A 69,762-nucleotide genomic window follows, 5' to 3' on the forward strand; every position below is an offset into this window, starting at 1 on the left:
TAGACTGTGGTTACACTGGGCAGCTTCCAAGTTATATGTGTAAAACAGAGGGAATTTCAGGAGTCGTTACAAACAGAACACGTATAGAGCTTTAACCTGGGGCTGCTGAGTAACTTGTTAAATCATGTATTAATTTAAAAAATGTGTTGTCAGTCTCCGTGGAGTCATCCTGCAGACCAGTCAGAGAATCCCAGCGTTTATTATTATAGTTTAAATCACAAACATCTGGTGTTATTACATCAGAGCACGATGGAGTAGCATCTTTTGTGCAGGAAACAGGAGCTGGTTTGGCCTCAACTCTGCGTAACTTTGTGTAACTTTCCTCACTCTCGGCTCCGTGGGGAGAGTCCTGTGCTCGCCTCCTCTCACCTCAACCACGTCCAAGCAGACTTTGAGAATAAAAATGAGAACATTGCCTGACTGTGAGCGCGAGCGAAAGCGTTGCAGGGTTAGAATTTAAACTGTGGGTTAATGACGTGTAAATACTTTAGCACTGGCTGACATCAGGCCGTATGAATGGGTTGCGTTGTAGATCTGTGTTTAACGTCTCGACAAAGGAACGAGACCCGACGTTCCCCAGTCAGACGCAACCCTTCTGTCGTCGCCGGCTATAAAATTCACATTCTCCGCAAAGCGTCTCGATGCCACGTCGCAAAATAAATCACAGCGGCAACAGTGACTGTTACCCCTGGTCATCTTCCAGGCTTCCACACAGCTGAGACGGAAGCCAAGAGTGCTTTCGAGGGGATTTAAATTATTAAGTAGCAACATGAAATCTAATTCAGAGTGATAAATGAAATTACATTAAATTAGAGCCCGAGCCTATGCGAGCAATCGTTGCTTGGAGGGCACAGGAGTAATGGTGTGTATGAGTAAGGGAATCTATGTGTGAGTGTGTTTTGATGAATGTATGCCTCTCCGTAGCCGTGGCTTCAGGCCCAAGTGTGCTCCAGAAAATTGCCAACTCCTCGTCATCAGCTCTCCCCTGACTGGGCAAAGGCCAGCGCCGTCACCGTGGCGCTGGTGATGGAACAGCTCTGTCCAGAAGCCTATAATTTAAGCCTCCTTAAAGGACCGGCAGAAACGTAGAGATTCTATAAGGTCCCGTTTGGTTGAGAGTAAACTGGTGTGAGCTGTAAGTTCTAAGACACTGAAAAAACGCCCCATTAAGCGCGAGTCAGACTCTATGTGTGCGTTTTGCTGCCTCTCACATGCGCTGCTGTACCTGTACCTTGCTTCCTCCTGTCACAGGGAATGAAGACGGTCGGGGGTGGACTTGCCATCTGGAGTCGCTGGAGTCCTCCCTGTGGGACCGCCGCCTTGTACGCTGACAGTGAAATTAGCAACAGTGACGAGATAAAAAAGCCCCAGTGTTTGATTCTGCTCGACGCGGACGCGCGCTCACAGGTGTGTGCGGCGGCGGCTTCACACGCGCACATACGAAGCAGTTGGCAGCGTCTGGACCCTCGCGGAGCTGCAGACGTGGAAGTGCTGTGTTCAGAACTTTAATTACATACTTTGCTCCAGCTGCACAGTGGTTTTGGGATGTTTCAGGCACAGCCAGAAACGCCAGCGATGGCGGGAATGTGGTTGGTGACTGTTTTGCCTTTCCACATCCCGGTACTGAGGCTCATAGCATGTTAATGACAAACGGATGAGCTGGGAGCTGAGCGCATGCAGATCAGCTTCCCCCACTTTGTTTACTGCCTCACTTAGTGTCATTTAGTTCCACCGGAATTAAATTGGCCGAGCAGCTGTTTCAGAGGGTATTTGTACAGTGAAGCTCTGCAGAGGATGAGCGTTCACCTACTACTGTATGTGATGGTTCAACCCTCATCAATGAAGTCAGCTTCGTTACCAGACAAATGGAAATGCAGACAACGTGGCAGAAATATCAACATGCTGACATTATGCTGTCACAAATGACTCCACTCACACACACACGAGACCGACTGAAGAAGTCTTTATGTTATTGTCATATTTGTAAAAATGTTGTAACAGTGTAATTTGTCCAAATATAAAGACACTAATTTTAAACTCTTTTTTATACACTCAATCAATCTTGTGTGCATCACCTTGGAAGCGCTCCTGCAAGAAGAGGAGCAAACTTTACCTGAGGGCATAAGACACAGGAAGCAGGTAGCACAGTGATCTATAGGGTTTGTGAAGGGCTGCAGGTTGTCCGCCTGTGACAGGCAGCGCTCGACAATACACCCCTGCAATATTAGGTTTGATTCCAGCAGTGCCTCAGATCATCCCTCGTTTCTCCATCTACTGTAAGCATCAGAGGGCTTGGTTTGCATCGAGACTACAACTGAGCCAAAGGGGTGGATAATAATAATAAGACAGGTTAGGAGTTGTTGTAAAATGTGTACAAGTAAAATGCAACAATGGGACAAATTAAAGTGGACTGCTTCCGTTCCTAATAATAACCAGGTGGTTATTATTACAGTAAAAAGGCTGCACTGCTGAGGTATTACCTGTGTTATTTGTCTTCAGGGCACCATCCCGTATTAATGGTTCACTGGGATTGTCATTTAGCCATTAGCATTATGATGTTGAGCCAGTCTCTCACACTCTGATTTTATGAATTCTATCAGCTTGTTCACTCGATCACTGAAAGACGAGAAGAGTGTGAGAAAGTCTTCTGTCTGCAACAAGAACCTGAGCCCCTCATTTGCATACAGTAATAGCCGAGCCTTGGATGTAGCAGTGCAGCGACAAGCTAACTGCAGTTTGCTTTGTTTTTGACAGAAAATTAATTCTAAATAATGGAAGATTAATGACTTGTGGCGGTATTATTAACAGTCAGGGATTTCCTGTTCGTAATCACGTACTTCATCAAGGCTAAATGATGAGTCGGGTTTGATTAATCATGCCTGACGGGTTAACACTTGATAAAACCTGCATCAGCACTGTTTGTGTCCTTTTATTTACAATTGGTTTGCGTTTTCTATAATTAAAACAAATGGCTGATGGCCTGTGAACAGCCTCCATTCAAAACAGGAGAGCGGGGTTGTATATGTATATAGGTATAAATCCAAATGTAGTGCAGACAGAAGTTAGTCAGGGTAGAAATCAAGGCTCATTGTTGCCTGTGAAGCGCGGGCTGTCAGTGCATCACGCTATTTAGCGCTGTGTCAAAGGGGAAGCTCTGCCACCTCCAGTGTGCTGTGTTGCATCGCTGCCTTTACGCAGAGCAAACACAGGAAAACGGTCTTGAAGCACAGAAACACACCTCGGGCTGTAGTTACGCACACAAGCATTGGGGGAAAGTCGCACTAATGCGGAGGCGAACGCTCACAGCCCGACGGAGGAGCCTTCATGGTAGACGCCGCTCGGCAGCAGCCGGGACCTGACGTGCACGGACTGGGATTTGAGGACTTGTGTCTGGAGCTGCAGCGCCGACATGACGACCTTTGACCTTTTAGCAGTGAATGCTGGGCCTGACTTAGCTTTTCTGCACTGATCTTTTCTTTATTCTGTGCGATTTTCAGTCCCTGTCCTTTCTTTTTTCCTTTGATGGACTCTACTGTACGCGTGTCGAGGGGGTTGTGTCGTTGCCGTTCCACAACCACAATCACCCTCCGCTGTGACTCACAAGCCGCTCCACCTGCCGCGTCCGCAGCGGACAAACACACCACATTAATTGCGCGGCTCCAGCAGCACGATGACAGCACATCACACTTGATTTCCTTTGCAGCGTAGCGCCAGGCTAACACACACAAACATGTACATCCATGCTGCCGACTCTTTTGATCTCCACTACTCTTCCTGGAGGGCAGATGACTCATTCGCCTTCCAGTAGGAATGTGTATTTTCGTGTCTGGCTGCTGTGTAGTTTTTTATGCCCTTTCTTTTCAGCCCTCATATGCCCACCGGAGGGAAGGGGCCTTACCACAGGGCGGGGATCAATGAACTGCTGTGTTGTGCTCAGCCAGCGTAGGATCTTATTTAGAAGGCCTTCAGGTGGGTAGGATCAGCGTTGCACACAAGGAGCCAGGCAGAGCCAGCATCCATTATTTATTTCCTCATTTAACACTGGCAGCAGGTTCCTCACCCATTTTTATTTGTTCAAAGAGTTGTGGTGTGTGGGGTTAATTCTCCAAAGGGGTTAATATTGGGAACATAATTGGATTCCCGCACAGGACAGATGGGAGTTTGAAAGATAAGGGATGTGTTGTAAACACACTGAGCCCCGTTGCTGATAAAAGATCTATTTCTGCTGCCTGCTCTGCTGCTGGAATGTCAGCGCATGGCGGCGCAGGCCCGTCTGCTGGAGCTTATTGATCCACCATTACTTCTTCAATTAGAGGAATGACGAATTAGTCCTTTCCATTAAAACATAACTCATTGTCTGTAGCGGACGATCCCGGCCCATTCGTCCATTTCTCCACCCATCGCTCTTCTTTAGCGTTTATCTGGACAGTGAGAGCTTAAGTACATGTTGCACATGAGATGAAATTAGCCAGAAGCCAAAAAACAAACTATCGAAGGTAAAACGTGGGTCTTCAGCTTCATTTATAGCTAGGATGTAGAAAAATATCACGACATTTAAAAACAAAGGCAGCTAGGTTTATTCTTGAGTCTTTGATTATAACTCTGAGAAGGACTGAACATTTCTAAATGATGCCGTTTTAATTTCTGCTCATTTCCCTGCACTTGTTTTCTTGCTGACTTCTGAAGCACCGGCTAAAGTAGCCATCAGGTGCCTCGCGTCCATTTTATCGAGGCTGTGCCAAAAGCTAACTGTGGAGTTGGGAAACCAAATGTCCCATCGTGCATTTTGTGTTACTTAGCAACAGCGGCGGATGACGAATAAACACTCCGCAGGTCAGCGCTGAACGCCGCTTCTCCCAATCCTGCATCGAAATTTGGTCCATGACAGTCACAGCGTTGAGTTACTGTTAAACTTCTGAGCTCTAATTAAAAACCAGCAAAGGGTGGGACGCGCTCTGAGCCGCGCCCCCCAGGGATGAGGCCGTCTTCTATTCTGCAGCGACTGTAGCAGCCGCTGCAGAATAATCAGGAATTAGCAGACGAATGCAACAACTGTGAAGAGTAACAGGAGCTTTCGCTGCCTCTCACCTCCAGCTCGTGGCGACCCCTTCCTTTTCAATGCAGGATTTAAAAGTCACTGGTGAAGCACAGTGGGTAAGTAAGAGGTGTTTTTGTGTCAAGCCAAAAGCATCCACTCAAGATATTTTCCACCCTTTTAGATTTTGCCGAGGTTTTTTTTCCATTTCTGAATGTGAATGGAGAAAAAGCGCAGAGGGGGTGTGAAGCTCTGATTGCTGCGTAAGAGAGAAACACTTGCCTCATGACAAGTAATTAAGGGCAGCTCAGCCTCAGCAGACGCCGCATGTGGCCAAACATTGTACAATGCACAAACTCAGCTCAAGACCCTATTTATTGTCTTTGCCTTTTATTTCTAGGCATTTTTTTACTATTATAAACAGCATTTCACTATTTCATCCATTATCTCCTTTCCGCTGCATTGGACACCGGCACTATTTCAGCTGTTATCTTTATTCCATGAGCTGCATTAAGCCAGTGTGCGGAGGCGAGGGTCACGAGAAGCGGCCACGGCCGCCTCATCCCGCAGATGTCCTTCAGCAGATGGACTTTACCCCCGGCAGCCGACAGCCGCCGTCACAACAGCGCCGCGCGGCCTCGCTGGAGACGGAGCGTCAGGTATTTACTTCAGCGGATTAAGGACCGGGCCAACGATTGAGCAGGTTATTTCTTTAATCCTGGTAATTCTGCTACAATGCTGCTGTCCTTCACCGCCATGTAAACACGGCCACAAGCTGCTTGGCTCACACCCTCGGTTTAGGTTTTGTTCTTTCGGCAGCAGAAGCAGAAGCTTTCTATTATTTTAGTTGCAGAGGGTTTCATTATAAGACAAACCTGTTTGGCTGCAACTGTGTTTGTGAAATGAGGAGACAAGGGGGCATCCAGCATTTGGGGCTTTAATCCAGTATTGTATCTTCGATAGCACTAATATACAGTATGTCTTAATACTGGCAATATGTCTTTGGTTGGAAGGTCGTGAAACGTAAGCTGAAAAGTTAAATACTGACTTTAGGGAAGTTTGAAAACCAACTTTGACAGATTTCACAACATTTCCCAAAGCGAGTTCCACAACAATAGCGACATCTCACTTTTGGCTGACGAAACCAAACGCGCCTCTTCGCAGGCAGGTCTGTGGTCGCGCAGCCTTTCCCTCGGCTACAGTATGTGACTGTCCTGCTTCTGTCTCAGTCACGTTGTAAAAAGTGCGACGCGCGCTGCGACGGAGCACGTGAGCTAGTGTTCAGCGCCGGTACCGGGTCCTGACGCGTCACCAGGAGCGGAGCCGGGGGCGGAGCGGGTCCCGGGTCACGCTCATTTTTTGGGCGGCAGCTCGTAACACTGATGCAAAGTCAGACCAACGTGCTGACTATGAGTGTGTGAGTGTGAACCATCTTTAAAAGCATATTTTGCTCATGGAGCAGCGCGAGGGTTCAGCACAGCTGCTCCCTCGCCTGCGGCGCAGACGCAGGTAAAGCCTCATGCTCATTATCCACCTCCTCGTCTGCTCAGACGCGACCCGGGGTCCGCGCTGACACGTGAGCTGCTCAGGACGACGGTCCCACTGCGAGAAGCAGCTGTGGAGGAGAGAGAGAGGAGAACGCGTGAGGTGAGGAACATGCGTGTGCAGCGCGGTCGCAGCCGGAACCGGCGGCGGGTCGAACCGGGCCGCGGTCCCGGCGCTCAGCAGGGAACGCTGGAACGGCTCGTATTCGCCAGCTGCAGCTTCAGCAGCGGCCTTTGGGAGGAGTGAAACGTTAGGCAGCTCCTCCGCGAGTCGGGAAGCACGTTTCTCCTGCTGCTCCGGTGCTTCCTGTAACGGACACGCATGCGGCCCGCGGCGCACGCCCCGCAGACGTATACACACTTCCACTCCCACGCCGCGCATTAACAAGACAGATGATGCATTTGAAAAGAAATGTCTTTGAGGATCGCTGCAGTGGACACTCAGATATTAATTTCTCAGAGGGCAGGGCTCGCTGCAGGGCATCAGATAAAATGTAATTAGGCCCACATTTCATTTGAGAGCTTGGGCAGCGCAAACACAGAGCTGAGGTGAACTCAGGTCTCTGCTTTGATGATAAGTAATATTGGATGCCAAACGGCGTATCAATCATTCCTGTTGGCTGCTTAACTAGAATATATAACCCATATGTGTAACAGTGAGCTCCGTAATGAGCAGAGTGTGAGAAAGGTGCCCTGTCAACGGAGGCAGGAGGAAATTAGATTCACTTCTAGCACCGAGCAGCAACCGCCATCATAACATTTACACTACAAAACGTCCAGAGCCTTTAAAGGCAGAAGGGCCCGGGTTGGAATCCTGCTGTCTGCGCATGGGTGGTTCTGAGAGTGCTCCTCTGGGTCCATCAGCAGAAAGGTGGCGAGTCGCACTGCTGCACGTACTGTATCTGCCAGGTATTTACCTGCACCACCTGGTCTGAACGCGTGAAGGCCTGTGCTTCAGCACAAGCCAACGTCAATTACTTTTACCTTCAAGGCTCCTAAACGCCTCACAGCCATTATGTTCTCAGGTTCCAGCTCGTGTGCAACGATCCAGACTCAACTGCAAACTGTAGGTGCCGCGTTTCACCCAAGGTCTCACCTGCTGTAACACTCGCGGGCAACCAGCTAATTTACAAGTAAAAACAGGGAATAACAGAGCTGAGGACTGAGATCATGCAACATTGAATAGAAGAATTAAAAAGGACTCGTCGTTTCTTTTTTCGCTTTAAAGGTCCTTTGGATTTCAATCTCTTTCGTTAGACCAGAAATACCCTCATTGATGGAATAATATTGATTTGCTATTAATATTCAGCGTTGGTGTTGTGACATTTTCCTCACTCACGGGTTTTGCCCCTACATTGTTTTTATATGAAAGCATATTCTGCAACGTTTCCTCGTTAGTGATGTCACACTTATCTATGTGCTGAAGCTTTTTGTAAACTGCAGTTGTGTTTCGGGAGGCGCTTCCTTCCACCAGTGAGCAGGGTAATGACATTAATCATAAACAGCTGCCTGCGTGTGCGACATCTGAATGAGTGTCAAAGAACCTGCCCTGCAGCCTCCACTCCTCTACGCAGTCATATAAAATATGCAGCGGCTGCCTAATCCTGGTCTTAAATAAATGTATCTCGCATTTATGCTCCTGCTTACATTCAAAATGCAGATTCACAGGCACTTTGTAAAAGTGGGCAGATGCATTAATCTTTACGCCACGTTCAACCTCCCTCATTCGCTCTGAGCGAAAACAATCTGCTGCCTCTTGACTTGAACCCAAATCTCGCCTGGGTAATTTATGGCTTCCCAGCTTTCTTTCTGGGAGGAATAGAGGGAGCTGGCACCAGTTGTGAAGCTCCCACATCATTACGCTGGAAAGAGATAGTGTAACCTGGATGACAAGTCCTGTTAGTGCCACACAGAGCTTCATCCTTGCCATTATGAGCTAATTCAGCAGGAATCCGAACAGGTCCCTGACAGCGCGAACATAACTCTGGTCCGGACGCCGCTTCGCACTCACAGGACCCGAACGCCATCACCTGCTTTTCACCAAGATTCACAACCTGAGGGAAATGCAAAGAGGTCGAGGGCTTGACGGCGTTGCGTATACTGAGCAATAAAAGCAGCATAAATGTAAATGTGAGCATGATTTGCATAGTGTTGAATGCATAGGGCACCGTGTGCAGACTCCATTTATGCATGATGGGATATTGTTTGAGACATTTGCAGGAGTGCGGCTTTAATTTAGCAGAGGGTGAGTTCGGGTTCTGCGCTGACGCGCACACCTGCTTCGTAATGAGCGGTTCCCTGTGATTGACTCGCAGGACACTAATGGCCAAAGCAGAATTTTGCCTCGTTTCCAAATCAATTTCTTCGGGCTGCGTTGCCTTTTTTGATTGCGGGGAACAATTAGAGCTGTAGGACTGAGATTCAGACCTGTTAGTTTGGTTTTTATTAAATGTAAACACCTCGGTAGCGTCTCTGCTGCTTGCTTTGGCTTAGACTGATCCCTTTATGCCTTTTATCTCAGTCTGCGTGCTTGATCAGGATCCAGCGGCGCTCCTTTTATTCACCACTGCCTCCTGACAGACTGTGCTGACGCTGGGTGTGTACAGGTATTTAGGGAGACGTTTATGTGCATGCGTTTGAGCCCAGCGTTACCGTTTCAACACTGATTTTTTTTTTACCATATTGTCAGAAAGCGAACACTATGTTTTATCACTAAAATGTTTCCACTACATTTTATTATTAAGCAGAGGATCCTCATGATAATTCCCTTCCCTTAGCTCTGCCGGAGCTGACGTGCAGATCTTTAAGGAGCTGCAGAGCGCTATGAAGCTTTTAGAGCACGTTTACTCATTGTTTTGTTTTTTTCCATGATATATAGTCTTTGCCTTACTAAATGCTCCACTCATAAATGAACCCAGCCAGCCCAGATGGCTAAATTCACTTCTGAGAACTGCCCTACTTATGATACTTTGATAAAGTTTAAGGCCCACAGCAGGTTGTTTTCTACATCTTTCAAAAAGGAAACCAATAGCGGCGTTATTGCAGTAATGACTGTTGTCTCTTTGATTGATTACCAGCCCCGACTTCAATAGCTCACCAGAAATCTGGAGGTAGAATGCATTTAAGATGTGTGCTGCTTTTAAACTCCTTATCCATCATACTTGTTGACAAAGCTACAAAAGCATCTGCATCCTGGCGGCGCAGAGTGCAACAATCAGCTTCCAAAGCAACGCTGACATTTGCGGGCGATAAGATCGTCCTGCAGTCGCACCTCCAGTCGCTGCTGCGCGAAAGGAACGCGCTCCAATAGAACGCGCTGCTTCCAGCCGGTGTCGCGCCACAAAAGATCGAAAGGTCGTCGTCTCCCATCGCAGGTGCCGCGTTCGCCGCTGAGGCCACAGACGCAGGATCGTCTGCATCGGAGCCGTCCTTCGTGCTCTTATCATTAGCGATGATCGATTGGAAAGACGAAAAGGGGAAATAGTAAAATAAACATTTACAGCAAATGCGACAGTGTAGTTCAGCCTTAAACAGCTTTTACACAGTTACCTGAGTTACCTTCCTTCTTGCTCAATAAACAATTTGTGGCCAGTCGATAAAGGACACTAAATTGTTTACTTCCCTGCAGGTTCATCTTTTCCAAATTGGCTTGATATTAAGACGCGTCCCCAGGAGCGCGTGCACTTTGGATCTGGGTGATTACAAAGCCAACTTCAGCAGCCTTTCTGGACACAACATAATGACCGGGTGGAATGGCTTCCAAACCCCTGCCCCACGATGTGTTAGACCAACAAAACCACTTTGTTTGTAAAGATTCATAAATCAAGTGGGAATAAGGCTCGTTATTAAAGCTGTGCTGCCGGCGGCTCCCGGAGGCGGAGGAGCAGCGACCGTGAGTCGGCGTCGGCAGCGTCGGGGGCCGAAGCAGCGCTCTCCTCTCACAGTGAAGGCTAAACCGGTGCACTCACATACACATACGCACAGCTGGACACATTCTAGCTCATCGCTGATGCTGATGAGGAACATGAGGAAAGCTGCTGCTATTAGATCACAGATGAGGATTTCTGCAGGTTACAGCTGATTCCATTCACTCCACAACTGTTATGAGACCTCGGCACCGCGTGCTTAGTGTCATTGTGACCCACTCTCTTTCCTCCACAGCCTTGGACTCCGGTCCACTCACACAGCCCGGGGCCGGCTACACGCGATTACCAGCAGAACCACTGGGCTCCCGTGCGAGTGTGAGCCGCTGCTTTCCTACAGAGGCAGGAATAAAACCTGCTCGCTGCAGCACCGCGAGTATTGAACACTGCTGCGTTTTTTTTTTTTTTTTAACCAATGCTAAATTTAACTCTGTTCAGATTAGACTGCAGCTGTAAAGAAACCTAGGGCCCTCTAGAGATCCTCTATCTTTTTCTTAAATCAGTAAGAGCGGATGATGGTGAATCACTCACTCTACTAGTTTAACCCAGTTCAGCTCCGAGAACAAAGTGTTTGATTAAAAAGAGCAGCTCTGCCCTGTACGGATCTGCTCCATTGTCGGTGGAGAGTAGAATCATATCCAACTTTTTGCTTTGGTGTTGCATCATTGTGGTGAAGTCCCTACAGTCAATCCGGATGTTTTATTAATCTTTAAGTACTTTATGTACTTACATACAGCGCGTGACATCGTTTCTCTGTAACGTGTGGACCCGTTCCTGTCAGAACGCGTGGAGCTGGAGTTTATTCGCCGCCAATCAAAGCGAACGCAAGCCGCTGGTGGACTAGATTCTGTCCCAACGTGTGCTGTGATAAAAAGGCAACTTCATGTTGGATCTCCACTGTTGCATTGCACATTAATATATGACAGCCGCTTAGCGTCTGTTTTCAGCGTTGCCCATCTTCTGCTGCACCTTAGTTCCTCCCATGCAACGAGTAGGAAAGAACCCAACGAGCCCCGACAGGTTGAGTCCAAAATAATCAAATTACTGCGCATCACGCGGCTCACGCTGTTCTTCAGAGGGAGATTCAGCTTCGTTCTGCATTAAGCAACAAATAAGTGGTTAAAAGAATGACACGTTTTCTGACTGGAAGTTACTGCCTGTTTATTTTCCCAAAGGCGCATTCGTCTCCAACGTGTCCATATTTCTCGGTGGCGCCGTCTCCTTTGTGAAGCCTCTCAGAGATCATTCTGGCTGAAGGATTGCTGTTGCTAAAGGATGTGTCTCACAATGAGGCGCGGTGCATTACCATGGCCACCGCAATGAATGTTTGCTACTGTCAATAAAGCACCAGGTGAACGAGGAACGCCAGAGATTTAGAGAACGTCTGGATTATTATAGGCGGTTACTGAATCCCAGCATTCTGTGCGTTCGCCTGCTTAGCTCTTCTTTTGTCACGCGTCCGTCATTCCACAGCCTTCGTCACGAAGGTATTTCCCTGGATGACTCGTAATGTCCCGTTAAATCAACCTTGTGTGGACAAAACCAGTGCATGAATCACAGCAATGCATCAGCAGATGCATCATCCCATGGACGGGCGCAGTGAACAAACAGCACAGAAACATATGAATGTTGTGGATTATTAATTTTCAAGCACAAACACACAGACGTACACATATGAAACACAGGAATATGTAGCGCGGCTTCTCACTGCTCTGATGGATAAAGCACAGGCTCGGCCAGAATTATTGCTTCAGCGTGTTCAACACTGTGGGGACCTCTAAAAATAAATGAGCAGGCCGACTGCAGGAAGTGTCGTTGGGTGGTTATTTAATCATGGTGCTTCTATTACAGTACAGTAAGTTCCAGTTGGTGTCAGTGTCTCTGCTGCGGCTTCGGAAACGTGACCGGCGCCTCAATGCTGTTTACATATTCAGCAGCTGCTAAACATTTGTCTCAATTACATCTACTGTAATTGTGGATGAATGGGACGATGAATAGACCATGCTGAATATTACTGTAAATTACAGGTCAGCAGCCGAAAAGCACCATTGTGTTCATCTCAATATTTGAAGCAGTTTTAAATAGGGTTCTCAGGGATCCGAGGTCCAACCTGGTTAAGGTTAAACATAGACAGCACGACTCCCACGCAACCTTCTCAGCTTCTCTTCATAAATAGACAGTTATAATCATAAAATGATGCTTTTGCTGCTTTATTTATACTAGGAGATACTTTTAGGAGTAGGTTTGTTGCTACATCAGATTGAGGCCTGAGAACACGATCTGACAAAGCACCTTGACAAATGTGGATTCGTTTTCGAGGCTTAGATGCAACAGAATCATATTCACGCTAAACCTACAGTAACTTTGATAATTCTCGGCCTAAAGCTAACTCCATTGCCTTGATTTTATTTGTTTGTTAGGCTGCTGCCATTTTAGCGACGTTGACAACGTCCAGGCAGTTCAACGAACGCTCAAATAGAAAAGTGAATAGAAACAAAAGAAGAAGACAAAAGACAGGAGCTGCAGAAAGGTACAGAGACAAAGAATGAAGGAGAGAAAGGAGACTAAAAGAAGGCGAAAGACTGAGGAGAAGTGAGCAATAAAGGTTACAATTAAGAACTACTCCTTTGTGTTTATGGACATGGAGAAGAGCAAGAATTAGACCAAAATCTGTCCGACGACAGCTCCAGTCGCACGTTATTCTGGGTTTGTGTGCGTTTCCAAGCATATGGTGGCATTAATGGCCCCTTTAAATTCTCCAGGCCAGAATCCCTTCATCTCCAGTAATAGCTTTGTGTTTGGATGCGGGGATTATATCTACATGCAGTGGACGGAGCCTCCGTCCGTGAAGGCACATGATAACCTTTCACTCTGATCCTCAGCGAAGACACAACAACTGAGGACAATGTGCAGGCACGTCTGTAGGAAAACAATGTTTATCTTGGCCTGTCAGTACAACACAGACGGTGTCATTACATATGCTGCTGCCATCACTGCCAGCAGCTCACCTGCACAGCCGGCACCGCTGTTATCCATGGAAGTAATCCACGATGGCAGAGGCAGGCGAGATTACGAGGGGGAGGGGGTCTGGAGGATAAGGCTGGGGGTGAGGCTGGGGGCTGGGGGTGAGGCTGGGGGTAAGGCTGGGGGGTGAGCCTGGGGGGTTGGGCTGGTGCTGGGGGTGAGGCTGGGGGGTGAGGCTGGGGGCTGGTGCTGGGGGTGAGGCTGGGGGTGAGGCTGGGAGTGAGGCTGGGGGTGAGGCTGGGGGGTGAGGCTGGGGGGTGAGGCTGGGGGCTGGTGCTGGGGGTGAGGCTGGGAGTGAGGCTGGGGGGTGAGGCTGGGGGTGAGGCTGGGTGTGAGGCTGGGGGTGAGGCTGGGTGTGAGGCTGGGGGTGAGGCTGGGGGCTGGTGCTGGGGGTGAGGCTGGGGGTGAGGCTGGGGGTGAGGCTGGGGGGTGAGGCTGGGGGGGTGGAGGGCTGGGGGGCTGGTGCTGTGGGGTGAGGCTGGGAGTGAGGCTGGGGGGTGAAGGCTGGGGGGGAGGCCTGGGTGTTGAGGCTGGGGTGAGGCTGGGTTGTGAGGCCTGGGGGGGGTGAGGCTGGGGGCTGGTGCTGGGGGTGAGGCTGGGGGTGAGGCTGGGGGTGAGGCTGGGGGGTGAGGCTGGGGGTGAGGCTGGGGGGCTGGTTGCTGGGGGGTGAGGCTGGGGGTGAGGCTGGGGGGGAGGCTGGGGGGGTGAGGCTGGGGGTGAGGCGGGGGGTGAGGGCTGGGGGCTGGTGCTGGGGGTGAGGCTGGGGGTGAGGCTGGGGGGTGAGGCTGGGGGGTGAGGCTGGGGGCTGGTGCTGGGGGTGAGGCTGGGAGTGAGGCTGGGGGGTGAGGCTGGGGGTGAGGCTGGGGGTGAGGCTGGGGGTGAGGCTGGGGGCTGGTGCTGGGGGTGAGGCTGGGGGTGAGGCTGGGGGGTGAGGCTGGGGGTGAGGCTGGGGGCTGGTTCTGGCCACAGGCGCCCCCCAAGCCTTTGTCTGTCGTGCTGTTCCATCGAGGCGCAGCCGCCGCCTCCGGGGATGAAAGGATCCGTCTGTCTGTCGGCCGCTCTGTTCGTGAGCTGGCGCTGAGGATGAGCTGGATTTGCCTGAGATTGTGACAAGCGGAGCCGGTGGATCGTTTAAACATCTCTGCTTGAAAAGCAGACGCACTCGAGCGGCAGCGGCGTCCGAAGCGACCGTGGAGGCGACGTCAGAGCAGCAGCGCAGACGCTGCATCCACAGATTCCATAGTGTCAGTGTGATGAAGCCATTGAGCTCATACGGCTCCATAGGAAGACGCCCAGTTACCAGGAATGAATGTTTTATTTCATATTAGAACTCCTCATTTCTCTTTTGTTATTCTCTGCTGCACTTTGCAGCATTTGTTTAGGAATATTCCGTGCAAACGGCACGTCTTGTTCTCTTACTGTGATCATTTTTACATCCATCTGATACTTCCTCACCTGTGTGTCAAGGCTCCCTCTCCTCTGGCACATTTTCTGCAGACGTGCCTGAGCATGAAATTCCTCAATATTCACAGCAGTCTGTGCATTGTGTGAAGCATGATTTTCATTTCTTCTTCAAATGGTTTTCTGTCTTAAAGTGAACTGTAAGTTTCTCGAGTCAATCTCATTGAATTCATGCACCTTCAAACGGCGAAACTACCACTTACAAACACACGGGGAAAACAGTAAGAAAAGGCAATACTTTTGTTTCCACAAGGGCACGAATCCAAGAGCGCTGCTCGGGAAAATGAGAAATAAAAGAGAGAAGGCGAAAGGTACGAACGCTGCCGAGAGACGCGTTATTTACTTTGGAAATCCAAAAGTTTACGAAGTAATGACTGCGGCAGAAGACACGGCGTCCTGAGTTCATTTCATATGAAGAGAAATGAAATGCATTGTGTGACGGCACAGAACAATGAAATAAAAGAGGCACGAAGAGGAAAACATCCTCGTTCCGTTCACAACAATAGGACTGAATTGAATGTTCAGTGATGATGATTACTGTTTCATCAAGCTGCGTTTGAGGTGAAAAGTCGTCATCTGGAGCTGCGTTAGCGTGTGTTGCCTCACTGTCCTATAGGTTAACGCCATGAATACTGTAGCAAACTGCACTGCAGCACCTGATCCAGCAGCATTCCTACGAGCAGCTCTAATCCCCGTTTGAAGCCGCCACTCACTTGTCTGGAGGACCCTGAAAGCAGCGTCTCCGAGTCTGTTCAGGCTGCGGGGATTTGTGACATCACCAGTCTCGTTGATCTACCTGGTAATTAGCGGGTGCACCTGTTATTTTGTGGAGCGAGCGCTTCTTTGTACTTCCAGGACCTGCGGAGCCGCTCGGCTTTAAAGACTTCGCTTCCAACAAACATGTAGCAGTGAAATCGCTTGCAGATGCGTCGCTGCTGAAGTTAAATGAGACCTGGGTCTTTAAAGGAAAAGACTCAGCAAGCTAAACTAAAGTAATCTTTGCTTACTGGTGGTATTTCTGTCCTATGATGATGATAATTTGCCCGTACTTGTGTTCCACTACACCACCGGTATCAAGAAACAACAAAAAGACCAGAATAAATAATAAGTGAGGTCTATTTGGAAAGCAAACACGGCCTCTTTTTTCCTGAGGGCATTGTGCTGTAGTTATTTGATAATTTGCAGAAGTAGCGAGCCAAAGAAAGAAGCACTCGGCAACACAACAAATAATAAAGTTCCAGAAATGCATTATATAAGGCCTGGAAATTGAGAAAGACAAAGGACTCGTTCCCCTGAGCTCCTAATTCCCTCCTCTGGTTGTTTCTCTGATGTGCTATGTTGAAACTAATAGGAGAGTGTACCTGCACCAAACACATACCGAGGTGACAAGAACAGGAACCTATTTATTTATTGTCACAGGAAAGGACCCTCCTCTCCCCGCGCGTCTCTGAGGTGCCGCTCTTGTACGTGTGAGCGTAAGTGAGGCGGCGCGTCGGAGGTTCAAACCTGCCTCATGCAACTCGCCGCACTCGGGTCTCACGCGTGAGCAAAGCGCTGACTCGGGCTGTTTCTTACCGTGAATGGGATAAAACACACCTGTCTCTGTCGCCGCCCGTCTCCGCCTGTCTCCGTCTCCGTCTCCGTCTCCGTCCGTCTCCGCCGCCGCCTGTCTCCGTCTCCGTCTCCGTCCGTCTCCGTCTCCGTCCGTCTCCGTCTCCGCCCGTCTCCGTCTCCGCCCGTCTCCGTCGCCGCCTGTCTCCGTCTCCGTCTCCGTCCGTCTCCGCCCGGCTCCGCTCACCGTCGGCCCTCGGCTCCAGAGCCGCTGGTCCAGACCCTGCGCCGGCGCTGGCTCTCGGCCCGTCGGGCTCCGCTGGACGCTCATTTTCTCACCAATTGGACACGCGTGGCATTTTGTTATCTTGCAGGGATGCCCTGTTCAGCAGAGTATTATCAGTGAATGTCAAGGAGGGAAGTCGCCTCCACTCCTCCTGTAAAGAACCCACAAACCTCCGTGACAGTGATTCTGTGGCTCCCTCGTGGTTTTTAGCTAAATAACACCTAAAGGTGATGTCATTAGCGTCAGACTGAAGCGTCACTATGAAGACACAGCTGGATTAGAACTGAAGGTGACGGGATGGATTCAACACAAGCACTTTAATTGTAGGAACAATCCATGAAATTTTGTCATTTTATTCATGACTATGAGCAAAAGTAAAAATCACAGAGGTTTGATTGGCCCATCAGGTAAAAATCAATGCTTTTCTTTTAAATATGAAACAAACGAGAGATTATTGAGCAGTGAACACCAACAGGACCACACACCGTTCATACTGTACGGCTCCAGATGAAGCTCTTCCCTCTGCTGCAGCGGTGAAACTGGGGAAGAGACCAGGGAAGCAGAAACCTTCACAGTCGCTGCGCTGCTCGGGTCCAACAAATGCTCTTATACCGGCACCAGCCTGAGCTCACGCGTCTGCAGTGAAGGCACTGACATTTCACAGACCTTCTGAAAGCGAAGCTGCAGCGAACGTCCAGAATTAAACACAAAACAGCCTAATGGAAGGAGATTTTCCACTCACCAGTTAATATCCATACATCTGTGCTGAGCTTCATATTAGACTAGACAGATTGAAATAGTTTTTCATTGGCTAATATTAAAACTACCATCCCATAATGTGTGTGTCTGTTTCTGTCTGGTTCGGCTGGTTCTGTCCACCATCTTGGACCGTCTCGTTGGCTGCACGGCTGTGTGCGTGTGTGTGTGTGTGTGTGTGTGTGTGTGTGTGTGTGTGTGTGTGTGTGTGTGTGTGTGTGTGTGTGTGTGTGTGTGTGTGTGTGTGTGTGTGTGTGTGTGTGTGTGTGTGTGTGTGTGTGTGTGTGCGTGTGTGCGTGTGTGTGTGTGTGTGTGTGTGTGTGTGCGTGCCACCTAGCCGGCTAACTTTGCAGTCTGCTCACACCCGCCAGCTCACTCCTTTGGACAAACACAGCAGTCTCCACTGTGATGGATGTGGATTAAGTGCCACCACTGTTTTTGACTCCGGCTCGTCTGTTTGGCCTCTTTGTGTGCAAAACCTGCACCTGTTTCGTCTGGTTCTCGCACGTTGCTCTTCATTTTCCGGCATTTTGTTTATTTCCTCTGCCTCAGTGCGTCTCATTCGCTGGATACTCACATCTATGCTAATTTCCTCAACAATAGCGTGGGTGAGGAGCACATATTTCCCTTTGAAGAGGAAACAGCACCTTACCTGTACCCACACACACGTGAGCATCTATGAGGCAGATGCAGGTTCCCCTCTCCCGTCTACATGCGACATTAAGTTCAGCTGCATTTGATTTTATTGTGCTCAGTATCAGGCAGCGTCGCGCCCGCAGTGCCTGACGCCTTTTTCATGAGATTTGTTAGAAAGGAGAGAGGAATGCACTGCAGAGTCTGGCTGACTCTCACTGGGGGTGGGAAGCGAGGTAAAGAAATAAACCAAGGTTTCATGAGATTAAATTTGTCGGGGTTTTTAAATTATTTTTTTTTATTTGTTTACAACTGCAGAGAACATAAATATGAGGCTAAAGCTTCCGTGTCATTAATTCCAACAGATCTGCCATAAAATTCATCTTTAATTTAACTTTTGGCTGAACTTTTAAACAATGATGAAAGTCACTGTTTATGGAAAACACTTGCACTCATTAGTGTTTAATTGCGTGTACATCAGTCCAGGATTCACTGGAGGCCAGAACTGTGCCTTTTAAAAGCAAATGTACTAAATAAACCGCATTTGCTGGAAACGTTTGTGTGTGTTTTCAGTAGAATTTATTAATGGCAGCATGCGCGTTGTGTCCATTAAGGCGCCATCACATTGAGTTCCTGTGATTTTATTTGCTATCTTTCAGCATTTCTGGCTGCTGCATTGATTTCACCCCGGCTGTCTGTGCTCAGTCGATGGACCCGTCCACCAGCTTGGTGCAGGCAGGGTTTGGGGGGAGGAGGTTAAAATTAGCTCCTACCAGAGCAGCAGGAATGGAGCAAACACTGAGTCCATTCTTGTGCAATTAAACCAGGTTTGTTCTTCCTGTGCTCGCTAATGTTGGACACCAACATGTCTTAGAGGCAACTGATGCTGGGGAGTGAATGGCTTTTATGCATGTGATAATCAGTCCGCTTGTTTGGTGAAAGTAAAGCTATAATGTGAGTCCAGCCTTTGTTTTGACGCGACAACAACTCGAATGCTGGACAATTATTAAAGGAAACCTGTGACCTAAAAACATGAGCACAGCACGATTAATAAATCTGCTATTGTTATGGTTGGACAGAGACAAACTCCGGTGGGACCCAGTGTATGTTGACACTCAGAGCTCTTCCTTTAGGGGAGACCGTTCTGAGCAGAAGCCCAAGTCTGCGGCAGCCACAAACCGAGCATGAAGGGAAGACAGAGCTGTTTCCTGCATCTTCAGGGAGGGCAGTGATGCCGATGGCCTCAGAGTCAGAGATGCACTGAAGGGTGTCAATATTCTGCAAAATTGAATTAAAGCATAATTAGGGAAATCATTACCTGACACTTCTGCAGTGGGGGATTTGGTTAATTTACTGAACAATCCTTCAGCGAATGGACTGTGTCTTAGAAGATTTTTGTGTCAAGGGTGACTGAGCGCCTGCAAGTGGCAGAGAATGAATTCATAAAGCGCTGCTTAGTAATATAACACAGATTCAATCAAATCTGCTTTAAAGTGTTTATGCACTGTAAAATATGGAATCGTTACTGCTGACGGAGGTAAATCGCACCCTGCACTGAAGCAAAAGCAATAACTGAGGACCAATTGTCAGTTTTCATCCTCTCGAAAGAAGCATAAAACCACTAGTTTATGTTTCATCATATTGAAATTTCCACTGAGCCTTTAGAATGATATGACATCTCACACTACATATACTGTCTCACCTTGATTTCCTTTTTCATTTCTCTATTATTTCATCAGTTATGGTTTTGTTGGGTTTAAAATGTCTTTTTAAAGGGAGAGAGAAAAAACACTCGTAGCATTAGAACAGTATCATTTCACTGCAGGAGGAAGTCGGTGCATATTTTAAAGATTTATTTCTCCCCTTGCATTTTCTTGACCTAGATTCTCCAAATCTAAACAACCATTCACTCTAGGTTGTTTAGCTTTACTCTCTGAAACGGAGCAGAAGAAAAACACACATTCATGATCTGCTCAGCTTTGGAGTTTTCATGACCATATCCTCTACATTTCTTCAAATTCCGACCGATTCAAAATATGTGCAGTTTCAACCAAGATCCTTCAAACATTTCAACATACACTTTGGTAAAAACAGTATTATTGAACAATTACAATACACTGCATGTGTTCAGGCACTGACAGCGTTTGGTTAAGGTCAGACATCATGACCTTCATACTTGTGTTGCCTAAATTTATTTCCCAGCTCAAAAGAACATAATGAATTTCCCATATATTTGGGAAACTTTCTGACAACAGCTCAGAGTCCTCATCTCAGAACTGAAGCTGTGCTGCTTTTTTTAAATAAAACATTAGCATTGTTTATTCTGAATATGCAAATCCCCACTTTGTTCATGCATCTCTCATCTTTTGCAGGGGTCATTTTTTACCTCAAAGACAAAGCTAAGTAGAAAACCTGCATTTACTCTGCACAACCTCAATGGTTGTATGAGCTTTGATTTTTACAAATGCTAATAAATAACCTAAGGAGAGAAAAATGAGTCAAAGTCAACTCGTGTGAAAGTCTCCACACATACGAGGAAAGCCACTCAGCATACAAAGAACAGATAAACATTCCTGCCTAGAGGACAAGTGCCGACACACAACTGTCATCAACAAAAGCTGTGAAAGAACGACAAATGAAGGAGAAACTTTTATTATCACAGCAACAACATATATTATTATTTTTATATTATATATAAAAAATATATAAAAAATATTTCAAAGGGCTCAAAAAACATAATCCTACTACTTTTTAAACTATTTCTCAGGTGAGTTGCAGCCTCTTGGTCAGTTGAGAGTTTTGGCTTTGGGTTTGGCTTAGAGTAAATAAAAAATAAGAGGCAGAGCTCAGGGATTCAAAGGTTCGTGCTGCAAATGGGGAACTGGATCCAATGTCATTAGCATAACAATGGTGCAATTAATTCTATTACAAACGAACATCTGCATATTTACAAAAAAAAAACGCGCTCCCAGTATAGAAGCCTGGGGGACATTCTGTAACATGGGAAGGATGGAGAGGAACATCAACCCACTGCATCGCTGACATGAGGTTGGTAAAGTGGTTCAGACCTTTCCTAAATGAGCCCGTGCAGTGAAGTCTATTAGGCACGGTGATGTATTCCACTGTATCATAAGCCTTGACCCTTAAACAAGCCTGCAAGTTTGGAAAGTACTCGCTGCCTTTGGATATAAATCTGCAAGCGATGTCAGTGACATCGGTGTGCGTGCAACACTGATCGTTTTCAGCCTAAACAACGTAGCTACACACAAGCTACATGACCGCAATTAGCTACAGTCGTCCCTGTGGGAGGGAGATTTATGAGCAGGTGCATGTTTTGTGTGTGCGTTTGCATGTATGTGTGCGTGATCTTGAAAATGCTGCACTGGGCCGACGCAGTATGGTGTGCGATGCTATTATTTTCACAGAGGAGCTTCATTTGTTGCTCCTTCTCAAGTAATTAATTTATTCATGCCAGTTAAAAATAAAACCAGGAGAGGACCCTTGTGAGAATACGAAGGCAGGGGAAGGAGCTGGAAGGGTGTCAAAACATCTGCTGGTCACGCTGCAACCACTGCCTCCGCCAACAATCAAACGCACAAAAGTAAAAGTTTCTTTATTGGCGGTGCTGTTCGATTCGCTTCGTTGGGCAGCAGCGCGGCCACAACGTCCCACCTCCGTCCAGAGAATAAACAGGAACATGCATCCGGACACTGGATGCTCGGGTGGAACCGTCAGGATTTCACGTCTAGTGCGGCAGACGTTCCCATGGAAGCTAGAGTAAAAAAGCAATAAAGAGGAGAGCGAGCGGGAGATGGGCACTTTTAATCTCCACAAACAACATTTCCTTTTACCCTTCCACCGAACCGCAGTAAATAAAGTATAATGCACAGAAAACAAAATGTTCAAAGTGCGTTTTTATCCATGGATATCAATGCCGCGCAGAATAAAAGGAAAATATGACCTTCAGTCGCTTAATGTCATCAGCGGTAAAGACATTTAGAAATGCATTTATTGAGCATTTGCACTTTTGCACACCATGATATCCCCAATAATAAACACTTCACAGGACCCTCAAGCGTTTTCTTTGCTGCAGCGCGCTCCACAGACGCATCCTGGCTAAATCCAGTGACTTTACGTCTCTCTGACCAGACTTGTGACACCTCAAAGTCGCCCCACGCGTCACTCATTTCCCAGCAACACCCTCAGATCACAGCGTTCCAATTATTCGCTAAGAGTTTGTGGTCACATGTAATTTGGTTTTCTCTTTACTGTCCCAGCGTTGATGGCAGCTGATGAGGTCTTGCAGCGCCAAGCCTTTTATTCTCCTGAGAGCATGTCCCCAAACAGCATCTGGCTGAGCCTCGCAGCCAAACCCACACACATGCAGTCTGTCACACAAACTGCCACACATGGGCTCAAGATACTATATTTAACCAGTTCAGTCCGCGGCGCTGCTGCATTGGCTCCAGCCATTTATCCATCTGCAGTCATTCCATTAAATTTCACTGCAGTCTGTTGTCTGCTATTTAAAATCTCACTGCTGTGTAATTTCAATATTGCAGGGACATATGGTCTCTTTAGGAATTACGATAATATGTTGTGCCATATCGAAATAATTTTATAAATTTGTCTTTGGTTCCATTTGTCGTAATTGATGTGCATGACACAAAAACAAGGAATGAAGCAGATTTGCAGACGATGAACAGTGCATGAGGCAAGTAAAGCAGGACGCATGCAGGCCATGATGTTTTCTGCAGCTTTAAGAGGAGCGGAGTAAGTCAGTGTCTCTTCTACTAACATGCTGATACATTTCCAACATCCACTACACTATACCACCTCACATATCGCCTGCAGCAAATGACTGAGCAATGCCCACAATTGGTTAAGGTATTAATCTTGGTGATTTTAAAATTATTATTACATTTATCTGAGGTAAGCTACAGTCTGGAGATGGAAAGAGATTTACGCTGAAATGGAAAAACTTCTGGTCCACGCAGATGAAGTTTGCATCTCATTAAAACATAACGAAGTGGCTGCTGCAGCTCCTTCCCCGGATCAGTGCTGACCTATAATGAGGTCATTCGAGATCGGGTTTGAGCAAACAATGGCCATAAAATGACTGCAAACATCTTGTGCAGCGCAATCCAGTGACTCAAAAGTCCAATATTTACCTCATTATCTGGTAGATTCTTCCGACTCGGTGCTTTAATGGTCGTGCGGCTGCAGAAGGCGGCCGCTGTTATCTTCGCGCCCTTTTTAATCACTCGCCTGCATTATTCTGAGCTATAAATACAGCATACGTTGTCAGACATGAAACCCACCGAGATGAAAGGAGATCTGTTGGCATTTATTTATTATTTGCTAGCATGAAAGTCAAAGATGCCTCCTGCTGTATTGGTGGAATTAATATGATAATAAGGAATAATTTGCTGATTTGTCTGCGTCACACTTCACTTCCTGTATTCGCTCGCTTTTCTGTCTTTCGTTCACTCAGCCCAGCCCTCGCTCCTCCTCACGCTGCCCCGCTCAGCTGCTCCTCATTAGCTGCCTCCTGGTTCACCTCCACTTGCTCTCTACCAGATGTGTCTCACCTTTATCTTTACAGCCTTTTCAGGCTCATCTGTTTGTCTGTTTTCTGACCGCTGCCTCTGCTGACTTTGCGACTCATTCAACGCCGGCCGCTTCCTGCATTAGCATGTGGTGAAGGTGAACCACTTGGTTAATGGGTCACAGAGGCAAAGCATGCATAAATATATGTGATAAGGTCCAGTATACATGTACGTCTCAGATTAAGTCTTTGGATCAGTACTGAGGTGCTGTGAACCTCAAGTCTGATGTGATTAGTTTTGTAATGTTGGAAGAGTCTGAATGTGACAGAAGCTTTAAGTATGACCACTATGTCCACAAAAACAGAACCAGTGAGGCTGTCTCTGTGGTCATCTGCACACTCGCAGGCTAGTTGTGCCTCCAATGGGAGAGCAAGCGAAATCCGAGTCGCATTTGCAGGATTGGTTCAGGGCTTCTTGGGAATTTCAACTGGACGCGGCACAAGACTGGAGGCTGTTGGCTGAGGTCATTTATCAGCAGCCAGCCGCCACAGGCAGAGGCTGGGCACCTTCTATCCGTGACCTATGTTCTCTATAAACCCAGACAATGTCCTACAAACACTGGGTTTTATTCTGTAAAAAAAAGTCTCTCTATCATTGCTGAATTGTTTGCTTTTCTTTTTCCTGAGGGACTAAATCGTCCTTGGTGAAACACCCCCCACCCCCACAGCCTCGTTCCTGCAAATGCAGACCAGCATCAGCCGGATTGACTGTGTAGCGGTAAAAGGAGAAAAAGGAGGACCCATAACACTATCAAGGTTTGTACAATGAGTAGTGGCGGTGAAGCCATGTGTTTGCTCAGATAAGCATCCTTACACTCACACTGAGCTCCAGTGCAAGTCAGGGAGGTGAGGAATCATTAATATCTGTCCTCTTGTTTATTTACATATACACTTAAATGGCATCATTGAGCATCTAATATCTTAAACAAGTCTCAATAAGCACTTAATCACGAGAACAGAAACCCAGTTACTCCGTCGTCGCTGTATAATGAGGAGCATCCAAATTAAAGATCAGTAAATATTGCTTCAGTTTCAGGGAAGCAGAATCATTAATCACCAGGACACAGTTTAGAGACTGTGTTGTCACAGGTGAAAAAAAACATACTTTACATAAGATTACATAAGACACACAAGTCAGCAAATAGACGTGACCCGGAGCTGAAGAAGTCTGCCGGCCGAAGCAGAAAACTGGACTTAGTCATCAGAGGCCCGTTCCACCGAGCTTCCTGCTCCGCACGCGACCACAGGCCATGAAGAAGAATGTGGGATCACTGCTATGAGCACATTTACAAAGTCACACGTGGTAAAGTTTGCCGTCCGCTTGTTAGCTCAGTGTTTCCTCACTCAATAAAAACGCAATAATGTTTACTCTTTACTATTCAACACACTATATATTTCAATCTGTGAAGTTAATGGTTTTTCAACTGGAGTGGCCACATTTGCAAATAACAATTTTGCTACTGCAAATGAACTCGAGTCCCCGATGAGGTGTAAAGTCTACAGCAGGGAACGCTTCACAATTTCACACGGCCTCATTATCATATGAAACAAACACGGGCGCGTGCACGTGCGCACACACGCACTGCGCACGTGGAGGCCGAGCACGTGGGGAGGTGTGAGCCACTCCCTCCGAGGCCACACTGACACCTTTCATTATCACTCTAATATGTGGAGGCAGAAGGTTCCACGTAACAGGAACGTTAGGTAAATAAACAACCTGCAGCATGAAATTAAAGACATATCCCACACACTGTACAGCTGCTGTACATGTTCTACCCTGCACACACTCTTTAACAAGGACTCGCTGGCATTTCCATCCAGCAGAGTAGAGACCACACAATGAAGCACAAACAGATCCAGGCTGTAAAACCAGTCCGTTAAAGGTTCACGTCAAACTCCGCTGTATGTGAGCGGAGCACATGCGCAGCCGTCTACGATGAGAGGCGGCTCCGAGCCGTAATAAAGAGGGGGATTTGCTGTTGACTGCGACTCCAGCCGCCGCTCACTGCTGCCGCTGCGACTGCGAGCGCGACACAGTGGAGCTCGTGGTCGCTCCAGCGCTTCCACAGAACGCGGCTCTGGAGCAGGAAGCGCGGGCGTGGTGCGAGTCAGACCCGAGACTCAGCGCTTCCTGAGTTGATTAATGGCGAGGGCGATGCCCCAAATGAGCAATAAGTAATGCAGATTTTGTCAAGCTATTGGTTCTTTTAATCACCGCATTATGTATGCGAGTCCCTGCTGAGGAATCTACTGGAGGATCTACTGTGGGACGTTTCATACATTACTGCTGCACTCGGTAATTTATGTCCTGAAAAGCAGGAACAGCTCCGCTTCTTATTTCTCACACACATTTGTGTCGCTTCTCGGGCGCAGGCGACGCTGAACATTTGTGTTTTCTCATATTGTGTTTGTTTCATCTCACATCACGAAGCATCAAACGAAGCGTTTCGATCATTGTCCCTGTTAAGTAAAGTAAAGCGGCACTGCGGCGACCGAGCACTGACAAAGGCTGTCAGACTTTTAGGATAATTAAACCCTCAGCTTCGCTCCGTTCCCTGATCGCTCCTCACAGAGACCCTTGAGTGGCATCAGTGAGCAGCTCAGGCTTAAGTGAATGTTTACCTCCCCTAATGACTATCTGTCTCTGCACTGAGTAAATGCGACTGCCTCCGTCCTCGCCGCCGCTCGCCGAGGTTACACACACTCACACAGAGATGAGACCCGGTCCGAGGTCTGTGTTCCAGCTGTTTGTCGACACGGAACCATTTGTAGGATGTTATTATTTCACTCTGCTTAATGACTGCTGGACAGCGCAGCCGCTCAGTGGCTCCTAGTGATGGATACCACTAATTAAAAAGAGGGCTAGTTTGCTTTAACGCTTCTTGGAGGAACCCGAGCACACACACACACACACTCACACACACACACACACACACACACACACACACACACACACACACACACACACGTGCACGTGCACACACACACATACACACACACTCGCGCACACGCACACACACACACACACACACTCGCGCACACGCACACACACACACACACACACACACACACACACACACAGAGCGTGAGCCTCTTTTTATCTGTGCTGTGATGGAGTGATGACCCACTAAGATGCCCTGCTGCATCCATTCATGCAGGTCTGGGCTGGTGGTTGCTGAGGTTCGGCGTGAATGTGAAGCAGGTTGAACTAACGTGTCCATTTTTATTTCATATCCTCTGTCCATTATATACTTATGCTAACCGTTATGCTAATTCAGCTCTTTATCCCTTAGTATCATGTTATTGACTATTTATACACAAATGCAGCTCATTATCTGATATGTCCACCCGTTTCTAATCCATTCTGGTCCCCAGAGCATCAGATTAGAGCTCTTTGTCTGCTCCTCAGGCCTGATGTAATGACCCTCCCTTTATGCGACGCAGAGGGGTGTCAATCGACTACAACATGAAGTCAGTCACATCAATATGTGAAGCCTGGGGAGATGGCGCGCTACAGTGCATCACATTCTCCCAACGGTCCGTTTAGTGGAGGACGGTGTGCTTGGATGCAGGACACTTCACGTCATCCTTTACATGCGCCCACGCGTCCCTCACCTTAACCCTGACGCCACCAGCTGCTACATGTTAAAAACCCCGCCCTCCTCGGAGGTGGAGGCCGCGGAAACAATCTGTCTCTGATTTATCACACTGCCTTTTCATCCATCCCCAGGAAATTCAAGACCACTTCACACATCCGCCAGCACGGCCGCAGTTACCGGCCACTTTAACCAGAGCAGCAGGACTTGTAGGAGTTACGGCCATTACGTCTACAGTACTCACACCCTCTTCCCACTGTCCACTTAACAGGCCTATTCAGGCCAGGTGAGAAGTGGAACTGTCCCAAGAATAAATCTGAGGTCTCCTTCCAACTCTAGAGTGAAGACGCTCGGATGGAGGAGTAGGGACTCGTTTTGACCTCACAAGAAAGACGTCCAGTTTGCCCTGAATCCAATATCAGACAAAAGTAATCTCCACCAGAACATAGGCTGGTTAGTTTATGTGTTGAGGTAACAGCTGAGCTATAGGTGCAGGAGGAAGTGGGGAACGTCCACACAGACGCAGAACGGCCCCCTGATTCAAACCCAGGCTTTCGCTGTTCATTACACAGCGACGCTGCCTCCAGGTGAAAAAAAGGAGAGCCGTGAGGACCCTGCAGTTTGTACCACAGTGGCAAAGTCTTTATTAGCTGCTCCATGTTTTTCTACAATTTTGTATGTGTATTGATGGAGGAGGATTTTGAACAACACTGAACCACCATGGTGTGTGGCATCATTATGGATTTCAATAAACAAAAACATATAGAGCATATATATACAGACAAAGATTTGATTGAATTCCGTCTTCTGTATCGTGTATTGTGACGTACAGTAAACAGCCCCAGCGTCCTGTTTCACAATTGCCTAAAGCCTCTGGCTGAAGGCAGTTTCCAAGGCTGCACATCTCCTGGTACAGTATCCAGAAAGAGTAGCAGGATGACTCCTTGTTATAGGTCATTGCTCAGCCACTGTGACCTGCACATTCCCCGCATCATTCTGGAGCTATAATGAGCCCTCTGCAGCGACAGGCGCTTGTTTTCCCCGTCTTGGCTCCACGCGCTCGTACATGCATGTCCTTATGTCCCATAAACAGCTCAGCTGCTGGCTTCAAATGAGACACGCTGCACATGTAAACACGTCCGTCTCTGCTGCAGGTGTAAATGAACGAGGGTTCGTTTGAGGGGATGAGCGCGCGCTGAGCACGAGCCTCCACTCTGCTCATTTGGGTTTCGGGGCTCTGACACTTGAATGCCGTGTTCTAAAACTGTCTAAAAGGAAAAGTCAATCCGTGGAAGCAATGAGCTGTGACACACTCTCCACTGCAAGTAATGTTTTATTCAGAACCTAAAGAAAAACCGTGCTTGCATATAAACTTTAAATGGTCAGTGCTACAGTGCAGCGGCAGAAAGGAGGAAACGCGCAGACGCGTCCAGAAGCGCAGAGTGTCCGTCCTCGTTACGCCGCTGTCCTTCACCAGTCGCCGTGGCTCCGAGGCAGGGTCAGAAGAAGAAGGCGCCCGGTCCCGAGACCCGATGATGAAACCGTAACAAATCAACTCATTCTTTCACTCCAAATTCTGCAAGTCGCTGCGCCACGGGATTTGAGCTTCTCTTTGAGTTTGGGAGCCAGCGAATCCCCCGACTCAGTGGTGTTCATTTCTCTAATCCAATCCCCGTATAAAACCTCCTTTTGAACGTGTGGAGGAGCTGAGACCCCTCTCTCTCCCCGTTTGGCTGCTCGGCGCCTCCGCGATCCGCGTCCGACGCGCAAGCGCTCGGATGGAGCGGGATGGAGCAGATCTAATTAAGTTCGCTGATGGTGAAAGTGATGATTATTCTGCGGGAAGAAAGGAGAGGGAGGCAGAGGGCGACAGAGATAACGAGAGGAACCGCGGGGGGGGGGGTTCTTTCTCTCCTCCTCCCGATGATCATGACCGTGATGATGATGATGATGGTCATCATCTCAGACCATTACTATAGTAATTAGTAGAATAACCCCCAACCTCATTTTCGGGATGCGTTCTTTCATTTTTTATAATGGCATAACTTTGCAATAAATACGGTCCTGGAATGTGAGTTCCATTAAATATCCCTAAATCCAGTGTTTGTTGGTGTCTAAAGTGGAGTTTTCATGATAAAGAAGTTTGATTTTTCTCTCGTGCTATAGTTCTTTTAGTCGCACTGCAAACGTTTGAAAGGGCAGATGAAAAATGAAAATGTGACGGAAGTCAACTTATTAAATTGGATTCGACTGCACAGCGGCGTCTTTTCATCCTGCCGCTCCCCTTTCTCTCTGCTGTGCCTTTAATCTGTTTTATTCTCGACGGCAGGTGACTTCAGTAAATGAAGACTCCAGCACATCAGCATCCTCTGGCCATCGCCTCATCCCGCCTGCCCCCCTCAACACCCCCTACTCCCACTTCCTCCAGTTACGTCCCAGCCAACCGGGAGTGCGCTCGCTCCTGGAATAAATTAAATTGCGGCGTTATGGTACAGGAGGGAGAGCGAGAGCGGCGCCGGTGCCATTCACGCGTTCCGTGCGCACGGAGACTGAGGCACCGTCAGCAGCAGCAGCGGCAGCAGCGGCAGCAGCGGCAGCTCCCCGCGCGCCCCGCGTGCGCCCCGAGCGCGTCTCCCCGGTCATCAGCAGAAATGAGTTAGAGGACGGCGGCCACCGACGCTCGTCGCGCGCCTTGCGGTCGCTGGGTCTCACGCACGCCGCCGTGCTTGAATAATGCGTCCACCTGGACTCTTGTGACTCCGTGCGCTCTCGAGGCATCGCGTGCGCCCGCCGCCGCTCTTTCTCTTTGCTTTGGACCTACAATAACCGCGGCTCACCCCGGGAGGCTGTCCGCAGGAAATACACGCTCCGCTGCGAAGGAAGGCGGCTGTGGGCCATTCTCTGCTTCGGCCAAGTTGCATTTGTGGGGAAAAAATCCTTCTCGACAAAGTCCTTTTCTAATGCTGCCCTGCGTCCGCGCCGCGCTGAACCCAACTTCACGTTCCGACCAGGGGAATTTGCGGAGACTGATTCCGAGCAGTCCAGGACCACAGTACTTACAGAATAAGGTATGAAAGAAAATAAAGCCTTTTACGTTTTAAAATGGAGCTGTTACAACAAAGAATGTAAAAGTAATTTTATCTGGATTATTATGAATCCATTTTCATTACGGAATTAATTAAACACTGGTATTTAACCTGCCATCGCTTCATCTTCATCCCCTGAAACCACAATTACAACCTCTGTGTCCCGTGCTCACTCTAATTCCTGCTCGTCTCCCTCACAGCGGGGCTCATCGCGAGTGCAGGGAGAATGAGGAGTCACCGGGGCCGGGGGAAGCAGCATGAGTGGCCCGTGCATCTCCGTTAGACTGACGGCCCTCATGTTTCTATGGAAGTGCTTGACACTAAGCCTGCTCCAGAGCTGCGCGGCGTTCGGGGCTGCGGCTGCGGAACCTGCCGGCGCCGCCTTCAGCGGCTCCTCTGGGCCCCTGGGCTGGCTCCTGTCGGACAAGGGTCCCTTTCACCACTCCCAGGAGTTTTTAGATTTCACTGAGCGCTACCAGCAGGGTTTCACCACCAAGTACAAGATATACAGGTGAGAGACACGAGGTGCGTGAGTCTGTTTCAGTCTGCAGCCAAAGTGGTCTTAAAGCAACGACGCTGAGCGCTTGCTGAAACTGTGACGTAATTAAAGCCGTATCCCGGGGGCCTCGCTTGGAGCAACAGAGGATTCTCCAGAATCTCTGTTCTAAAGTACAGGCAGAGGCTGAGAACACTTGTCTTTAGAATGAAATGAATTCAGATGGAGTGGGCGGCAAGCTGTAGGATGAGCACTTTGGAGTTTTGCATTCGAATGAAGGCTCTGCGTGGATTCTGTCCAGGCTTGAGCTTCTTGGGGTGCGACTGTGCGCTCCTTTTTTGTGGGCAGCAGACGCACGGTTTGGGCGCGATGTGAACCCACGTAGCGCTGCGCTTCAATGGCAACTCAAAGTGCAGAGACCGCAGGAGGGTTCGGGCAAAGCAGCGGGATATAACAGATATCTGACTGAGCCGCTTGATGTGTGACAGTGGGAAGGCAGGGTGTGTGTGTGTGTGTGTGTGTGTGTGTGTGTGTGTGTGTGTGTGTGTGTGTGTGTGTGTGTGTGTGTGCTCAGAAGCGTTTGTTTGAAAGCATCGTTTTCATCCGGTTTTATGCAACAAATGGAATTAAAGGAGTCTCGTGCAGATGTGAGGCAGTTGCCTCATTGCAGTAGTTGACGGTCACATGAGGTCAGGATGATACAGTAAGATGTAAACACACACTGTGTCATAATGGTCACATATGTCATCTTCATTTATTAGAGTGTGTGTGTGTGTGTGTGTCTCCCTTTCAGTTTTATAGTTAACAATAAATATAGAACATGATTTATTGTAGCTCAAGCCTTGGTCTGTTTGTCTATTATTCATAAATATACTGTAAATGCTCATTGTGTCGTTGGACTTTCTTGAGGTCATATCAACAGATTGAATCTCATTTTTTTCTCCAACCTCACACACTGAAATCTGAAGGGCGCGTTTCCGCCCAGGACTCTTCTCCGAGCGTCGGTACGAGCGTGTGCTGGGCGCGATGCTACTGCCGTGCGGTGCCGGTCTGGTGCCAGATGAATGGGCTTGACTGACACTGGCATTTAGCCGCTGACAGGGGCGACAATGCCGGGCACAGATAGAGAATGTAGCGCTGCTGGCTTCCTCACATCCATCAGCTCCTCCGCCGCCTGCTCCTCGTTGGCCTCTTCTTCCTGCCTCTCAGGATGTCTCTACTCACACCCGCTCTCTCTCTCTGCCCGTTTATCGCCCCACACATGGCTTCTCTGCATGCATTTACTCACACGTCCACACCGACCGCTCCCATTTTAAGACGCTTCGGAGCCATTGGAGGATTCTTAGCTACAGGATGACTTGGCCTGACCTCTGTCAGTAAATATCCAGAAACGTCAGCTTGACAGGTCCATAACCCTTCCCCCTTAAGCTCCAGTGTCCTTTTCACTTGTCTGATGTGAGCATAAACCCGAGTAAAGCGAAAAGATCACTGAGCGCAGGAATATTCCAACCTTGTCTGCTTTTCTCAGGTCTGAAGACCCAGCTTGTTTAGGCTTTAAATACTCTGCACCCGCAGCAGTCATCCATCGCTGAGCAGCTGAGGATGCCAGTTAGCCGACCACTGACGAGATGCACTCCTCTCCCACGAAAACAGGCTCACGAATTGTGAAACCTGGAAAAATCCAGGAAAGTGCTGCATTGATCAACAACACGCTTCTTTTGGCTGGCGATTCTTTACGGCTCAGTGAAAGAGCTGTTACTGAAGCATCGGAGTGACGTGATTCTAAAGCCGAGTCCAAACCTTAAACTCAGCGCGTAAGGAGCAGTGTTATCAGTGTCACACACACACACACACACACACACACACACACACACACACACCGGCACAAAAAAGAAATCTGCTCTAATTAACCACCAGGTTAAATGGAAATATTAAACTCCAGCTTTGTCTCTTCCTGCCAGTGCTCACAATGTCTGTTTCACAATTTCTCTTCTCCCCCTCCTCCCCCCCGGCCCTCCTAACTTACCCCTCTCCCTTGTCGAATGATCTCAAACCAATTGCTCTCCCTCGCTCATAAATATTCTCCAGAGCTCCGTTGGCCTTTCACGTGGAGGGGGCAGTGGAACGGGAGCCAGGGATGAGGGGGGAGGGGCCGGAGGAGTCCTAAAGAGGAGGAAACGTTAGCGGAACCAGACCACCACCCCCCCTGCTGGTTCATCATTGCATCAGAGCTCTGAGCAATTTTTTACATTTTAATTCATAGTTTTTTTAGGAAGTACTATTGAAACTACAGGCGTTTAATACATCCAATATCAAATTACCATTTTCTGTCGTGACTGTCTTAAAAGCAATTTTTTAAAACAGCAGCTGCAAGGTTTTAATGTGAGCAACTGTGAAAACGGTGGCTGTCAAACTGCAAATCCTCCAAGCAGACTTGTTTTTCTGGTTTGAAGGTGTGATTGGATGCAATAATCAGAGTGATGAATTAATGAATTCTATTCAGAAGCAGTGAAAAACAGCCATCGAGGCACTTAACAATATTACTCCAGCTGTGATTGCAGACAAACGCACCTCTCGTGTCAGGAATAATGGGGGTTTCAAAACACCTCTCCATGCATTCATTCCTCCTGTTTCCTGGCAGCGTTATGGCTTTTATCTGGTCTTTGCTTGTTCCGTTCCTCATCCTTCAGGTTCAGAAAAAGGCACAATAAAGCAATTAGCACAATCCATAATTGGTCCAATAACCCAGTGTGGTGCTACTTGCTCATCAGAGGTGAAGCGTGTGTCATTTGAACCGAAGCACATTGTGTTTAAAGATTGAGGTGTTTGCGGCGCTGAAACTAAATTCAGCAAATGTGAGAATATCTGGTTCTTTCTTTCCCTTTTGTGAAGTCGAGCAATTTCCACAGACACGAGCGTATTAGTCAAAATGTCAGCGCCTCCTTTCTTCTTCTTCATGGGCCATAACTTTTATATCACGCCTCATCTGCCGTATTTTTTTCCTCTCGTCGGCCCGGCTTCTCCACTGACTTGGTCCGATGTAAGATGCGCCTCTTGTAATTCAGGACTAGTTGTTTTGCATGTGTGCGGCCATGTTTGCAGAGACGGCTGTGCTTCGTTTGGCATCTTCGTGTCTGCGCTGCTGTGTTTTGGATGCTTGGGATAGTGGGACACATCGAAGGCATTATGGGATGGAATGAACAGGAAGAGAGTCATGTGCTTTATTAGTAAGCAAATCATTGTACAAGTACATACAGTAGCACCATCAATGCCCACACGTCTTAGGTGCTCACTGGGCTCCATCAGGGAGAAGACTCCACCTTTAACAGGACTAAACCTCCAACAGAACCCGGCTCAGCTTGGATGAAACTAAATAACAGATGAAAGAATGGCCACTGACAGAATGCGAAGCGTGGCGGTAGAGCCTGCGACTACTCAGTGGGCGGGGCATGTTTCATAAGAGGACAAGCATACAGCATATATGATAACAACATGTCACACATCCAGATTCATCAGTGATCAGAGTCAGGCAATAGTTGGTTGATAGGAAATGTAATCTAACTACTGTCTGTTAAGTGAAACTAGATCCAGGGTTGTTCAGATTGAATGTGTGATGTTATTACAGAGCTCATCAATAGCTGGTGGTTAGTTGATTAATTACTTCTGATAAGAACTTCAGGCGCATTCATTATCATGTTAAAGTTTCTATTAGCGACCGGGTGCTGGATTTGTAAAACCAGGACCTGGTTGAAAGCACTTAGTCTTCGGTTGGATCCCCTTAGAGGTAAAACCAACTTGTTGTTTGCTGGATGCTGCTGGACGTCTGTGAAAGCTCTTTGCTGGCGACATGTGATGAAACGATACAAGACGCAGGTGCTCGTGACGCGATGGCTTTAAGCAGCGCATTGGATGAAAACCAACATGTTTTCACTCTTCTTTGCCTTAAATCAGATGCTGTATGTTTGTCTTTGTTAAGAAGGGGCTGTGAAACCTCATCTCTGGGTTCAACCTCCCGTCTCCTAAACTGTGAAACTTTTTTTAAAGTTTCAAATATAAATGATTACGATTACAATAACACACCGGCCGCTGGACGCAACTGCTTCATGCCTCTGTTTATTAATGTCAGGTTGTGTTTTTCAGAACACATTCCAACACTTTCCCTTTGAGTCTGCACTAAATCAGTTTTGACCTAGTGCTACATAATATAAAATGCATTTGCAGACAGGGTCTGTTGATCCTCTAAGCAGTGATCCTGTTTGTTTATGATCAGTTTAATGGTGCATGGAAATTATGTTTGTAATGACATTTTTTTAATATAAAGGCCTGGAAAGAGCCAAGAAGTAGATCAAGACACCTTTTGCACAAAACTTCAGTTTACTACTGTTGCTATGTTGCTCTACGCAGCCTGTTCAGTGAGAGCAGCGATAGACAAAGGCTCCATAGCGCAGTGTTCAGAGGTCGACTGTGTCCGACGGACAGAGACGCAGCCTCCTCCTCCCGACCACCGGCAGCAATGGCAGCGACGAGGACTTGACTTCATCCCCCACACAACTTATGGCTTGTGACAATTGTGTGATGTGGGAGTTATCAGGTTCATGGAAGCCGCTTTTATGAAAGAGAAACTCCACGCGTTCTTGGTAAGAGTAGCCTGAGTTACGATCATCGGGCCGGAGCTGGCACGCCATGTGCTGCTATGTCTCCAAAAGGTCAGCGCACGCTCAGCGCGCTTATTATATCATAAAGCATCTGCAGTGGTGCCTCACACTGTAAACGCAGCCGGAGATAAATAAATACACGTCCTTGTGCTTCCGCTAAATTAAAGCAGGTGGCAGGAATTAATGCGGAATCAAGCGCCATCCAAGCAAATCACATCTCACGTGGGGTAAATGGGTTTAACTGTATGATTATAGTTACATGAAACGTCTGGACCTTTGTCAAGAAGTCAAAAGCACAACAGGCGATAATAGTCCAGTAATGGTTCAAACTGCCATGAAGTCTCGTTGATTTGACGGTGGTGTGGAGTTGTTTAGTGTCTGAGACCTGTTTCAGAACACTTTTCTCAAAGTAACATTCCAATGCATGTACAATATACTAATAAAAATAATAATAATAACGATGATAATAACATCCAGGTAGGAAGTTCTGCATCAATTAGTCATAGCTGTTATGCTGAACACCTACTGGCTGTAGAATTCAGCAGCTGTGTGTGATTAAAACACGCTGATGTGCTCATGTGTGGTCACGCATTGTGTGCAGGGACGTCATTAACAGGAAGCGACGTTACACGAGGAGCAGGATTTAGCATAACTGATGACTCCTGCACTTGTTTGTGTGGGTATTTATGAGTGTCTTTGCGCAGCACACATTAAGACTCGGTGCACGCCTCATTATGTGCACAATGCGATTCCAGGCGTTCCTCGTCGCGTGTGAAAAGAAGTCTCCTGCCAACGGTGTTATGACAAATTGCAGCACGCACGGGGCTCAACAGTCATGTCAGACGCCCCCAACCCTGCACCACCCCCCACTCCTGCAAATCATTCTCTCTCGCTCTCTCTCTTTTGCCTTCCAAGAGAAGTGCCGTGACACAAATTATAATGCAAAAAGAAAATTTATCAAAAATCAGTCTCACAACATTTTAGCTGCTTTTGCTTCCAAACTATGCAGCACTTTATTATCAAATTACCTTGATTCTAATTTAAATAATCAAGCTGAGGATTTTTATTCTTTTTTTTTTTGGCAGCAGAAGTTGTTTAATCTTCTCTAAAAGGCAAATGAAAACAAAGCACAGTGTCCTATTGTACATTTTATAGAAAGGATGAATTCAAAATGAAATATAGTAAAAACAAGGGAAATAAATCCAAGCAAAGACATTTACATGGAGGAAGTTACCACTAAAAACTCTTTTCAATTTGGCATCCGTGGCTCAGCTGCTCGCAAAGATTCTGAGCATCGAGGATTATTCCTCTGCCACAGCCGACTTCCAAACAGCAGATCAGAGCGTTCGCATGAGTTTATCAGCCGAGTAATTAGTAAAATGAGCGAGTGCCTGCGCAAATATGATGATGCTAGTCATCTTAGCTAGTCACCTAATGATGGTGAATTAAGCAGAAGATTCCAATCAGCTGATGCAAACACCACCTCCATGTCAGTTAGCTGCTGAAACTACTCAGGATTTGCAACACACAGTTTCTGTATTCATTAACATTAAACTTTTACATAGAGATGTAAAGTTTTACATAGATGGCACACAACTTTATTTCTATAACTAGTAAATCCAGAATAACCTGATATTAGAATGGTCGTCTTTGTGGTTCACTGTGTCAGTTCTTGCTGCTTTTCATCCACACATTCACTTCCGGTAAATAATGGCGATAGTTCTCTCTGGTTCCCTCTTAAGCTGTGATTATATCCAAACAGAATATGTGCATGTCATCCACTTCTTCGCAGCCTCGCTGGCTCCCCATCTAGCATCGTATTGATTCTCCCCCTCAGCTTCAAAGCCTTTCATAACCTCGCCTCTTACTTGTCAGAGCCCTTACGATTATGAACTCCTTCCCTTCATCTTCAACCTTCCACACTCAATTCTTTTCATACCTTCTGCCCATTTAACTGCCTTTAGGCACCCTGCTTTCAATCTTTGGATTTCTCTTCAAGAATATACCACTGAGTCATCGCCTCCTATTAAATAAGGCCTCATTTATTTAAAATGGCTTATTTTAAGATTCCTGGCTGCAGGTTGTATGTTTATTTTGTCATATTTTTACTAAGGTGTACTAGTGTGTACTAGCAGGGAATTATTCCTCTTTAAAGACTCGTCATGTCAGTTTCAAACTGTTTTTTCAAAGCTGGAAACCTTTGATTCCCATTAAATCGGGGAAAGAAGGAAAATGTACAGTAGTGAGTCAGACCCAAGTGCTTTATGAAGTTAATGGGCTACTATTTCTCACTCACTGAGTCGGTGAGGCTAACGTTGAAACCTTCCATCCTTCATGTAGGTCTAGGTTGTTTTTTTGCATCCTGTTGCATCCTCAGGGCAATTCATCCTGATCCTCCACAGGAGTTTTATAATGACTGCTGTTGTGTTGTTTTCAGGTAATCAAGTGTTTGAATTGTGTACTTGAGTAACACTCAGCAGCATCAAAGGCATGAAAAGGCAAAATAAGCAGGAAACAGTATGCTGCCTTGTTTATAGGACCTCTCAAGAGGTTTAATAGGATTTTCACAAATTAATGGTCTGATGTTTGTTTGATGTTGTTGGAAAGACTGTCGGTAGCAATTTCATGAAGCGTTCACAAGCAGCAGCTATTAACTACATCATTACACTCCCTTTCCTCGTCTTGATCCCGCTTTCTTCCCTTGTTTGTCTCCACGGTGGGTGGATGAGTAAAAGACGAGCCTCTCCATCTTTTTGTCTCGTCATTACACCCCCACCCTCATCCGACTTCCCACCTCTCCTCTTAGAGAGACTCCATCGTCAGTAGCTCAATTAACAAAATATGAAGGTGCCTTTCAGGAAATTGTTTTCCATCGAAAGCCGTTTCTTTGTAACTCTTTAATTTCTAGCTAATGTCTAATGTGTACTGAGAAGGATCAGTGTCACGTCAGATTAAACCAAGTGGAGGAATTCAGCAAACTGCAGCAAGAAACTCTGTAACGCGAGAGGTTGTAATTTTCTTGCAAGGTCTTCCAAATAAATGTGATTTGGTTTATCTTGCATGAAGGACTTTTCCCTCATTTTGCACAATTCTCTTTGGGGAGGTCCTTGAAATAACTTTGAGTCTAGATCAACCAACTGTTTTGCACAGTAGGTTATTTTGGTATCTGGGGTAACCCAGCTACAAAACACAACAATGTGCTCTTACTCAGGTCTCACTAAGGAAAGCAAAACGTTGTTTTTCAGGGTCTATGTTGTCTATCTGCAACTAGACATGGGCCTCCTACTGTATGTGATTATTTAGATGAGGTAAGACAATGACAAGAATAAGAAAATGTAAAGGAAAATCTATTAAGAAAAAAGAAATGAAGCAAATACAGCAAATGTGCACCAGTTCGAACCAACTGTGCTTCCTAAAGGATCCTCGGTGTGTAAATATTGTGTCTTTGCCTCATGAACCGCAGTTGGAATCCTGTGTTTTGATGTGTCGAGCAGTGATGTGGACCTAACTGCTGTTTAGTCATTACACTGCATTTGCATAAAACAACACCGCTCTGAGAGATGCAGGAAAAGTCTTTATAGTGGTAACTGCAAAAGCAAGTTGGGGAAATTTCACTCCCATTTTCTCTTTTGGTCCAAAGATTTTTAGCAAATTTTAAAATTTAAGATGATCATATTTCAAAAGTTCTTGATTTCAAACTGGCTAATGAGGACATACTTTATAGGTTACTTTTTCTGCATCTGCTTCTGTTTGGACCCTACACTACAGTAAAGCACTTATTGTCATTTAAATCGTATCAAAATTAATTCAAAATGTATTTCACCCAAGGTTTGATAGACACTGCGATGAAGCACTCAGCCCACAGGCTCTTCATGACACAGGGGTCAGGATTTCATCTTATAAAGGAGAATAATCACATCCAGAGTAACATTAGTGCAAATGGCACACAACTGTAATATTTAAGTTTATTCACAGTCCAGTGAAATGAAAATGTCTGATAAAAAACAAAATGGGGAGTTTGCTTGTTTAGAGACAATAACAAAAGCGGTTCCCGTTTCTTTTTCTGACAGCAGTGGATCCTGTAACGCGTTGGAGCTGCAGACGCTCCTCTCGTCTGCACCCTGACACACACAATCTGCACGTTCACCGGTGCGTTTCAACCGCATCATCAGGTTATTTCCAGGCCTCATTCCCTGATTTGTTATGTTGCCCTCAGGTTGACTGTATGGTGATGTGATGGATCAGAGACATCTGGGCTGTAGTGGAGCCCCCCCCTTTTTTCATGATCACACACCCTGTGGCTCCTGCACTTCCTCACTTTCAGGCGCTCAGAGGGAGGGTGGGGATGACAGGTAGTGCTGCTGCTGCATACCTGCAGGTGATGTGAGCCTGCCATCTGTGTGTGTGTGTGTGTGTGTGTGTGTGTGTGTGTGTGTGTGTGTGTGTGTGTGTGTGTGTGTGTGTGTGTGTGTGTGTGTGTGTGTGTGTGTGTGTGTGCTTGTCTCGCCGGCCGTCCCACCGACTAGCGCTGAGGGTTGACCATCCCCCAGTCCCTAACCAAACGCCACATATTCCGTTTTGTGTTCGTCCGTGGTGAGTTGGGGCTGAAATCCACTGTACGGCCTCAGATCTGTTTTCCCCAGCTTCGCTCGGCTCCATTCATGAACGTCCATCAGCGAGCGCCAGAGTGCGGCAGCGTGTCTATCACGCTAAGCTCCCCTCGCTCTCTCTCCATCGCTCCGTTTTCAGCCGGCCCCAGCGGATGGAGAGAAACACTAATGGCCGCTCGTTATGGAGGAACACCGACATGAAACAGGTCTTAATGAGCTGTTTTCGCGTTTTTATTTTTCTCGGGGGGTCATTGTTATTGGTGGGAAATTGATTGGCAGCAGGCCTGCGTCCGCAGGGGCCCTGCGATATTCCGGGCGATAGCAAAGTTGTTGCAGCAAGGGCAGCTTTGTTTAGATGTTCCCAGCTGCAGGGTGTGTGAATGCGTGTGTGTGGGGATGTGTCTTTGCGTGAGGAAGCAGAGACACAGGACTTCCTGAAAACGGTGCGTGTGGATGTTTTTTAATACTGTGCTGTCGAACAGCTATGAGGCTGCAGCATTTCAAACTGTGGACTTCCCTTTGTCCTTGAACGTCATTGTACATTATTGTTATTGGTCGGGAGACTCTAGCTTTAAAAGATGGATATGAGGCAAAAGTCTGATCTGCTACTGCAGCTTCAGCTGAAGGTATTAGACCGTAATCCTTCCGTAGTTGTTTGACGTGCAGATTCCTTCTCATCCGCCTCTTCAGCAGGTGAAATCATGTTCACTTAGGTTGGAGTCGAGTGAGTGACTTGGCCGGTCTGCGATGATCCGCTTCCCTCCCTTTGATGGTGATTTATTCCAGCAGCGGAGCATCTTGCCGTCCGGAGCTGTGAGGAGTCATCGCACAGAGGCACAAAGAGCGTGTTGTGCGACGCACACGTTCCAGTTGTTCCCAGCGTTGTGTTGCTCTCCGTTCCCTTCACTGTGAGCTGTGTCTGACACGCTGCCGTAGAGCGTCAGGCCGGAGGTCTGCAGGTCGGAACCGCGGCGGCGGCGGCGCGAGCTGCAACAGACGGCGCGGCTGTTATCTCATAATAATATACAAATGTCTGGTAATTACTGGGAATGAAAATGGAGGAAAACAACGTTAACTCCTCCCAGCTGGACCTAAATCACTGGATCTGTGAATAATGACCTCGCTCCACCAGGGGGCCACGGTCTTTAATCGCGAATGCAGGCGCAGCGATCTTGGTGGAGGATTTTATTCCTGTATTTCACAAAATACAGATGGTGAGGAGGAGTAGGAGGAAGAGGCGTCGGGCGGTCAGGCCAAGCTGGATGTCCAGACTGCATCAGTGCTTGATTGGATTACGGCAATAATAATAAAAATGCTTCAGGAAGCAGAAAACTATAACACAATATACACAAAATCATTTTTTGTTTTTCTCATCTTTATGCATTGTTGCATTCTTTAGGTGTCTTATGTGTGTTACTGTGTTTCACATTGTGTAACTTTAACATTCTTCTCTTGCCCCCTGTCTGTACAGTAAACCACAGCAGCTCATGCTGCAGGAAGTGATGCTCTATACATTCTGTCATTCTTTGATATATGCGGGTGCATTTCTTCACATTTCGCACTCTAAACCGAGCGCAGCTTTAAGCAAACACTTGGAAACAAAAGGCTCTTCTCTCTCATGTTTTCTTACTTCCCCATAAAACACGGCGCCAGCAGCGACGGAACCATCTCTCTCCTGCGAGGTTGGGTCAGAATCCTGTTTATTGCCAGCTGTATTTAAATGGCGTTAATCTATGCATCAAGCAGCAGCACTCAGCCTGCACTCGCAGATAAAGGCGGCTGATGTGCTCCAAGGCCAGGCTGAATATCAAACGGCTTGAGACGCAGCCCGATCCTTCCAAAACCAGGCCCTGAACGCAGCACGGCGCCGTCCGACAGCACCGCCTCCAAAAAGCAGCTCCAGATGGGAACGATTGCACTATTATTTAAAACGGAGAAACACAATGTTTTCTACTGTGGTGCGAAGCGATTCTTCAAGCCAGAGGTGAAGGCAGCGTGAGACTATTCATCTTCTAAAGAGCGGCACATGAGATTCACTTAGAGGTTGTGCAGACGTCGCGTTTTCCGCCTGCCGCGGAACAGATCTGGAGATGAGGCTCGTTGCGCGGGTCGGGCTGTGTCCTGTCCACTTGAAAATCACAACTATGGGCCTTATTTTCCTGCTTTTCAGGAAGCAGCAAACAAGCGTTCAGCCCTCATAGATTTAGTCCTTTCTTCGTGCCGGGAAATTCGTTCCGAGCCTCAGAACGTCTCCGGGTCCGTTCAGTTCTGATTGTGAGCAAGGTCAAAGCGGAGCCGTCCTGCGTTTCCCCTCACGCTGCGCTTCACCGCTGCATTGTGTGCTCCGCGCTCACGCTGGACGTGTTTTGTGTCGCACCGCAGGGAGTTCGGCCGCTGGAAGGTGAACAGCTTGGCCCTGGAGAGGCAGGAGAACAATGGCTTCTCTCTGCCGCTGGACCCGGACTTCCTCCAGACCATTAGGCAGCTGGGCAGGAGGCCCAGTCTCCGCGCCATCACTGACAGCGTTATTAGGAAATACGGGACCCACTTCCTGCTTTCTGCGACGCTCGGAGGTAAGGAACATATGGAACATATGGACTCGTAGCTGTTTTTGACCAATTGTTTGCTGAGAGAAAGTGTTGCAAGAGTACAAAGACTTTCATAATGAGGACCCAGCGTCTATATTTAGGGGTTGGTGCAACAAAATAAAACTATTGTGAGTAGTTGTGTCAAAAGCTCTGTTTGCCTCTTTCAGCTTTGAACCTCCACCATCCACTGTAACATCACAGTCAAACAGTAGGCGGCTGAAAAGAACAGCCCTAAAATGGGACGTTTCTCATAATAATTGCAACCAACTCATGTGGCATGTGGTAAAAATCCCAAATAGGAAAAAAAGTCTTCCCTCATTTGGTTTTTAAATGAAGCTGCTTCTGTTCCCACAGTTGTTTGGTTAAACAAACATGACGCAGGAACCTTTATATTTTGTTTGCTCCATCCGTGGACTGATCCGCCTGCTAGACAAACACAAAGTGCTGCAGCTTCTTTGCATTGCAGTGACTCAGTCTTAGCCGCGCTGCGACGACTTGTGGTTGTTGAGCTCATGTTGGCGCATTCGAAAGCCTTTGTCTCTGGTGTTTGACAGGAATCCAGCGATTCTGTAGAACAGTAGGTGTAAACTGGCCACAACACAGGAACAGGCAGCAAAGATGCCGTCTCCCACGGTAACCGCTGCTCCATCCCCTCACAGCTTCATCTGCGGCTCCTTTTATCTCTGGTCTCCTGTGCATAAACCCAACGCCATGATGATGCTAACAGTATTTAAAATAGATGAGACACAGAGTTTACAGTAAACAGCAGCATTTCTAATTAAAGCCTGGACCCTTTGTGTTTAATCATTACTCATAAAATGATTGTAGGAAGTACACTAACATGTGACGGTATATTATTATATGTAGCAAAACTCTTAAGTAATGTAGTAGAGGGGGAACAGGCCTTAAATGTGTTTGACAGATGACAAGGGTTGACTTTCGTCTAAACCCAAAGGAAATCATGTTAGCATTTCAATTAAACTCCTCATAAATCTAAAGTCGTTATAACAGATTTTCCCATCGATCTTTGCTGCTTCCTGCATGTGTCGATAGTCTGCGTTCAGAAACCGTTGGCCCCGTTTGCATTTGTTCTAAAAGCAGCACAGGGGACGGGCCATTAATGAAGTGTGTGTCTCCGTGTGCGCGTTCGCAGGGGAGGAGTCCCTAATGATCTTCGTGGACAAGCGGAAGTTGAGTCGCAGCAGCGAAGCCGAGTCCAACGGCACAGCCGTGACCCTGGAGGCGCTGCACCAGCTGGCCGCCTCCTACTTCATCGACAGGGAGAGCACGCTGCACAAGCTGCACCACATCCAGATCGCCTCCACCGCCATCAAGGTACAGCCCTCACTCGCCGCAGCGGCACCAACGAGGCGCCGCCTGATTGCAGCCGTTCTACTGACGCTGGCTCCAATGAAATGATTGTTGCAAGACACAGGCAGTAATTGTATTTAGCCATTAGCCCCTCGCTAAACAATTACCTGAGCCCTGACAGTGTGAGAGGCTTTGACGAGACCCTCCAATCAGCAGGTACAGCTCCCTTTGATGGGAGCTGTTTACCTCCTCATCACAGTCCTGTGTTCCTCTGATTCTGCGGCTCCTTGTTGATTTGGACTTTTCATCCGCCATGTTTCTGCTTCCAACCGCTCCAGGAATCGCTCCTGGGTTTCTGACCTACATGATGCCAGGGGAAATACAGTATACTGGTGAAAACAACAAGTCGATGAGAGAATATCACGGGATCTTTACCAAGACTTGGCCGTGTGCGCTGTGTTCCAGCTCTGTGAGAAGCTGCTGAGGTTTGGCTAAAAACGCGTTCGCTCTGATTAACGGACTGCGAGTCCACGCGGACCCGAATCACTGTTTATGTGCTTGTGTTTCTGAGATAATAATGCTGCTCGGAACCCCTCTGGGCTTAAGCGCTGGGGAAAAAAGGAAGTGGTCAGTATATGCCAAGTACTTCAGCCTGCTCCCAATTACTGTATGCTGTTTATGAGCCATTAGAAGAGCGCGCTGGCCTTTCAAACGGCAGAACATCATCATGCTGCAATTATTAAAGCGCACTTTTAGGACGTGAGCCGATCGGCTACTTCCCTTCTGGTATTTTATAATGAACAAACTCTCCGAAGTGAGAACATTGTGCGGCCTCTGCTGACGTTTCAGCCGGAAAACCAGGTGACCTCTTGTTACTGAGCGGTGAGGCCAATTCACGCAGCGCCTCCATCTTGTGTCGCCACAAACGCACAATTTCATTGTGTTGATGAGCCACGACTCGACACACGTTTCCGTTCAGTCAAATATTCAATTTTACAAAAGCTGGACACGAGTGTGGCGACGCGGCGAGCGTTGTCCGCGCCTCCCTCACCCCCCCTCACCCCCCCCCACCCTTTCATGTGTGTAGTCACAAGCTGGTACACTCAACAGCACCCAGATATGCTTATGATGTAAATATCAGCCTGCATATTTTACCGCTTTATACCTTTGGGGTGTGTTCGTTCATCATCCTGTCAGTTGTTATCAAGCAGAATGAATTGAATGGGCTGACTTTGCCCTTCACAGGCGGAATTCTCTGCGCTCTCTGCGGAATCTGTTGCCTCGTGTGCTTTTATTGTGCGTACATTTGCTCGTGGTAAACAACAGCTTAACGTCAGGGATTGTAGCTAATATCTGCAACCTGAGGATAAAATCACCTGTCTGAGGCCCCGCCTGCGTCCTCGGCCCCATCCTCACTTTCTGCCTCCACCGTCGTTCTCACTGGCTGCTCCACTCACAGACACATGGAGTCTGACAAAGTGTGTCAATAATAATGAGGTGCTGGACTCTGCAGCAAACTCTAAATGACACAACAGTGAAAAAGAGGATTTGCTTTCATTTGAACCGCTCCAGTCTTCAGCATCTCCTGAATCTCGCGCCTGGTTCTGAGTTGCAGGCCATCGCTCACTGGCTTGTCCTTAACGATGCCCCACTGTCCAAAGTGGACATTTTCTAAAGTGAATTTCGAGACGACGTTGAGCTGATTTGGCAGCCGCCACCGAAGCAAAGTGCTGCTAAGAACCTCTGTGATTGAGACGAATAGAGAAAACGGCCCCCGGGGTCTGTTTGGGAGATGATGTTCAGGTGAGTGATGTAAAGTATTCACAGATGCGGCGGCCTTTAATTCCAAACATGCTGCAACCCCAATGAAGACTAATGCTAAAACAGAAGAGCACCGGCCCCTGGTTTGAAGAGAGGACGAGCGTTAGATGGAAAATAAAAGGATCCGCTGTAACATGACGCAACATATCAACTCCTCTAAAATGAAAGACACTAATGAGTGTCACAACACTGGTTTGCAGCGGGCCACGATATTTTATGTGACAGAACAGCAGGGATGAGACGAGGGCAGACAGCCCTCAGCTCGGGGTCCAGCAGCAGCAGCAGGTAAACAGGAAATTGTGCATCAATCAATGCACTTTCCTTTGATTTGCACTCGGCGCACGGTCGCATCGCAGATTCGTTAAAGCAAAGTTGGGGGGAGAATATCATGGACTGGGAGCAGAAGTGATAAGGAATGTCTGACCCAGCGTGGCGTGAGTCCTGAGCGTTCAGTCAGTCACGCGGCGCTTACGCTTCATTTGTCAGAGCAGCAGAAAACACAAGTGTCAGGCTTCAGGAATCAGATAACGGCTGCTGAGGAATGGCCGCCGAGACGCGGCTCCCTGGGTTTGGGCCAGTTCTGATGACACGATAAAGCAAACAAAACCTCAAAAACAACTGCTTTGTCCTCTGGTATCACCGGCGCCGACAAATAATGTGTTTCCAGACATTTTTTTTAATATTTAGAAAAGGACAATGACCGCCTTAACCTTGTGGGTGACGCAGTCTTTAATGATTTGAGTCCAGATAAATATGCAACGAACAAACAAAAGCACCTTAATGAGTCACACACGCGCCCTCCGACAGGCGACTTGTGCCTGTAGGACCCAGCGAAGCGCCGCCTTCGCATCGCACCACATCTGTATTAAATTCCACTTTCTACCACAGATTCCTCTGCTCCCCCGTGGCTCCGAGTGTTTTTTCGAGGGCACACAATAATCTCATTCTGATGCTATTTTCTCCCGCTTCGCCCTTTTTCCTTGCTTGCTGTGTGAGCTTATCCCTCGCCGGTTGACATTACAGCGTAAGCCAGTGCAACAAAGTGGTCTTTAAACATGCATTGAAATCCTCAAAGACTGAATAAACAGGCAGAAATGTATCTCAGATGCAAATGTGGATTTGCACATCCACTCTCCCGTGGTGATTAAGCAAACGACGGTTCTTGAAGGTGCGGCGAACGAGGCAATTTTGAAATGAGCGATGATTTCCATGAAACATTAATGCTACAGTATTTTGTACTTTTTTCCGGCGAGCAGAAAGTGCAGCCATTTAAAGTCCATTGTTGCTCAGACGTCTGACAACACGAGCTCAGTAAGTGACATTTTATGCAGTTTGGTGGAATTATTCATACGGGGGATTTGCAGCAGAGATGAATCTTCATCAGTGGAATGCTCTCGCCTAACTGGTTTTATAATAATATTAGAGCCGTGCATTTTTAAATAATGAATGTGCCTCAGAGCCATCTGTATCAGTGGCCCATGTTAACAGGCTAAGTGCTGCTCTGCCCTGCTGAGACCTCGCACCGCGAAGCCAGAGGCTCTCATCCATCCACAAACTGGCCACAATGAGCCCGGCTTCGTACACGTTTTAATACCCACCCTGTAATTCTGTTTACAAACTGTAGAGCTTCTCAATCAATGACGCCCTGTTTGCCTGGTTCCACGTGCACTGGGAGCCCTGCTGCTTTCCAGTGGGAGCACTGGTCCTCACCTGCTCCAAACCTCCTGCTACAAAAGATGCCTCCAGGCTCACGGGGGAGCGTTCGCTCGCTGCTTGACTTTACAAATGCAGATGTGTCCGTACGCGAGGCGGGAGCGTCCGAGGGAACGGATTTCCACCCTGTGATCAGAGCAGTAAATGCTGCAAAATGCACAGGAAGGAGAGTCGCATTCCCTCAGGGAGAGTCCCCAGAGCCCAGAATGCAGCACAGTGGTGGTCGCTCTGACCACTTCCTGGGTTCCACCTCGTCTTCTTCAATATCTCTCTGTATCCGCGTGGACCGCAGCTCATAACAGACAATATCAGAAGAAGTGCGCTTGTTTTTCTGTTCATGTTCCACTTGCCAGACTATTAAACTGGTTCAAGGAGTCTGTGCACAGAGGAGACAAATAAATTGAGAACAAAAACACCGTTTGAGTCGATACTGAACCAGACCTTTGTGGGACGACACACGTGACCCAGGAGATCGCTCACGCGCTACATGAAAGGTTTCAGAGCTTTTCTAAAGTTAATCATCTCAGGCTCCATGTTTTCTAAAGGAGCATTTAGGAGCTATCAAAAGGGAAGTGTAGAGGGCACAGTGAAATCACAGCGATGAGATAAACAAGCGCCGTATAATCACGCGTGAGCTCTACAAACTGCTTATTCCAGAAAAGCGTTTAAGTGCAATTAAATGTTCCATTAAAAGCAGCTGTTAGTTACTGCAGTCAGCACAATTATCTCGTCCTCCATTATGGCACATTAATAACGCCGCCGCCATCTGATTTATGCTATTTACATATCTGATTATTTAGATGAACATGTATGTTTACGCCAAAGTGTCCCAGGAGGTGCATGAAGTAGAGAAGAGAACGGGCTTTTTGTGTCGGCGTTTCGGGTTTCTGAAGCAGCGCCGCCCCGTGCACGCGCGCTCCGCTCCGCTGGGTCCTCGTTGCAGATGGTCTCATTGCTATGCATAGAAAAGCCATCGTTAGATTTGCATTTGGTCAATTTTCTCCTTTAAGTCGGACATCTGTCTGCGTTAGAAATTAATCTGCGGATCCCCACGGAGGCCGCTCGTGTTTTAATTAATTGTGTTAACACATCAATTAGAAAAAAACAGGATGGAAGTCGACTCGGTCTCGCGCGTTGTCTGGCTCTGCCCGCGTCACGGAAAATTCATCAGTGATCGTAAACTGTAAAACAATAAGTCAGATCAGTTTAAGAGTGAAAGGGAAACGGGAGACAAGCGGCCTTTACTTATTTCTGCTGGTGTCCTGGTTGGACGACGTGAACGCTGACGTTTGGGGAAATATGAGAAGACGACATCATCGTCATGCTACAGTGTTTGGTAATAATTCTCCAAGTGACGGAGGAGGAGATGGATTTTCCTTCACGCCGCTGGTTTATCTGCGCTGCCCAGGGAGCCTGGATACATGCACGCCTCTAAATGAAGCTTTTGTCAAGGCTGATGGAGTTCAGATAGTGAACAATCCAAGCAGGAGCGCGAAGAGGAACAGCCTGTTTTGAGTGCGCGTGTGTTTTATCTGCGCCAATCTGCCGTTAAGGCTCCGAGGCTCAGTTTAGTGTAGTCACTGTTTTAAGACTGAGGTGTTCTGATTCAGCTCAACTTTTTTACTGTACTTCTTCAACAGTGAGTTTGCAAAGCATTTTATTGTTTTAATTAAATTGTAGAACTGCAAGTCTTTTACAGTATAAGTGCTGTACATGCTGCATTTATTAGGGCCTGGGAGTTTTGTTTATGTGCCATCAGTGGAGCCGATCTGCTGCTCTTTGCTCTGTTCCTCTCATTTCTTCCAGCGATAAGAACGTCACCTGATTAAAGCTTCTGCGTATTCTATTCTGCAGCACCACGGCCTCCACTGGAAGCTTTGCTATTTTTCTGCACTATGTGATACTTTTTATTTTTGGCAGGATAATCAGTTCCTTCCCACGTGCTTTTACTCACTAACTGCAAGTTAACCACTCCTCACTCCCTCCTCGCCTCCATTTACCTTAATGCATCAGTCTTTGATTAATGCTGACAGGAGAGTGGAGCCTAATGGCTGCAGAAGATTGAGGGACTTGTCTGTTCCTCGTCCTTCCGTTGTTAGTGTAGTCTGTCAACCTGCAAACGCTTTTCTACGGAAAAATATAAAGTTAGTTTTGAAGTCAGCAGAGAATGAGCCGCGACTTGTAAAAGATCACCAAACTGCCAACGGAAAAAAAAAGCACTCAGCTCGAGTGTTATCTGCCTGAAGAGCTTCGGAATCTTCATTTGGCTCCGAGAATCGCTTCCTTCTGGCACAAGATGTGCTGCTTAATAAAATCAGAAAGAAAACAGGGTCACTCAACAAACATTCTCTCGATTTCTACATTCTTATAAAACTCAGGATTTACTTCTCACTAAATTTGCTAAATTCTCCTCTCCCCCCTAATCCACGAGTCTCACCTAGCGTCTCTCTCTGGCAGCGGTAGCAACAGGAGCAGCCAATCAGATTTTGGGGTCGCTGCCAACGACGGCCGCTGCAGGAGAGGAGCTCGGAGCGCGGATCACAGTTGCCGTTTCCATGAATTCACTGAGTAAACTGCAAAGTTATTTGGGTGAGCTCTCCGGGCTCTGACCAAAGGACACAGCCCTGTTTACCGCTCCGTTTGTTTGTGTCGGCAAACAGGGGCCTTTTCGAGGAGCCGCGCGATCCGTGCGCACACAGCCGCCGCTTAACTGTTCCCAGAACAGCGGTCCTCAAATAAACAGTTACTTCCCGTCGCAGCCGATGCAGATCCTTGGACGTAGCTTATCGGGACCATAATTATCCGCGGCTGCAGTAGATGAAGAGCTCCCCAGAACAGGCTGAGGCGACTGTCTCCAACCGGCAAACAGCTTCTTCTGCCAATTGTTTGGCGCTTTACTTTGTGTCACTGAATCTCTTCCTAGATTTGAACAAGAGCGCTCCTGAGACGGGGGAAACTTGTGCTAAATAAATGTGTTTTCTCCCCTGAAGCTGCAATAATTTAATATCCCACAACCCTCAGTAGCTCACTTGGGGTGCAATTTATTCTTTCATGGACACTTCACCGTGCCCCGCGGCTACATCCATTTGTTCTGGAAACCTCTGCTTTTTTTTTTTTTTTGGTTTAAACTCTACTCTGCCGCCGAACTGCCTTCGTGCAACCGTTTTTAAAGCGGGTAAAACAAGCTATTTGATTGGTCACAATTAAAGTAATCATACGAACCTGCAGGCGTTTCTGTTTTTAAAGCCACCACAGGTGCACTGTAATGGCCACAAATGACCAGTTGCACCACTGGGACAAGCGTTCTGCTCTCACGCGTCGGGACAAACATGTCATTTTGCTGCATTTTACATGAGGAAGTTGGATTTTGTTCCTGCAGCTCTGAGAACACAGCGGTCCTGAACAACAACAACGTCGCGGCGTAACTGCTTTAAAAGTTTGCACTGTGCAGTTACAGTAGGTGCACGCGTCCTAAGGTGTATTCATAATTGAACAGGACGCGCTCACAGTTCAGCGCTAGACGTTAGCACGTTAGCGGTGTCAGAGGCTATTATAGCGGGAAAACACGAGGCCGAGCTGGATTTGACAGATGACGCCGCAACTTACTCATTATGCTCTACTCCAGGGATCCTCATCAAAACTGAATTACCAGCTCACTTGTCCACAAAGTCATTATCTGAATATGATTTGCACAATGCAGAGGTCTAAATAATACGTAATATACTTTGTTTGTCAGCAGAGGAGACGGCGAGGGGAACGTGTGCTGCTAATCTCATTCTGCGCGACACTTGGTCATGTTCTCTCCTTCCCCTCATCCCTTCTTTCCTTTTCGCGTCATGTCTCTCTGCTTCTATATTTAATGGCATTAGTTGGTTCCTTTCTCAGTATGGATTATTGTCATGTGCCTCTGTTTTCCTCCCTTTAGGTGACCGAAACAAGGACGGGCCCTCTCGGATGCAGTAACTATGACAACCTCGACTCTGTCAGCTCCGTTTTGGTTCAGAGCCCTGAAAACAAGATTCATTTGCAAGGTTGGTCATCCATAATTGAACTCCCCCAGTTTCTGATGGAATTGTCACAGTGTCTGTTCTCTGGCAAGCTTATAACAGCAGTACGAGAGTGTCAGAATGAATTTAGCTTCAATCACTCTTTGCTTTTTTTTCATTTTTTTTCGTGCTTACAGAGTTTTGATGCAATTGCCACCAAGTAATGATTCAAAACAGGAGCAGCAGAACTTTGCAGTAACAAGAGCATTTTAAGTGAATCTCAGCACTTTGCATGAACCCAGACATGTCGTAAGGAGAGTTATAGTACACAACTGTTGTGTTGCATTACCCAAAGTAGTCTGGGCTCAGTCCTCCATCATGTGTCACCTCTGTGATTTTGCCCTGCTTTCGTCCTTGCCTCAGGCCTCCAGGCCATACTGCCAGAGTATCTAAGAGCCAGGTTCGTGCAGGCAGCTCTCAGCTACATCGGCTGTAATGAGGAGGGCCAGTTTGTGTGCCGGGACAACGACTGCTGGTGCCAGTGCACCGTGGACTACCCACAGTGTAATTGCCCCGAGGTGGATCTGAGGGCTATGGAAGCCAGTTTGCTGCAAATCCGACTTTCCTGGAACACGGCCAATCAAGACTTTGAGGAGTCAGGTCAGTGTGTTTTGTTTTTTTGTTTTTTTTTCTCCATTGCACCCAGTTGCTGCAGGAGCCAAGACGCAAAGAAAACAAAGACAGACACGCCATTAAAGCAAAGGAGCAATTACAACCAATCTGTGTAATGAGACTGCATTGCTGCACTGAGGAGCAATTTTTAACACAGTGACTTGTAAAAGTGACCTCCTGCGTTTGTGCTAGTGTCGGTTCTGTCTTCTCACATCGTACATTGTCATCACAGCCGACCCTCCTCTTTGACCTTCACACCGTGACCTTTTGCTGCCGTTTGAACATGTCTACATGTGAGCTGCTAAGAACTAAAAGGGCACCTTTTAGTTAAATGTGACTGGGCCAACACTGATTCAGTCAAATTGGGGTTTTCAGCATCGTAGCATCGCTCCGAGACAAGACTAGAGCAGAGTGGCTGTGAAGAAGAGCATGTTATGGAACCTGTGATGTTGCAGTAGTTGCTGAGTTCATCAGGCTTTATTATCAGCCTGGTAACAGGACAGAAACAGGTTCACCGTCTGACCCCGGGGCTGAACACAGGACGAGCAAAGCACTAAGCAAGTTTCGAGTGTTTTCATTCACACTAGTTGACAATTAACACAAATGTGGAGCGCTGTTTTCCATATGGAGCATCTCTCAGCGTACAGTGGCGCTGGTTTTGTCCTCCTGGCACTGAACTGTGGTGTGAGGACATCTACTGTAGCTGTTCCAGTCATTTCCAGCCCGGCCCTAAGCTGTTTCTCTTTGTGCCCCGTGATGGTCCTATTACCAGCTACATGCTTCTGTACTGAGGGCAACTTGATTAGCAGACAGCTGGCAATAACCTCAGCAGCAAGGTGCCCCGAGAACTGCGGCTGCAGAGCTGTGTTAATAAAAAGAAAAAATAAGTAGGCTTCCACGAAACCTCCGGGGATCTGCTTTTGTATTTGATCTAACAGAGAACAACCAGTATCAGTAGCAGGGAAATTAAAAAGCACGGGTGTGATTGCTGGTTTCCACAGTCAGCTGATGGCGGGAGCGATTTCCTTGAACCTTTCACTGCATCGTGCTTTAATTAGAAGATGGAGGTTGTTGTTCCTGACCGTTCGAGTTAGTGATAAATCCTCAGCTCTGAGTGAAACGTCATCATCATCGAGGGCACAGTTTGTAGATGACAGAATAAATGTAATGTAAATATCTCAGCTGCTGGGTTTTAATTGTCAACACACATTTAGAAATTTTGGAAGATCCTGTGAAAGAAGCCTCTTGATACACATCATTGCTCCAACCCACATATATCCTTTTTAATTATGCCCACGCAGCGTCTCATGTTCCTCGGCTATTTTTATACGTTTGAATCATGCAAACGGAAGCGCCGTTACCTTCCTGGGTTCAGCGTCGCGGTGATGGTGGGAAGAGAGACGGCTTCTGGGGATGAGGCAGCAACTCGCGCTCTAAAGATAGCTATAAAAATGAAATTAAAGGGCTAAAGACTGAAGCTGCTCCTCGGTACAATGTGTCTTTTCAAAGGGCAGCGATTTTAATTTATTTTATTAGTTGTTTAATCAACCTATTCCTTTCTGTACCTCTCGCAGAAACACCGGGGAAGCAATTGACACTTAATTGGTTTTCTAATCAGATGCACTATTATCAAGATAATGTTATCTAATTACAAACAGCAGTGAGGTCATTTTCTCATCAGCGACGCACAGGCATTGATTTTCCATGGCAACCAATCACGAAGATAATGGTGAAGACATTGCTATTGAATGCTGTGGAAATGCCATCTGTTTACTGTGCATTGTGCGTGCGGCCGACAGCGATTTTGACAAGTTGACAGATATTATTCTCAGCGCCTTCACAGACACGACCTGCAGCATTAGGCCTGGAAAGGCTCCTGGCTGTTTATTAATGATATTTTAAAAAAGAGCCCATATTTAGCCGTGCCTTTTCCCATTAGCGTACGTGTCAAACAATATCACTCCCAGTTTGCCCCGCAGCTCGAGTCCATGTGGTCTCTGCAAAGAGGTTTGTCTCACACAAGCTGACTAAATTAGGCAAATGCAGCCAGGCAGAAGTGAGAAAGTTGCTTTGACTCACTTGTTACAGGGAAAGACCTGATCTGCTTTCATGACGCCTCTCTCCACCTCTCCCCTAGATGAGTTTCAAAACTTTGTTCGAAGGCTCCCCACGTTCTACGCCCTCAACACGTCGGCCATCCAGTACTTCTGGAAGATGGATCCGTCGGTTCACCACCGCTACAGACAGCTGGAGCTCAGCGCCCAGCAGCTCCTGAGCAAGGCACAGCGCATCGTCAACAAGCTCTTCACCCTCAGCAAGAGGTGTCGGACCCAGCCCAAAATTATAATGCTGCGAGAGAGGTGAGAAACGGAGCGCGTTCCTTCCCGCTGACCTTTCTGTTGGCGCAGATGAGAAAGTGTGTTTGTGTGAAAATAAGCATAAAATTCCAAAGCCTGCAGCCACATCAAGTCTCTTCCAGCAAACTGTGAACGGCAGCGCTCATTTATTTTCTTCATGCCCACTCTGAGCGGCGCTTCGCATCCCCTGAACTAGGCATTATGCTAATAATGCACACAATTTATTAACACCTTGATATTCACCTGCGGTCCCAGCGAAGTGAAGAGCATGCATGGCGTCACAGCTGCTGACTTGGCTGCCCTCCCAGCCCGCTCTGCTTTACATATAGGAAATCAAAGGCACCCTGCTGTGAAATGAAGTTGTGCAGTGTTTTAAGTTTAGCAGTTTTTTTTTTCTGAAACTAGTCTTAGACCACATGAAAATGCACGTCTCCTCTCTAGTAGGTCATTCCAGCTATTTTTGTGCTTCTCCTCCAATACGTCAGTCATATAGTCTTATGAGGAGGTAATGTGATTATGCCAGTGCAGCTGATGGAGCCAGGGCTTATTTTAGGGGCTATTTCAGGTAAGAAACCAAATATCCATTCTGTGGCTGTGATGAAACGTAATTCCTGGTAATTCAAACAATACATTCTTTGTAGTAGCATTTTAAAAATCTTGTCACAGAATTGTATGACCACATGTGTTATTAATGAGCTTTATTCCACTGTTTGTTGAACAAGTCTTTAGCGTTTGATTTTATTCAATGTGTATTTTTAAGAAGTTGCTTTTTAAAGACACAAAGAAGCGGTGGGAGGATTTAAAAGGCTTTTGGGCATCGCAGTGATTTATCACAACAGACTGACCACCGCAGAAGCTGCATCCGAAATGTGCGCTCTGGCAAAGGCAGGTGTAAAACCTGCAGAGCCATTTCATCAGACGCACGAGGAAGAGGCAGCGAGATCATTGGCAGGAGCGCTGAGCGAGAGGGAGAAATGCTAATTAAAGCATGCATTACACTTCAGCTAAGCTCCCGCTTCAGCGTCGCAGGAGGAAACAAAGAGCAGCCACACAACAACGGCTGTCTTAGTCAAACTAATGCCTCCAGAAGGTGTTCAGCAGCTGATCCTCAAATGCACCTAACTAAAAATAAGCTCCTACAAAAAGTGATGCTGATGCTGATGCTTCTATTGTTCAGCTGCACGTCTCCCGGTTGGAGTTAGATGATGTGAACTAATGCATCGTCACGTTCTTTTAGTGGCCCCTGCTTTTTTTTAGCGAACAAAAAGCCAAACATCGTCAAGGCCGAACGTCCTGTTCAGGTGTACGGACGTGACTCCATGACCAATGTGCACATACTGTATTCAGAAGCACTGACTTTAACATTTGGTGCTTCTCAGATCAGCTGGACAGAGTCTGAGGCGGGTTTGCTGTGTGGAGGGCAGTAAAGGCAAAATGCAGTGAGGGGGATTAAAGTCGATGCTTAAACGCTGTTTAGGATCATGCTGCGATAGAACCCGACGCCCTCAGAGGATCTGACGAAGAGGTTCAGGCTGCGAGGCTGAGCAGAGAGATCAAAACATAATGAATGGATTTTCTCCCACATCAGAAGCTTTTCAGGGTGGCATTAACATTTAGAAAGCATTCATTTTATAACGATTTTACAAAAACTAGACGGCTGATGCACAACTTTTGTTTTGGGCGAGCGCACGTGTGTAATGACCTATTTCAAATATTCAATCTCTTCCTTCATTTGCGCGTCTCCGGGGCCGTTGTCATGCTCTGTTCTTTGTCGGATGAAGAAAATAACACATGCTTTGTAATTGAACAATGCAGATCCATTTTGGAGTTTCTTTGGTAACTTTCTAGTGCAGTCGCTGGAAATGAGAACATCATGCTTTCGGGAGATTTTCAGGTGCAATGTCTGAAAATACGAGAGGCGTCAAACTGGCAGTGATGAAGCCGCGTGCAACAACACACGTGCCTTTTTCCCCCACTTTGCCAAGTAAATAAATGTCACTCTTAATGGATAAAATGGAGCGCATCTTGTGCACAAAGTTTGGCTGGCTGCTGCAAATTGAATCGGCGGCAGAAGGAGGAAGTCGGTGTGTGGCATTGATCTGCGTGAAATGAGCTGACAGACATGAACAGATTGCAGCGCGAGCTCCCAGCCTCTCTTTGGCCGCGCCGCACACTGCGTCTCCATGACAGTTTACATGTCCTGCTGACACAATGCGCTTTATGATGGCGGAACAGCTTCCGCCGCCGTGCTGTGCACAGCCTCCACTCTGGAGGTGAGATATGCACAACTGACTCCATGTGATGAGTCTCAGACAGGCTGGCTACTGTTAACGCATTATATCCATTGTCCTTTTAAATGTGATGATTCGAAAAAATGTCTTTGTGCCTCTTTTTTCCCCCTCGTCACACTCTGCTTCACACACTAACTGGGGTGGTGTCTTGCTGCTTTCAAGCACTTGTAAAAAAAACCAAGATTTGAGATGAAAAACACAAGTTTTCTAGACTGTCAGATGCTCGTGTATGTGCTTATTGAGTGATGAGGTGCAATAATCTGTGAAATACAAGTAAAAAACACTCACTTTCACAGACTTATTAGGTTTATGTTTAGCTTCTACATTTTATTTTTATTGTATTACGGCAGAAAAATGCACCAAACATGATATTTGTTATTCATTTCTGACCATGTGTAACAGCTGTGAAATCAAAATGTTTTGTTAAGCAGCCGTCTTGGTTTCATAATCGTTTTATCCTCAGCATCACATTGTGGTGAAGCCTATACTACGGTACAGTATATGCTGTAGCACTGGCGTGTGTTTGCAGGGCCCTGAGGGCAGCAGAGTGGCCCACATGGCGGCTCGAGAAATCCTGGGAGTTTAAATCCTCGCCCCCCGCTGTGCTGTAGCTACAGTTACAGTGTAATGTGTCTGCCTGAGTTATTTATATGGATGTGTTTAAACCACAAATGAATTACAACGGCAATGCCTGTTACTCATATTATTCTGTAACAATTAATTCTGAAAACATCTGTTTGCCAAATGTTGACATTATATATAAAACTGAGAACACAGTAGGTCAGAATATCCTTGTTTATCCATCCATGCTTTATCAGTTTTGGTTTGGGGGGTCCGTCCTAGCTGTCAGTCCTAGCTGGCACTGAGCTGTCGGCGCTCCGCTGCTGCTACCTCGGTGTTTGACAGTGTTGGAAGTCCAAACACACGGTAATTGGTTTGCCTGCGCTGACCACAGTGCACTGTGTGTGGCTGGGAGGTGACTGGAACGCAGAGCCACAGTGGGCCGGCGCTGCTCAGCTGGGCCGACCGGCCCACCAAGCCACGTCTGCCCCGCAGGTTTCTAATCCTCCCATGTTGTCGAGCAAGGTTTTATAGAGATCTGAGGAACCTCATCGCTTCCTTTGCTTTTAAATTTATTGCCGATTACTTTAATCTGCTCTCGTTTGGTGTTTGGACACACTATTTACTGCTCTGAGTCTGTGTGGAGAAACTTGTTTGACTTTAGATGACTCTGATCTTATATCCATTATTAAAGCTGAAATTCCCAAAGCTCCGCAGGCCAGCTATTATTTAATGGAATAACTCATTGAACAAATATTGTTTGTCCCTTTAAGCTAACTTACACACGCGCCGCTGCCTCCACTAAATGAATTGTGTGGCTGCACACGACCACAAGATCAAAACTGCAACCTCTGCTAGAAAATTATGCATTTATGTAACAGATGTGAAACAATTGAACAAATGCACATGGATATTATAATATATTGTTGTGATGCAGACCATCTGCTCCTTTGTTCAAAAAAACTATGTCAGAGCTTTGGTTTCATTATTACACCTTGTGTCACAGAAACAAAACAAACAAAAGGATGCCTGTGCGATATCCTGTAATGTCATTTTTATTCACATGTACAGTAAATGTGACCAACCGCTCTGTCTGTGTTACAGGCCCTTCAGCTACTGGCTGAACTACATCCTGTCCATTATGTACTGCAGTGAGAACAACCACATCGGCTCCTACCTGGAGGAGACGCGGAGCTGCTCCTGCCCCTACGAGCACCCTCCCTGCCAGGGCGTGATCCCCTGCGCGGTGGGCGAGGGCACCTCCTGCGCCTCCTGCTCCTACGAGAACCGCTCCCGCTGCGCCACGTGCAACCAGGGCTACATGCTGAGCCAGGGCGTGTGCCGCAACGAGGTGCCCGACTCCACCGACCACTACATCGGATTCGAGACAGACCTGCAGGACGTGGAGCTGCGCTACCTCCTGCAGAAGCGCGACAACCGCATCAGCATCCACGGCATCTTCGTCAGCAACGACGTCCGGCTGAACAACTGGTTTGACCCCTCGTGGAGGAAGAGAATGCTGCTGACGCTGAAGAGCAACAAGTACAAGTCAAATCACGTCCACATGCTCCTGGGGATGTCTCTACAGATCTGCCTTACCAAGAACACCACTCTGGACCCCCTGCTGTCTGTCTACATCAATCCATTTGGGGGAAGCCATTCAGAGAGCTGGATCATGCCCATTGACCAGAACAACTATCCAGACTGGGAGAGGACTAAATTGGACCTTCCCTATGACTGCTATAACTGGACTTTGAGTTTGGGCAACAAGTGGAAAACCTTTTTTGAGACTGTCCACTTTTACCTACGGAGCCGGATCAGAGGACCCTCCACGAATGGCAATGGAACTGTATATTATGAACCTTTGGAGTACCTGGAACCAGGGCGAAATCTAGGGTACATGAAGATCAATAGCATCCAGGTATATGGCTATAGTATGCACTTTGACCCGGAAGCGATCCAGGACTTGATTTTACAGTTGGACTATCCGTACACTCAGGGATCGCAGGACTCGGCCCTGCTGCAGCTGCTGGAGATCCGGGACCGGGTCAACAGGCTCTCCCCGCCCGGAGCGCAGCCGCTGGACCTTTTCTCCTGTCTGTTGCGGCACCGGCTCAAACTGTCCACCACTGACGTTGCCAGGATCCAGGCAGCGCTGCAGACTTTCAGTGCCAAGCAGCCCAACTCCATGGAATACGAAACAACCAAATTATGTAGCTAGGAAGTGGGCAGCTGGCCAGGTGCACAGATGGCCCGGCAGGTATCAAACAGGCCTGATAATGGCTAAGAGCAATTCAACGGTTGTGCGAGGGACATTTTGGGGACATTTACGTTGCCGTCATGGATCCCGAGAGTGCGTTTGAGTTAGTCATGTCAGCTTTTCGTATGAATTTGTACAACATTGTAGAATTAAGGTGGATTTTACCAAACTTGCCTCATATCTTTTTTTTTTTTCTTTCCTGATGAAATGATAACTTGGATAATATAAATTCAAAACTCTGCCATACCTGAAATGTTGCCAATGTGCTGATGTTTGTAGATTGCACAAATTTCAATCACTCACACAAAGTGAACAAAAGCTTTTGCTGATGTATTACACAAGCAATGTAATCATCTCACAGATGTAACCATTTCAACACCAGCATGTTTTTATTTTTTCCATATTTTCATGGCATTTTTACTGGGTGCAAAAATAAACGTAAATACGTGTTTTAATATCACGGCCCTGTCATTTAACCCGGACGGGCTGCTTCTTATTCTAGGTTCTCCATATTACAACAAAACTACTTTTTTCCACTACACACATTTTTTTTGTAAGAAATAGTTATAAATCTAATAAACAAAGCATTTAAACTAATGCTGTGTTAATCCAAAAAAAGACCCCACGATCACAATTTATGTTACATGTGCTTTTATTTTTATAATGCTGTTGTTTGTGAAACAAAAATGACAAAAAACACTGTCTATAAAATGTATAATATAATTTGTTAATACACTAAATAAAATTTTTATGTGTGGTCTATAGAAAGTCCTGGTTTCATGTATCTAAAACTAACGTTTTACGGTATAGGCTTATTTATATTAGTTCAACAATATTAGGAAAGCTAAAACAAAACAATGAGGCAACATTTGAAGTACAAACTGACATATCAGCAAATGAAGGGTCCGTCTAACAACAGAAGCATCGTCTCAAGCACCGTATGCAGAGGATGTGATGCAGTGGTAGCTGTTACTCAAGTCAGGTAATGATCTATAAACCGTTGATGTCACATAAATGTACCTTGTCTGTTTGGGTTTTTTTTTACTTTATTTTCTACATCCTATTACATGTTCAGGGTCCAACAGTTTCTGACTAGTAATATAAGAAGGAAAGAAAAAAAAAACAGATGTTCAACTCAAACATATTAATGGGAAGCTGCTTAGTTCACACATGTCAGTCTGACATTTTGAAAAGCAAATATGTAAAGAGTTAGAACCACTGATGGATGGAATCCATTTAGTTGCTGAGGTTTTAGGGTCACAGCTTTGTACAAACAAGCTGACAGTCAAGCTGTCAAGGTTGATTTGACATTGAGGGACAAACCCGCTTTCTCTAAAGAAACGTTTCGGAAACACATATGAGGTTTAAATATACAATTAGCATCAAATATAGTGAGTATGTTCAAAGTAGTCTGATAAAGATTTAGCTGGACTCTCTCGCTGTCTGTTTACGTTGTCACATATTTATTGTGAATTCAGTGTTAATATTAATAACCAAGATTAAAGCAGACATATTAAGAACAATGCTGAACAGCAAGTGGTGCACAAAGGAAAAGTTCATATTCCAAGCTGGAAGTTGAAATCTAATTTTAGTTTTAGTATCTTTATTCGCTTGGCACAGTCAGAAGTCAGATTTCGGACAAGCAAACATCACAACCCGGCAAAGAGATAAACTGCCATTAGTTGCTACAGTATGTTTACGTATCACTATAAAGCTCATTTATAAGATACACCCGGCTGCATACGGTGCTCCCTGTTACCTAAAAGATAGTTTCCGGGCTTTAGCTTTTGTTGGGATGTGTTGATGGACGACTGCTGGAGCCGGAGGAAAAGACACAGCAACAAAGTCCATTATTTCAGGTGCTTGTCCCAGTGTAATTTGCAGGGTTTTATATCTTACTCCAAGCCGTGAAATCAAACTAGCACACTCCAACTCCCCCAAGTGCTTTGCCTTATACTCGTAGTAGAGAGTCCCGATTGCACCATGTGTACCCATTCACTTACTACTTTCTGGCATTTAACAATTTCAGACGATGAAAGCAGTCAACATGGAAATGGAGGTTCAGAGGCTTCCGTCGCCCAGAGTATTCCCCATTCCACATTCGAGCAGCGATGATGCTTTCTGCCAGCAATGTCAAAAAAATGCAAATGGCTCCTTCCTAGCAGAACAGCGGAATGAAAGGATGGATCAAGTTGAAATTACAAGCTGAATTTGGAAGGTTTTTCGCCCACGAGTTTCAGCCTATAAACAGCAAAGAAATACAGACAAGCACTGTGTCACCTTAAAAATGCACTTCATGTTTTTGTGTCTCTTTCTTCCTTACAAACCACAGAAAACTGGAAATGTTTAAAGTAGGCTAGAGTCTGAGCATTGTTTCTGGTTGCCTGATGGGCTTGCAGTATTTAGGATGCAGAGCATAAATGAGACATGGATTGACAGAGGGATGAGTGGAAACTCTGATGCTTAGCTCCCGTCTTGACATACTATAATATTAGTGGTTGTGTGGAGAACATTGATTTTTACTGGTGAAATCACACCCGACAAGCATCAATATTTCATTCATTTCTGTTCTTGTTTCAGAACTGAACATACTAATACTGTAATTGCATGCAACCAGCAGGGGATTTCTCCCTTCCAACATTTAATGGAATCAAACGTAAGCTCCATCACGCACCAGACTGTCTGGTCTTGTCCATTCGTCATTATGTTTCTGAACAGTGATTTAGTTTGAAATTATCTTGGAATAACAGATATTGAAGAAACGGTTTCTGGATTTCTGGATGAACGAAGTGGAAGCATGCATAGTTTTAAAGAATTTGTACCTGTCACATAAAAACACCTTGAATGAGCTCCAGCACCCTTGACCCCAAAACCAAGCACTCCCTCGTTTTGATTAGTATCTGCTTTGTCTTATAAGAACCTGCATCTGTATCTTCACAGCCCAAACAATAGGTGAATTTCATTTGGACCTAAAACCGTGAAGTAGCAGCATTCGCCTCCTTAACAGACACACGTTCTGTGTTTCGAGAGTCAAAATATTTCCTGCAATCAGCAAGTGGCACTTTGCTTTTATTGTTCACCGTTCTGTTGTTTCTCCCCAGCTTGGTCCCAGCTGTGGTTCCCCACAGAGCAATCTGTGCTCTTTCAAACGTACTTCATAGTCCAGCACACAAGCTGCAATCAGACGCAATTCTCAAAGTGACCCGGGGAGTCACAGTCCTTTCTCTGGCAGAAAGAAAACATTCATGCACGCTCATAATGCTGTAAAAGTGGCACTAAAACATAATGTTAAGAGATGAACGCCACAGAGCACAGAGTGTGGTGGGTGAAGGTGACAGTGTGATCATCACCTTGCTGGCAGATTGTTAAAGTAGGTGGTGAGGTGTGGTGTCCTCGCGTGGTGGAAGCAGCCTGTGACCTTTTGAGAAACCCAAATGAAAAAATTATAGAGTAATTCAGTTCATATCACAATAAATGTCTGGAACATGAAGGAGGTTTGAAGGTTATTGTCATTCCTGTGGCACACCTACAGTGTACTTCAGCTCAGTGTTTTAGGAACAAATGTTTAGGGGTATAAGTTATTTTTATGCACATTATGCTTCCTTGCCAGAGGGGGTAAGTGAATCTAATTTAGCGGCAATAAAACTAAATTAATGGACTACAAGCATCAGAGCACATAAAGAGCTAATTCCATTTGAAAGTAACATTAACACTGAGAATATGTAATTGCGAAAGAGGTCTATAAAAATAGTGATTTGGTCGGCCAAATGCAAATGCGTCCCTCAATCAGCTCTGCCAAGCTCTGTTCAGGCGCGACGTACGAACCGGATCTGAGGCGGGCGCTTCTGCCTAAATCATCAGATTTGAGGCTAGACTTAAGGTGGATAAAGAATATGTGATAATGAACTAGAAAGAGTAAAACCCATCCATCAAACTTTGAGCTTTAGAAGTAGTTTTAGTATTGTTACTTACCTTCAAGCTACAATTGTCTCTTAAGGTAGGTGTAAGGATTTGACTTGTGCCGGATGGACAAGTGGGTCGGAACATCTCCAGAACTGCAGTTATTATGGGGTGTCCCTGGTCTGTAACTACCAGAGGTCACCAGAGGAAGGACCAGCGGTTAGTCATGGTTCACTCATGCATATAGGGAGCAAATGCTGACCTGTGTGGTCAGACCCAGCAGAGGACCTACAGTGCAGCGTACAGTACAGTGAATTGATGTTCTAGTTCAGAACTTTCATTTTTTGTGTCTTAGTAATTATTTTGTTTCTTGTTCCAGCTAATCCAGTGCTGGTGAGTCAGATGTGGGTGAAACTTGTTTCTCCACTCCCCATCCACTAAAACATTTTATTATATCAAACCTTGAGGCTTAATAGATTTTAGGTGAACATATTTGAATTTTCGGAGGCTGGAATTTGTTATGTAAGGGAAGTTAAAGAAGAAGCTGCAGTGTTATGTTCTTAAATCTTAAGACGCAAAGCTGCATATGAAACTGTAAAACACTGTGGACTTGTGTTAATAAAGCTGCTTTGGATGAAAGGAAGCTGATAACACTTATTTCTACAGTAACACTTATCAAACGTTTAAAAGAGGTTTTTGAGCCACTGATGTGAAAATTGAGCTATTTCTGCTCTGGGCTTTGAAGACTCTGTCAGTGGCAGCAGGACGAATCACGCAGCTCTTATACTTCTGATTACGACTCAAAGTCATTTTCTCTGATCTCACTTCATTCTTTAAAGAAACAGGAAAAGGGAAGCGAGGGACATAAAAGACAAACTACTGTAACGAAAATATGCTAACCTCCTTTTTTTCCAAACTAAAACACGTTTCTCTTTTTGTTTCTGCTCCCGTACCCGCTGCTCTTTGAACATCACATCTTGCCCTTTTGCCCACCCTACTTATCCACGCCAGGAAAAAAAAAGTATTTCGGGTCCATTTCTATTCCAATTGCTTATGATAGCGGCTGCACTGCGGTTTCCTCTGGGGCCCAGAAATGCTCATTTGAAAAATCGCCCAGACGTGCATGGAGGTTGCCAACCTCAATTTTTGATGCAGTAGCTCATTTTGTGTGTCTTCCACAGGAGTCGCAGCCCAGCCCCACCGGAGGCCTGGCCGCACTAGCTAGCCAATTACAAGGACCTTTTCCTGCACCTGCCCACTGCCGCCCTGTGTGTGGATCTGCAGCTTCACTCCAGGCCAGGGAGCCGTCGACGTCCATGCTCAACGCTGAGAGTGGTGGCATTTAATGAGAAAAGTTCAAGTGTTTCAGGCTTAAAGGGAAGCGGCATTGTGTTGCAAGGGTTTCGGCTTCTGAATTTGTCTGTTTCGATCATTTCACTAGTGTGTGTGTGTGTGTGTGTGTGTGTGTGTGTGTGTGTGTGTGTCGGTATTACTACATTTAGGGAACCTACATTTAAAAACACACCTTCTCCTGGGGACATGACATTATAGTAGAACACTGTAGATTTATCTTGTTCTTTCTCTCATGCAGCTATTGTTAGCTAATACCTTTTACTGTTTCATGGTTCCATCACTGTCATTGCAGCTGATGGAGTGAATAAAGTTTCATAGGCTGCCCGACTTGTGAATGTAATACTTGGCATCTGTTTGTGGGATGGCTCATCTTGCAGTGACTTAGAGACTCTCCATAAAGCTGCTTGTTGCTCCAGGTAAAGTGCACAGAGTTCATATACACATTCAATAAAGTTCTTCAGTTCGTATCATCTGCCTGCAGTTCACTTTGCTGCTTTTCGGAGAAGTAGCTCTTCTTCAAATCACAGTAATCGGCACAGTGATCAAATCGAGCTGGTGATCATCACTGTCCTAGGTGTAAATTAGCGTATGCTTCTTTTCCTGCAGCCAAATGAGACACAGGATATTGAACGCTGAGCAGATAAGAGGAGCGACTTGGGTGAGGAGAAGCTGGCAGATGAACTGGTGTCAGGACTTGATGTGAAAATTGTCTTCTTCTTGTCAGTTTGACTACATGAAGCTGAAGCCAGACGTGTATTTGCATGTAAACGCTCTCATGCTATCATGTCTTGTTTGTTCTGTGACCTGGGCTTCTTCCTAACAGAAACTTAAAAGCATTGGAAAATCAGAACAAAGAAGCACCTTGAGACTTAGACTATGGGCAAGCGGTGTCCTGGTGTAATGACATTCCCTTCAATCCTGCGGCATGCATGTAATAAGTCAATCCATGTCCTAAAATTATATTTAAAAAAGGTTTATAACTTTGAGATAATAATATAATTACTAGGATTCAAAAGTCATCTTAAAGGTGACCTACAGTACAGTAGTCTCACTTCTGTGAAGGCATCTTTGTCAAGGTGGACTCAAGATAAATCACAGATGCTCTCTAGCCATTTAGCAAGTCCAAAACACCATGACAACCATTCTTTACAGTGGAGAAGTGTAATTAGTTGCAAATATATTTTGATGCTCTGAAATGGAAAACAATATTAAGTCGATACCTGCTAAGTAATGCTTTGGGCAGATTTCATAATCGATCTGTTGATGGATGAATGTGTAATAACAATCAGTCTGTAAAGCCGATGACACTTCAGAATTCTGAAATGAGTATTTATGATGCAAAGTTGTTTAATGCCTTCATAAAGATTTATATGGAATCTGTCCACTGATTCCACAGTGTGAGATTCCCTAACAAAAGCAGATTCATATCCTCAGGGAAAAAACTGCGTAAAAAAGGTTGTTAGTTTACACTTCATAAAGAGGTTATTAAGTTAATTCATTAATTTGGTGTTTCAGCACTATCAGGGAGACTTTCTTCAATATAGAAACGTAATGTAATGTAAACATTCAGAGCAATGCGATGTAGAACACAAATCATCTTATATTCCAACTGTGTTAGAAGGAAAAGGGTCAACACTGGTAAGACTGTAGCCCTGTGGATAAAAATATAAGACAAACAAGTCAATATGCCAGAAAACACCAATACCAGCACTTTCCCTCAATCTTGCATCAGAACTTGCACAAAACAGCCTTTTCCAACAACATCTATAGTACGTGCAAAGCTGAAATGGTCTTTACAAACGCTTTATTGTACAATTTGTTGGACAAGCCATGAGCTGTGCATCCCTACGATTGTGTTTTTGGCACCAGAAAAAGAGACTGTCACCGTCTGCAAAACAATGCGAGTGCAGGCTGTTTTGTCTTCCAAGCCTCGGCCGTTTCTGGAGGGTATTTTCCCATTTATGACAGGATTTGTTCTCCAGCTCTCCCTCTCTCTCTTCTCACTCTCCATCCATTGCTCTTTCCATTCTTTAATATATGTCCTGACTTGCGGGCAACTTCCTCATTATTCCTATCTTGATATCTGCCACTGTTAATGAGTGGTGGGACTCGAGTTGCAGAGTTTGAGCATTTGGGATTAATGTTGGGCACTGCAGTGGGGAAGTTTGGGAATACTCCACGCTCTCACAGTTCATTACTGTGAATATATGAACATTTAAGGCTGTGAGGCGCCAGCCTAATGATGCTCCCCGGTAAACACTGGAGACTGCCAGCCACTGCACCTGAGAATGTTCCTCTAATAGCAGGAATGTCTACATGGTGACAGGTCCACTTCCTCTGCACCGACTGTACTGCAGCACTTTTCGTCCAGCACGTTGTCCTTGTTCTAATTGATAAAAGACAGATTTTACAAGTGGGGATGACAACCCCTGCAACAGAACAACATCCTAGCAAGCGGAAAAGCACCAAGTTTGAGGACGTAGTGTAGAAATAGTTATTTGGAGCATTTTTAGGTGCAGCCTCATACCCGCTGTACTTTAGCAATGACAATGCTAATTGCTTCGTTACTGTACGTGACAAACACATCACTCTTTGTGATTTATCATTCGACTTATCAGACCTAATTTGACCTAATTTTGTTTTGTATTGTTTTCAATGCTTTGCTTTGACATTGTCCTTTCACAGCAAGGGCGTCCTGGCAGGAGAACGAGGTCAGGGTGTGAAGCATTGTGTGTTGTAACACTTACGGCCGACCTGGCTCTGCAGGCTTCTGCCTAAATTGAACCCAGCTGTTATTTACACATGCATGTAAACTGTCAAACATAACTAGAGTCACGCAGCTCTAGTGTTGGCCTCAACGTGGCACCCTTCGATACAACCCACACCAGGTGACGTACTGCTGGGTTCTCCCACTGAACACTTGGGGAGAACCCATAAAGGCTAAAGGCAGAATTTGCTATGTGGCCCACATATTATTGGACTGAAGTTCCATCTTTCAGCCCTCACCCTCCTTTGCCTGTTAGGTATGAATTTTTTATTTGCACTAGTATTGATTTGGCCATGCAAACACAAAATGGGCAATGAGGGATTTGTTGAAAGGCATTGATCACCTCAGAGGCCTGACAGCAACCTTTTTTTTTTTTTAAAGTAATGTCGTTGTGCAAATGGAGGTTGTATTTCAACTTTATCGAGTCCTGACCCATTGTTACGGCAGCAATATGGAGTCAGCATAAAAATCGCCTTCGGGTTGCAAAGCCAACCTCTCTTTTGAGGATAAAATATGCCATCCAGACACGGGAAGTATTTATCAAGGCCCAAATTGATAATGTCAACAGTCCAGCCTCAGCATAGCCGGCCGCAACCCACCTGCCTTACATCTGTAGCTAACCTAATATAACTCCAGCCTGTCTCGCCGAAAACCTTTACTTGAGCAGGAGACAAATTATCTTTTGATTTGAAATGGACCATTTCCTTAAATACCTGTATTCCTAATGAGTCCACCCCGCCCCCCCTCCCTGCTTTAGTTCTCTGCTTGTCTTGCTATTAGTGTCCAGGGAGCTAGCAGCGCGCTGCCCGACTGCCTGGCTGCCTGAGTGATTAACTAAGGCTTGGGGCTGACAGGCTAGCTACCCTTGATAGAAGTAGGAGGGGGATAATGTGGAGTTCTGTTTAGCAAGGCGGAGAGGACAGGAGAAAATAAAGGATGGGTTAGAACAGAAATGGGTGGAGGGGGGTTGCAGAGATGATAGAGAGGGAAATAAACGGACGCAGTGAATGCAGGATGAGAGGAGGAGTAGGAAGAGAATATGAAAGGAGGGGATTTTAAAGTGAGGTGATGAAAATGAAACAAAAACACATGTGAAGAGTGGAGGAGGAGCGCGGATGCGACAAACACGAGCGCAGGAGTCCCCTGTGAGAAAACAGTTAGGTCTATGTAGTGATGGGGCTCAAGCAAAACTAATGATCTCATCCAACTGAGAATAGGCCACATGAGAGCAGCTTATATCTAATGGATGGTCCGGGTGGCTGCGCAGGTGCTTCAAATAGCCTTCAGAGGAGTTCTCCCCTCGGCCTCACTATGTAGAGCATCTCCGCTCCTGTAGCTGAATCCCACACCTGCGGGCAGTGTGTGAGCTCCATGTGCCAGGCCCAGCACTGACAAGTGATGAGGTCCTGATGAGAGGGTCTGTTTTCACACGTGATTTCTCCTGTGGATGCAGCACCGCTAATGAAAACAATGGTTCACAAGCAGTTTGTGGCGAGCGACGCTGAGCTTCTATCGCTGGGCTAGCCTGCGCCCGGCTGCTTCCGACGAGCGTGCTTTAAAAACAACTCGGTCCCGCGAGGCTTCATGATTGACATTCATTATCAAGACGTGGCAATTAAAATTTTCCATTTATAACTTTAACATTGGCTGTGAGAATGGAAGCTGCACATTTGTTGTGGTAATTTATTATTATATTTACAGTAAATTCACCATGAGGAGTTAATTTTTAAATTTAACTAGAGGATCTGTTCAGACACTGCATTGATGAGAAGTCCCCACTTGGTTTCTGAGCGTCATAATGTTCTATCACTTCCCTGTAAAGACCTACTGGTCGAGAAAATATGAATATGCTGCTGTGCCAGCAGTTCCCTCAATCATTATGCATTAACTTCAAATAGAGGAGCATATCACACCAACT

General features: G+C 46.5%; 1 protein-coding gene across 1 annotated transcript; it reads left to right on the plus strand.

Annotated features, from left to right (window-relative positions):
• The first annotated feature begins 29,622 nt into the window (after positions 1-29,622).
• LOC114853735 (BMP/retinoic acid-inducible neural-specific protein 3-like) lies at positions 29,623-60,592 on the plus strand. Its single transcript, XM_029147463.3, has 8 exons — positions 29,623-30,485; positions 30,704-31,014; positions 42,647-42,837; positions 44,006-44,187; positions 51,623-51,728; positions 52,107-52,343; positions 54,493-54,715; positions 58,669-60,592. Exons 2-8 carry the CDS (start codon positions 30,761-30,763, stop codon positions 59,783-59,785), a joined length of 2,310 nt encoding a protein of 769 aa, XP_029003296.1. The 5' UTR covers positions 29,623-30,485; positions 30,704-30,760; the 3' UTR covers positions 59,786-60,592.
• Positions 60,593-69,762: the final 9,170 nt, after the last annotated feature.

This window comes from Betta splendens, chromosome 4 (assembly GCF_900634795.4).
Source record: "Betta splendens chromosome 4, fBetSpl5.4, whole genome shotgun sequence".
Classification (NCBI taxonomy): domain Eukaryota; kingdom Metazoa; phylum Chordata; class Actinopteri; order Anabantiformes; family Osphronemidae; genus Betta; species Betta splendens.

What these genes read in the sequence shown, in the direction of transcription:
- LOC114853735 (XM_029147463.3), top strand. Translation starts at nt 30,761, where the DNA reads ATGAGTGGCCCGTGCATCTCCGTTAGACTGACGGCCCTCATGTTTCTA. An exon ending in TCGCCTCCACCGCCATCAAG is followed by an intron (nt 44,188 to 51,622) that starts GTACAGCCCTCA and finishes TCCTCCCTTTAG; the next exon opens with GTGACCGAAACAAGGACGGG. An exon ending in ATTATAATGCTGCGAGAGAG is followed by an intron (nt 54,716 to 58,668) that starts GTGAGAAACGGA and finishes TCTGTGTTACAG; the next exon opens with GCCCTTCAGCTACTGGCTGA.